We start from the raw sequence: 72,089 nt of genomic DNA on the forward strand, positions 1-72,089 counted from the left end.
GTGTCCTTCTCAGGGGGAGCCAGAAATAACCTGCTTTTGCCCTGTCAAAATGTAAGGCTATTATCAGTTAATCTATAAGCAGCAGCCTGACCCGGAGACCACGCAAGAGCTGACATTCAAGCAAATTTTCTACGTAAGGAATCTCGAGCTTGGACTTCCCCCCAGAGAGATAATAAATATCACTCGCTTCAAGTTTTGAGCCTCAGTTTTTTTAACGAGCCCCGTCCCTCCCCCGTTCGTTCCTCGTCCTCCTCCCCGGTCCCCCGCGCTGGGACGTTTGGACGATCCGTTGGCGGCGCGCGACGGGCTCGGGCCGGGCAGGGGAGGGGAGCGGCGGCTCCGGGGGCGGCCCGTTCTCGTTCCCGCTCCGTGCCCCGAGAGCGGCCGGTGCCGGTGCCGGGTGGGGGAGCGGCGGCGTGCAGGCCCCGCCCCGCGGCAGCGGCAGCGGCGGGGTTGGGCGGCGCCTCGCGCCCTCACGTCGCTTCCCTCCCTCCCTCGCTCGCTTGCTCGCTCCCTCCCTCGCTCGTTCGCTCCCTCCCCGCCCGCCTCTCCGCCTCCCCCCCGTCGGCGCAGCGCCGTGGTGAAGCCGCATTGTTTGTGCCGCGGGGGGAGGGGAGCTGCTCAGCCCCGGGAGCCGAGCGCCGAGCCCGCAGCCGGACGGCGACCCGCGCCGCGCCTCACGAATGCGCCGCGCCCGGCGGCAGCAGCAGCCCCGCACCCAGCGCCGGGTGTCCGCCGCGGGCAGCGCGGCCCTCGCAGCGCCCGCTCGCCCGCCCGCGGCTGCCGGACGCGGGGCCAGGCGGCAGCACCGGCGGGGCCTCCGCCATTAACCCGGCCGAGCGTCGGCCGCAGCGGCGGAGCGGGAGTTCTGTCAGCCGCGCCTCGGCGGCTCCCACAGCGTGAGTGCGGCCGGGCGGGAGGCGCGGGCGGCGGGCGGCGGCTGCGGGGCCGGGACCCAGTGGGTCCCGTCGCGGCGGGACGGGAGAGCGGCGGGGGGGAAAGAGCAGGGCGGACTGGGCAGGGCAGCCTGGGGTGGGGAAGCGGCGGGCGGGGAGGCGAGCGGAGCGCGGCGGGCTGGGGGAGGGAGGAGGGCGCCGCTGGAGCTGTTTTGTCAGCCGCCATATTTGTGGGCCGAGTATTTTCGCGGCGGGGAGGGAGTGACTGTTGGGAAGGGCTGGAGATGATGGGCCCGGGCAGGAACCATCCTGCCGGGGGCCGGGAGGGGGGAGCGCCGCGCCGGGCAGGAACCATCGGCGCGCAGGGGAGGGAGCGCTGGAGGCTCCCTGGGCGTGGGCAGGAAGTGTTGTTGGCGCGGCACCGGCGGGGGCGGGTCGGGGGGCGTGCGGATCCCAGCACGGCTGTGGGATCTGGCGGCGGCGGGCTCCTTCCAGCGGCCCAGAGGCGAGAGGCGCTGGTGGTCCCACGTCTCTCGGCCGACCCCGGGCCGGTTCGCTGGGCTCTGTGAGCCTTTGCTCCGTGCCGTGCCCGGAGGGCTTCGCTCCGGGCTCGCTCCTGCTGCGAGGCTGAAGCCGTGGGTGGTGTCCGCCCCGTATGCGTGTGAGCACGGTCTGCTTACCGTGCCTCATTGTCTGGGATTAAAGAGCATTCCTGTGTCTTTCTCTTTCTAATGATCTGCATGAAAGTGCCCATTGAGAATGGAATTCCCTTTTCCATTGAGCAGGGGATCCAGGGACCAAAAGCAATTTATTTGAAGAGGAGGAAGGTAACTAGGACAGAGATGGGTAATCCAAAAGTATACTTAGCGTGCATTTCATGTTTAGTTATCCTACACCTTGAGAGGTTTGGGGAGGGGGTTTCTGTTTGAATGGGGCTTTTTTTGCCTTATACCACGTATTCCACAGGAAACAGCCGTCTTCATGTACATTTGTTGGTGATGAGTGAAAACGTCTGCTGGTGATTTTCTTCCTAAGAAGCTGATGTAATTTTAAGAGTTGAAAGCGGTGGATAACTTTTCTGATTTGCATCCTGTGGTCTTTGAGTCGTTATAAGAGGCAGAAAAGTGCTTACTGAAGTGCATTGATATATAATTTTGTTTGTGGTTAGTGTGGTATCTGTGTTAATATTGAAAGGAAACTTGTCTTAGTTTGCTCTTTTTCAAACTTAGATCCGTAGTCCTGATTCCGGTCGATCTACAGGATACTGGGAGTGGGAGAGAGGGAGAAAGATACCTGATAATTACCTTAATTAAGAAACAAATCACAAGTGGTCACAGCACCAAGCCTGACAGAGTTCAAAAAACATAGTCCATCTCAAGACGATATTCTCATGCACATGGTGTGACTTCTGGGAATGGCCCTGAGCAGTGCCAGGAGTTGGACTCGATCATCCTTGTGCGTCCCTTCCAACTCAGCATAGTCTGTGATTCTGTGAATGTATTGTGCAGAAATCTGGTCTTCATCGGGACTGTTTATAGACCATTTGCAAAGACAAGGATTTTGGAGAAATAAAATGCTGCTTTGGCTTCCGGGGGACGGGGGGGTTGTTAAGTTATTCACACAAAGTTTGCATGAATTTTGTCCAGAGTACTCCCAGTTCCATTTTTATGTGCATTGCTTTGTGTTTGTAGGGTATCCATTCTGTGTTTAACTGAGGCTTAATTTGTTTCCTAATTTGTCTGTATTTACTGTTGAGTATTGTAGGAAAGATGCTGAGATGTTAGCTCAGTTATCTTTTATCACTCTGGTTCAAACAGTTCATTTGACTTTTGCAACAGCAGTCCTAAATCTTTAAGCAAGAATGCTTGTGCTATTCAGTATCTTCTTCCTGTTCTTAGTGTCTTCTTGGAGCCATGCTTAAGAATCTTGGAAACAGAGGGGGATGGAGAACTTGGAAGCCTAGCATCAATGTGTTTTGCTGTGGTGCCGGGCTAAGATAAATATTGTGGACAAGTTACATATGTTTTTGATTTCTGAAGGACACCTCTTGTCCCTCTTTCAGTATTTCTTTCCAAACAGTCTCTATTCTCAGGAGTCTCTATGAACAGATACACAATCAGCTATAAGATGTAGGCAGGGGCATTGAAAATACCAAAGCAGACTTTTACATCTAGACAGAATTAAAATGCAATTATATGAGATAAACATATAAACTATCTGTTTTCCTTGATTGACAAGTAAATTAAAGACAGACATATAAACCAAAGTCAGATAAAATGAATCCATTCTGATCCGTAGTAAGTTGTTGTACCTTGATACATCAGTATGTTTTAGATGAAGAGTCTGTCATTATTTGCTCACAGTAATAAACAGAAATTAGAGCCCTTGTATTCCCTTTGTGTATATATGTATTACCTCTGAATTATAAAATCTATATTGAAACTGGGTTTCAATTTCCATTAAATTACAAGTATGTTTTTGGTTTTAGTCGTTGGATCTTCTGTGGCACTATTAGTGGTTTAAACTTTTTCTGCAGTTAAGAAATCAGTATGATCAAATCCTATGTTATTTTACAGAATTTAATTATTTAATATTTCCTCCAAACTTGTTTGAAGAGGCAGAACCTTCATCTGTTGTTTATATAGAGCAGATCAGAGGTCTGTCATGATTAAACACTGACTCTTGTCTGGTTTTATGCTATGATTAAAAGTAATGAGAGTTAAGAATTATTTGTGTAGAAGTCATATCTATGAGCAACACCATTCTTGCTGAATAATAACGCCAGATTGGGAAAGCAAGGCCAGTGTGTGAGAGCAGACAGATCAGATCCTCTCAGGAATCAGTCTTAGGGTTAGCTGCTTAATTTATGTAGTCTTCTCGTAAAAGGAGTTCCATCAGTACTTTGGAGGTGAATCTTTAGAGATTGGCATCTACACTAAGCAAAAGACAGATGTCCTGGAGTAGTTCATGTTGTTCTAGTGCTTGCTATTTTATTCCTGGAAATAGATACACTAGTCTTTAACAGTAGCTGTGTTTTGATCTCTGTATTTCTCTGCTATTTTGGCAATACATGCTAACATTAGTTGTGTTATTTTAACTAATACAGGACAGTGACTTTAAGTGCAGAGTTGAAACAGTGATGCCCTATCAATACTTTAAAAGGCAGTGATTAAAGGTTGAGGTTTGTTTCTGCAGTCAAGATTATTGAGAAGGAAGGAGTGATGCAGAATTTAAAACTTGACCTTATTGGTCAGGTTTATAGTATTTTCAACTCTCATTAGAGAAAAAACCCACACATTTTGAAGATGTCGAAAGCTGTAAGTGTGGAAGCTTTTAATTTGTAAATCTGGTGACCAGAATCCATGCTTGTCTGGAAAGATACGTTTTTGTTTGGTATGTGATCTTTTTGCAGTAGGTGTTAAACTTGAAAATTGTGTTAAAGAGCTTGGGACTGGATTTAAAGACAAGGAAACTTTTATCTATTGCGGTTGATCTGAGAACAACTCTTGAAGAATCTGTTGAGGAAGAAGGGGGTGTGTACATGCATACTTAAAAGCAGGGAACATGTTTTGGCTCCAAGTCAAATCTGCTTTACAGGTGGATATATTTCCTAGTTGCAGTCTGTACTACACCATAATGGGCACTGCAAGTTCAATTATGTTATTACCACGTTGTGAAGAAGAATAATAGGCTCACTAAGGATTGAGGGAAGTAAAGTAAAGGGCTGTCAAACTGCATACTTGCCAAATTTGGAAGTATGTTTTTTTTTCTAGCTTTCAGTATAGCTGTAGTAATTGAGTTGATAATGTGATTGTTTCAAATTGCACTGGAAAAAAATTCAGGGAAAACGTGTTTTTCTTTCACAATTGCATTAGTTCTTCTGAAGGGCAGTCTGGAGGAAGTAATCTGTATCTGTTGAAAAAATTTTCAAACTGCAAGCACCATTAAGGTATTAGGAAATACTGCATTACAGGTTTTCTTACAAGGTAACAAATGGAATTTTTATCTGTGGCGTTTCTGAAATGTTTTTGTTCTCATGCAGGGGTCTTGCAGACAGCATTTCTGTAGGATTTTTGCAGCAAGGATTTTGTGTTTACTCAGAGAAACAGCTATTTAGAAGATCAGTTGATTAAATTTGTACAAAACTGTGTGGGCGGTCCTGTTGAGTAAGAGTGACAGGTTTTTGGTTTGGTTTCTTTTTAATTGAGTAGGTACATTGGGGGCTATAGAACTGAAGGGGTTTTTCCTTGCTACAGTAAAACAAATATCTTAATATGATTGTGTGGAGTTCAGAACATTAATTGTTGCTCTAATTTTAGGTAAACATTACCAAATGAGGAGAAAAGGAAGATGCCATCGAGTATCGGCAGCAAGGCATTCTTCTTCCCCATGCAGTATTAAGCACTCCCCCACGCGAGAAACCTTGACATATGCGCAAGCTCAAAGGATGGTGGAAATAGAAATTGAAGGTCGTCTGCACAGGATCAGTATCTTTGATCCTTTAGAGGTTATATTAGAAGATGATCTTACTGCCCAGGAAATGAGTGAATGCAACAGCAATAAAGAAAATAGTGAAAGACCACCAGTTTGTTTGAGAAGCAAGAGGCATAAAAATAACAAAGTGAAAAAGAAAAATGAAGCTCTTCCGAGCTCACATGGTATACCTGCTACAACAGCTCCTCTTCCAGAACCAAAAGTACGTATTGTTGAATACAGTCCTCCTTCGGCTCCTCGGAGACCTCCAGTTTATTACAAATTCATTGAGAAGTCGGCAGAAGAACTTGATAATGAAGTTGAGTATGACATGGATGAAGAAGATTATGCGTGGTTAGAATTGATAAATGATAAGCGGAAAAGTGATGGAGTGTCAGTTGTTTCACAAAATATGTTTGAATTCCTTATGGATAGGTTTGAAAAAGAGTCTTATTTTGAGAACCAAAAACAGGGTGATCATCAGTCTTTAATTGATGAAGATGCAGTGTGTTGTATATGCATGGATGGTGAATGTCAGAACAGCAATGTGATCCTGTTTTGTGATATGTGTAATTTAGCAGTACATCAGGAATGCTATGGGGTGCCATATATACCTGAGGGCCAGTGGCTCTGCAGACACTGTTTGCAGTCCCGCTCTCGGCCTGTAGACTGTGTGCTGTGCCCAAACAAGGGAGGTGCCTTTAAAAAGACTGATGATGATCGTTGGGGACACGTGGTGTGTGCTTTGTGGATTCCAGAAGTTGGATTTGCCAATACAGTTTTTATTGAGCCAATTGATGGTGTCAGGAACATTCCCCCAGCCAGATGGAAGTTAACATGCTACCTCTGTAAACAGAAAGGTGTTGGTGCCTGCATCCAGTGCCACAAAGCAAACTGCTATACTGCATTCCATGTGACATGTGCTCAAAAGGCCGGTCTATATATGAAAATGGAACCTGTGAAAGAGCTAACTGGCAGTGGAACAACATTCTCTGTGAAAAAAACTGCCTATTGCGATGTACATACTCCACCAGGTTGCACACGGAGACCTCTGAATATTTATGGAGAAGCTGAAATCAAAAACGGTGTTTGTAGAAAGGAGGGATCAGTCAGAACTGCTAGGTCTACATCAAAAGTCAGAAAAAAGACAAAAAAAGCCAAGAAAACAGTGGTTGAACCCTGTACAGTTATGCCAACAGTATCTGCTCCTTATATCCCCCCTCAGAGGTAAGGAAATGCAAGAAACCTTTACTTAATTATTTGTTTAATTTTAAAGCAATGCTTTTCAATGCCAACTTGTAGTTTCCATACATTTTTTACATGCTTTCCTTAAAGGCCTTGCTCAGATGATTAGTGTTAATTATGTACGTTGTGCTTTTATGGAGTTGCATTAGAAATGTGGTGACTTCCTCAGTGAAATTAGTAAGTGATCAAGTGGTCTGTCTTGTCCTTAGAAAACCTTTTGTTTTTTCTTTGTCAGACCAAGTCATGTTGTGTGTTCAGTTGTCATTCACTGTACTTTTGAGAATTACCTGCTGAATTCAGAATAGCAGATGTTAAAAGATGTTAAAAAATATTACAAAAACTATTGAAAAGACCAACCAAGCTCAAGGTTAGATTTGGTTGTCATATTGGAATCTGAACTTCTTTTTCTAGTTTAAGAGCCCCAAAATAAAAAATCACATTTATGTCTATACATTTTGAATCCTGCCTGTATCACCTAAATTAAGTGTGAACTTGTACTGTAGGATCTATGTAAGTAGGACAAAAAACCTTTTGAGGAAGTATTTTCCTATGGGGCAGAATAACTTCTCAGGAGTTTCTTGTGAACTTTACGTTTTTCCTTTTGCAAATGCAACAGTGTTTATCAAGACTTGGATGAAATTGGTAACTTGCAGACTTTTTAAAGAAAAATTAGCAAGTAAGTGGTGGTAAGTTAGTTAATTAATATAGTCTTACTCATGGAACCTGAGATGAATGTGCCTTCCTATTCAGTGATGCTTTCTAATATCTGTCATGTAACTTCAGTGAAATGCTTATGTTAGAACAAAAATTAATTAATGAATTTGACAGTTTGAATCTTGTCTTTGCTTACAAAATTATACTTCATAAGAAGTATTAGTGTGTCTTTTGCAGTTGTTCAGAAGCTTTTGTTATCTGAGTGCAAATATCAGCCATGAACACCAGAACTGAAACTGCTTTTTACATTTAACGTGCTGTATTTTTATATTTTAACAGTGGTGATCAGAGGGCTGGCAGATGGCTCTAGATTTGATGTGGTTAGTCATGTGACTCATCAGAAAGCAGGGAGGCTGCAAGTTACGTGTTCATAAGTAAAAGCAGAATTGGAGTAGAAACTAAGTTTTTAATATCTTTATTTCAGGAGTTAAAAAATTCAACATGAACTTCAGTTAGCTGTATCTTAATGTAAAAGAAGAGTAGCATCTCCATCTCTTTTCAGATTTCTTTCAGTTACTTTGAGCTGTGCATTTCAACAGTGGAAATAATTTGCATCTGGATATCGAGCAGTGACAGAAGGCTCTGGTAGAAAGATACAGTTTTGGCTTTTATGAATGTTTGAGACATAATATACTTGGACTGAGAAATGCAAAATTAGACTATTGGGACTTAAACAGTTTGGTTTCGTGGAGTATTTGTTTTTTTCTCTAGGACTTACAACATCAATATATTTGTTTACCCTTTGAATTAAATTCTTACTAACTTGAGAACAGTAGTTTGGAAACTTACTCAAAACAGGCATCACTTCCATCTGCAGGCTCATTGTACTGTGACAGAACTCTCAGTGCACAGACAGAGAGGGCTTTTAAAATAATGCGAGTAAATGATGCCTTTTAAATATTTGATTCCCAAGTCTCAGGCAGTGGACAATTAAAGCTGGTTAAATTAATCTAAATAAATACGAGTTTTGGGACTGCAGTCCTTTCCTTTGACTGACTTAGACAAACAGCTCCTGTATGGTGTTTACAAACCTCAGATTCATTGCACTGCTCTCTTTTATGATTTCCTTGGTAAAATGGTATTTTTGTTTAGTGATGCAATGCAGAAAAGCTTAAAACTAATACTGCTGTTTAAACAGGATCTGTTGTCCCTGGTAGGGGGAGTTGGTGTAAAAGAATTTGGCTTTGTCTTAATTAGTACAATCCCAATTGGTAGTTTAGTGTGAGTTTGTTTTGCCTTTTTTTGACAGTATAAGAAAGAACATGAACCAGGAGTTGAGGATTAGACTGTATGTTCCAGTGGTCCCTCTGGCAGTTCTTTCCATGGCCTTCTAAAAGAGCCAGACTCCAAAAATATTTTATCATCAGTTCGCTTTTATTAATGGTGTTGTTAGATGCCAGGAACAGAAATACAAAGACTTTTTTTCTTTTTGTTTTTTCATTTTAATGACTAAATTTCTTGTCAAGACTGTGGGGAGGTTCAGCTTTCTTCTATTTATGTTTATTTTCATATTTCTCAAAGCAAGTCTAGTTCGTATACTTTATGTCAGATGTGTAAAAATGTGCACAGTTTAAAGCTATTTTAAAGTTGAGGTTTATTATAAATTGCTTGTCTTCAGCTGAGAGAGACCCTTGCTTAAGTACTCTTTGTAATGGGAATGTGCTTGGTCCTAGAAAACTGATACCTGAATTAAAAGCAAACCAGAAATGGGCATACTAAAAGGAAGCATGATTATGCTGCAGAGACAAATCTTAGTTGTCTATTTTGGGTATTCTTACTTATTTTTTTTACCCTTTAGGAAACACTTGTGTTTCTGTAGAAGTTAAATATATAATCATAAACTAATAAAGAATTATGTGGATCAATTCACAGCATGCTTCGTTTAAATCATCCCTGTTTTCTAATCTGTTTTTTAATGCTGAAGCATGATTTGCCTTTTCAAAGATTTTGAGAAGAGCAATTAAGGTCTTTAAATTACCAGAAAAGAAATACATACACTCAGTATTTAAACACTAATGCTTTTTTTTTCCTGAGCAATTTAATATTAGTGTGTTCTCAACATATGTTGAAATTGAGACACATGTGGAGATGTTTGGTTTAGTTTCCTAATCATTAGTAACTTGACTTGTGTCTCCATGGCATATTGCTGGCTCTTCAGAGTTGGTAGTTGGAAAAGTAAACAAATATGAAGGTCATAGTGAGGAGAAAAATGCTTGGTAGATGTAGCCCCTGTGCATGCCTGGTGAAGCTTGAGGAATACGATCTTGCATTTTACATTTAGTTTAAGGTGGAGGGTTTGTAGACTGTTTCCTTTCCTGGATAGTGAGTACATATGAATGAGTTGGCATTTCAATAACACCATTTTTAATAATTCTGTTTTTCAAAACACCTGTCTAATGTTCAGGATATGTTAAAAAGACTGGTGTAGAATAACATATTTCATGATTTCTACACAACTTTTTTAGCTCATGAATTCCTGTATCAGCTTACTGTTAGATCTGGTTTCTGTGCTACTGCCTTGAATGACTTTGATCAGAATTTCTTACACAGATGTCATATTTTAAGGTTTTTGCTGTTGAATTACATAGATAGTGTCATTCTGTAGGTCATTTATTAATGTAATTATATGGCCTTCTAGACTTTTAGCTGTGGACTACTGGTTAAAGAGTGTAGGATCAGAAGTTGCTACCCATTCAAGATAGGAGATGAATGCTTGCTTCTTGTTTTCTTTTTTTTTCCTGAAGTTTATTTATTTTTAATGTTGGGCCTATTCTGTCCTGTTGCCTAGGTATTTTAGAAAGTCTATACCTAAGTATCTACTTCCAAACGTGCAGTGGGTTGTGTTAGAGCCTTAAGGTGGCTTCAGTTTTCAGTGCTGTCAATGCTGACTTGTAACTTGCTTAGCATTTGTAATAATAAATGGGACCACTGAGGAACTCTTATGCATGTAGGATGTACATCAGACCTTCTGATTGCAGAAATGTATTGCGTCTTTACTAGGAAATTTCATTCCATTTTTATTGAAATATAAAAATGTTGAAGGTTGTTGCTTATGTTTTACTGCTTGTACTCATCAGCTTTTTTTTTTTCTTCTGGTTGTTTAAAGGCAGAAATGAGCTTAGATTAAAAGTTGTGTTTCCTACGGGCTGGAGCAACTGTGCTATGTGGGGGTGGAGAGTGTGAAAGGACACTCTCAAACTGTCTCTCTGCATGGGAGGGACAGGCAGTGCCTGCTCCTCTTCACAAGAGGCAGTCAGAAAAGTGGCTTCCCACTAGTTTGAACAAAGTGGCAAATTTGTTCTGGCCGTGTAGTACTCCTACTGGTGATGTGTAATGGTTCAGTTTTGCCTAGTAGATAGATAGATTTCTGTCCCACCCTGTGCCTAAAAAGTGCCAGAAGTATTTTATTTTGATTGCAGGTCCAGAATAACTGTTGCCTTATTCAACAGGCAGGAGGGGTACAAAAAGCAGAAGAGTTACAGGGTTACCTGGGAAAACTGTGTGATGTCTCTTACTTTTGGGTGCTTGATTCTTTAGTACAAATAGCATTGGTTTTTTGTAGTCTCTTGATTTTATGAGTCAAAAGTGACATTTAAAATGTGTTTGCTTGTTTGCAAAGCCAGTGTCAATATCCACGTTCTTTAAAAATGCTGTGAAATTATGTGGCTGTTTACTTGGGGGGAATAGAATGTGATATAAAATATTTACTCTTCTATATTTTCAAAATATACATTGTGATACGTGCAAGTACTACTCTATTAAGTGGAAGCTGATCTTTTCAAGTATATAAATATTTACTTTAATCATTAGTTTCTGTTTCTCCATGGCATATTTGTTATGTCTGAAATTAAGAAAGTATTTGAAATGCAATACTTGTAAGAGAGCATAAAACAAGCAACAAAGCCTCACTTTCATAAGAAGTAGAAACACTGTATGTTTTTGCATCAGATGTGTTGCATCATAATATTAAAAGAGAATTAAAAGGTTGTTATGAAAGTAGGTAAGTAGTAGCAGACAACTGGAGCAAAATTTGCTGAGACTCAACAAAAGTGTTTTCAGCTGTTGTTACAAATCAGCATTTATGTTCTGCATGTGAACGGATTTTTCTGTGTTGACCTTTGCTCATATGAGAAAGCATATTGCTCCTGGTAGTAAAACTGGATTTCTGTTGTTGTGTCTCAAGGCAGAACCAGTATTTTCTTTTGGTTTATAATTATCCATTTGAGCTATCCTTAACTTTCTTACCAAGTAATTCAATTTAATATTGTTACCTCAAGAGAGTCTTGATTGTCTCTAAAATGAAGTATGGACCAGAAAATTAAATTATAAATAAACAGGAAGCGATGAAACACAATGTAAGGGGAAAGGAACTTTTACAGAAGTCTGTGAGATACTGTTGGTCTGCAGTCACAGATGATGCTACATAATCGTATATGTGGCTTGTGGATTTCTTTTGGGGAGTTTTAAAATTATTTTTAGGGTACTGTGGGGTTTTAATACATTCAGAAAGTTTTTAAGTGGGGAAAAAGAGTAAGAAATTCTGCTTAAAATTCAGCATAAAAAAAGACATTTAAAATTACTGCTAGAGCAGGCATTGCAAAGAAATTAGAGGCTGAATAAATCCAGATTAATGTGTGTTAGTTGTTTATCATTAACTATACATGTATGTATACATTCACAAAATCATGGGCAAATACTTATTTTGATTCCAGGGGAGCGTGATATAGGTATACCTTGTGACTGTACCTGATTTTTAGATGATGGAATCACCTTGGTGAGGTGGGAGGGGATGCTGGCAGTCATTGTCCACTGATGTTTCTTGTCAGATTATTTGGTTTTGAAACGTTTCTGTTACCTGGAGAAACTACTGCTGATGTCATCCTGATCTTAGCTTAAATAAAAAAGTAATTTTGCCTTAATCAAGAGAAGAGTTACTCTGGTGTTCAGTACCTTTGCCTCAGTGGTATTTTATTTATTTTGAAGCTAGTTTGTCTTGATTCTGGTTAGATTATTAAATAAAGATTAATTAATATGTTTGAAAAAGTGTGACTTATTTTTGAGTTCTAAAAGTAGATACTGATTTTGAGTAAAAATAATGGTACATATCTGGTACTAGAAGTCATATGTTTGATGGCTGAGGGGTGATTCCTGTCCCCCACCCTGCAGGGAAAAAAAAAGAAATCCAGAAGATGAATGTGCTGTCTCGTATTTAAATATGGCCTTTTGTAAAATGGATATAGAAATATGCTGTACATATAATTATTTTCTTTTGTTTATTTTGGATGTACAGGGCAAAGAAGCTTTAAACAAATCAAAACATTAGTATTCTATGTGTATTCTGGGAGGTTTAGTCCAAAATGATTATATAAATCATAATGTAGTTATGAAGATCAAGATTCATGTGGTTTTATTTTTCATAACTTCTGAGTTTCACCAGTTGTACGAACCTATATATCTTTTTTTTGGTGGCAGTTAGAGGGTACTGTATCTTGTGCTATACAAAAACATAATTTTCAAAATGCATTGTCTGAAGAACTGTCTCCTGGAAGTTTTTTATTCAACAGTCAAGTTACAGTGTGCACAAAACTTAGTAGATATACTGTGATCTATTACAGGTCAGAAAGTGATTTTTAATATATCTGTTGTGAATTTAGCCTTTTGATATTAGATTTCAAAATCATTTGTGGCATGGCTAGGATTACTACAAAAAAAGGTAAAGGAAAATATTCAGTAATTTTAAGGAAAAGTCATTATATATGTAGAGAAAGTGGCAGAAGTAAATCTATGCTTGTGATTTTTCTGAGAAGAGATTTTCCAGTGTGACAGGGTGTGGATTTTTTGTTGTTTGTTTGGGGGTTTGTTATTTTGGGGGTTTTTTGCTTATCCAAAGGTCTGGAAGATCACAAATGTAATTGTTAGAATAGCAATAAGGTACCCTGTTATAACTAGCAGAGAATTGACTGAAATTACACTGTTACTTTCTTACCTCAAGTTCAGTGTTCTACTTTTCCTGTATAAGCAAAATTTTATAAGCTGTTTGCCCTAGAAGAAAAACAGATGTTTCCCTATCACGTGAAGCAAGATGAAATGCTTCCTATATGTTCACTCAAAATCAAATACTATTTCAATACCAGTAAATGTGGAATAAAGAATAGGAACCTATAGAAACTTTCAGGCTTCAGAAGATGCATCAGTAGATAAAATGTTGGACTCTCAACCTAGCACAGAAAGGCAAATTCAGTAGTTAGTTTTAAAACATACTGACAGAAAAGGAATAAAATCTGTGCTTGAGTTACTATAATAATGCTGTCAAAATCACATACCTGCTCAAGGAAATGTTCTCTCTAATTTATATTTCAAAAACTTAAGAATGGAGAGATGTGATAGAAATCTTCATGTATTGTAATACTAAAATAATAGCTGTGGGGTTAAAGAGCATGGATGGTCTCTGGAGCGGTTAGTGATGATTAATAGAAAAGTGTCTGATTATCTTTCATTGACTTTCCTGGGTTAAACTGCCACACTTAGTTACCAAAAATACTGGTTTCACTTTTCCCGGAAACCAGTTACCATGGTTGCCATAGTGACATGTAGCTGAAACTGGGAGAGGAAGGTAGTCATGAGTTGAAGACTCAAGAAGGAAGAAGGAACCTATGAGATTGCACATCTCTTACACTGACAAAAAATATACGTATAGATGAAAGGTGAGGAAACAAGGGCTGAGTAACACACTCAGCTCTCTGAATGCATTAACCCGTGCATTGTGTATCACTTTTTACAGTGTAGCATCAAATGTCTCCAACTGAACACGAGAGTGTAGGTGCTATTTAAATTTAAGGTTCAGTTGAAAAAGGATCTTTCCCTGTTTGAAGACAAGCAGGGAATTGTACAATATCCTCATATCATGTTTGTAGAGCACACCAGTGTTCTACAGTCTGATACAAGTGATGCTGGGAAAGGGAAGTAGTATTGGCTTTCTGTTGTTTGTGGAAAACATATTGACATCTGTATAATTTTGGAATGTAGCTCCAAAAAAAAGGAAAACAAGAGGGAGTGTGACTCTTGCTGCCAAAATATCAAAAGGCTGCAGTGGTCATCAGCTTGAAACCTAATGCTTCTTTTATGAGACCAGTTATATAACAGCAGTTACTGAATTTCATGGGAATGCAGGCACCTTTTTAAGAACTTTAAAATTCCTCTATCAATGTATTTTATTTTAAATAACTGGTAAGTTGAGGGAAAATTATGGGGGTTTTCTCCCATATCTTGGTATGCTTGACTTGCCATTAGAAAATCAAACAATACAGAAAGCTGTACTTTTCTGATGTGCTTATACTGGGAAAAAGTTCAAGGGTGGATGGATACCTTAGGAAAAAAAATGCCTTTCCTGAAGTGTTTTATGTGGTTCTGGGAGTGGCCTTAAGTTCTGTAAGCCTTGCCTCTGCGTGAGGAATTTGTCAGTGCAGTGCAGCAATTAATCCTGTCTTGTGCAAGTCAAATCCTGGATTGCAAAATTACAAAGTCTTCAAAAAGCTCTCCCTTACCTGCCTCAAATACATACTTTTTTTTTCTCCCTTGCTCTTCAATAATGTTTTTCAATTACATCTCTCTGTTGGGGGGAAAAAAAAGGAAGTGAAATGTACAGGAAACTCTTTTAAGGGTGGGAGCTTCAAAGTCAATGTCCAAGCTGTGCTAATTCTAGGGCTCTACAGTGGCAGTGTTTTATTTCCCCTAAATGGTTGTATTGCATGTCAAAATTTAAAGCCTCTGTGACAGTAAAAATCTATGTGGAAGTATCAGACTAAACAAAAATATGACTGAAGAACTCTGATATAGTTAGTGCATTGTTAGGGTCTTAACAGGAGATGAAACTTCCTCATTACATAAAGTTCATAGTGTAGAGGCTTTGTAGATACCTGCCATGTGAAGTGTCTCAGACCTTTTTATTTTGAGACGTGTATTGCCACTAGCCATGTGTGGTGTGTGCATGAAATAAGAACAGCCAGTCTTTGGTTTTATTTGGAGGGAATGCAAAGAGAAGTAGTTTCCCACCCCTTGTTAAGTAGTTTTTGCACTCCGAATTACTTTATTTGTATTTTTCAAGTTGGAGAGTATGTGCTGTGAACATCTTTCTTAAGCTTATTTTAGCACTTTACTAATATAATTATATATGAATAGATCAGTTCATTACGTGAATGGGCAAATGCACTTAAAGCTGTAGTTAAAGATGTTTGCTTAGTCTTACCACATCTGATGGGCATGAAGCCAAGGTACCTTTCTTCATGTTACGATTCTCTGATCACTCCAAATAGCTTTGTATTTGGCTGTGCTTTTTTCAACTTGGTTTGGTAGGTTTTACTGTTTTCAAGAGATGGGAAATTAATTTCTTGATTTTGATTACATTCTATAATTAATTGTAATTATGTCATTTTGCATTGAGTAAATCTTTTTGCAGCCTGCATCTCCCCTCCAGTGAAAGACTTACAAGACAGTCTGAAGTGCATCTCCAGGCTTTCTAAGCTTTAAATTAAGCTAAAATTTTTCAAGAATGCCTAACTGGTTTAATTATTAATTGAAAAAACAATGCCACTGAGGAAACAAAAGACACATTGTCATTGTATTTTGAAGAAAACTTGTATTTGCTCTGCCTTTATCCAGTGATGACTGAAAGCTCTGTAGATAGTTAGTGTAGCACTGAGTAGACATTGCACCTTGTCTTCTACACAGCCCAGGACAACCAGCTAGTAGGGATAGATGACTTTTGGTGAACTGAGGGTAGACTCACTTGTATGTTTGTCTGAAAAATATATAGGTTTCCCAGATATTCTTAAAAATCATTTAACCCAAGATTTACTTATAACTTTACATTTTTAGTTATTTGGCTCTGTACTTTTATCCTTATCTGCGAAACTGCTTTGTTCCTTAATATTAAAAAGGAAAAAGCAGCAAAATACCAGTATGTGTATATATTCATGTTTTCTTACTTAAATGTTTCATGTTACTGCTCTACAAATCAGACACATTTTGAATTAATATTTGCCCACTTAATTATTAAATTTTATTGGAGAATATCTGATAAACTATCATTGTTTGTAGAGTTTTGCTATGGGTAGTAAGAGACTGAGTGAAGAATTAACAGATTTTATTGTTATTTTCTTTTCTGAAGCTGTTTTACATCCAGCTCTCTCTCCAACCCACCCCTGCCCCCAGACAAACTAGCAATCTGACTATAAAGTTGGTTGGTCCCTTGGGGCATCTTATGTTAATTTTGCGAGGGCTGCCACCAGTAACAAATACTTGCATTATCATATGTAACCATTAACTTTTTATAACTTTTTTTGTCATGATTCCAGGGTACTGTAGGCACAGAGAGCTGAAGATCTGTTTCAGATTAACTTTTTTTTTTAATGTAACTTTTGAGAAGCAAGTGTTGTGTGTGAGACTTGGACATTCTAAAATGTCATTATTTGAAAAATAAGAGTCAATATTGTTGTGTGTGATGTTCATATAGCACTTTCCTAGAGTATTTGTAAATGAGTAAATGCAAACAGCATTTGCATTTGTTAAAAAGCAACTTTGGAGAAAATAGTGATTGATCTTGATTGAGATAGTTTGCTTTAATTATCCTCACCTGTGTCTTTTCTGTGTGGCTGTTTTCATCATATGTGTGGGGTAAAATAGTAAATGTTTTGTGTTTTACATTTTCTGTTTGGCTACTTTGTCAAAAAAATATTAATAGAGGAATAATACAAGCTTTTTGTTGCATGTTTTTATGCAAAAAGTTGGAAGACATATTGTCTTTAAAGTAAACTATTAATTCTTTGTAGAGGTGGTAACAAAGTAACTTTCATACTGATTTATATCTTTATTTCTTATTTTCAATAGGAAAATTATTCTGAAATATGTAAAGCTTTTTTCTCAGCCCTAATCGGGGATTGCTCTTCAAATAATGATCATGAAAAAATTGATGGCCTTTAGCTTTACAAAGTACCCTAAGGTATTTGGTAGAAACTACAATGTCAAGCAGATATATTTGATTTTATTTTTCTGCTCAGAAATAATTTTACTGGAAGGGATGTTACTGAAATAAATTAGTAACATTGGTGATTACTTCTGTTTTTACAGTTCATATATATCTGATGTTTAATTTCCATAGACAAATATGTTTTATGCTTTGCTGTGAAAAATACAATATCAGTTTTTCCATGTTTTAGATTAAATAAGATTATGAATCAGGTGGCCATTCAGCGAAAGAAGCATTTTGTTGAACGAGTGCACAGTTACTGGTTGCTTAAAAGGCTGTCTAGGAATGGTGTTCCACTGTTGAGAAGGCTCCAGTCCAGTTTACAGTCACAGAGAAACACGCAACAGGTATGTGACATACTTTTTACTTATAAGAAGAAATCAGAGTTTTTGTATTTTATTGAGTAAAAAATTAACTAGGAAGCCTAGCATAACAAAAACTTTCTCTTACTCAGGACTGAATAAATTTTTTACCTCATTCTGAAGTTACATTACCTGTATTGGCAATAATCTAACACTTTAATTTGTGATATAAAAACCCAAAACCAAACAAACAAAAAAACCCCAACCCAGATTTGTGTGGGTTTTTCTTTTGTTTTGCTTAAATGTTTCACAAAAATACTGTCACCAAAACTATCATAATACCATTATTCTTTGACTGGTATTATGGTTTTCTGGAACTCATTACTTTAAGGTGCTATGCATTAGATAAAAAATAAAAGTTACTTTACATTCATCAAAAGATGCAAAACATATGTTATATTTGACACTTGAAAAAAATGTGGATTTTAACAGGTTAAAGGGTCAGACAGCTAGTTTAGAGTTTTCAAATTCAGATCCTTATTGCCCACCTTATTCGGTAAAAACAGAATAAAAGACAAGTTGTTGAAGAAGTTCAAAGACCTGTTTCAACTTCTTTTGACACAATTAAGTGGGATTGTGGTCAAGCATTAAGTTTATGCTGATACATTATTCCAATAAGACTCATCCTAGCTACACTATGTCTAGGTGGGTTATAAAGTTATACACACTTAACCAGTCAAGCACTGAAAAACATCAAAACAGTGCCTCCAGATGCTCAGTTACTTTGGTTTCAAGTCACTGAGTAGCTTAATAATAATTAAAACTTCTGAATTGTGTATGTGGATCCATGTGTGTAGACCTTGAAGTGCTGTGAAGCATCATGATTTGGAGCATCCCAATTACCTTTTTTAATTGAATGGAATATGTAGTTAGCTGTGTTCTTTCCATTCTCCAGGTGTTTGACTTCCAGTGGAATTGTTCTTGTAAAATAGCCTCTAAAACTCAGGAATTAATTTTATATTAATTTTGTTGCATTAAACTGAGATTTCCCTCCCCTTTAAAGCTGAACTATTATTCTTATTAGGAGTATATTTCTGTTTGTTGATTAAGTCATTGTTGATGTAGTCATAAAAATAGCATAATCAACACTGCTTCCTAATTATTTGATCTGTCATGTTTGTGTGTTAACTTTTTTAGCTTTTCATGTAAAAAACTGATAGTTCTCAGAATAGCCGAGGTTGAAAGAGACCTCTAGATGTCATATGGTACAACCCCACTGCTCAAGCAGGGCCACTTAGAGTAGATTGCCCAGTACCATGTGCTACTGGCTTTTGAATATCTCCAAGGGTGGAAACTCCACAACCTCCCTGGACAACCTGTGCCAGTTCAAAAAAATAAAAGTAATAGTGTTTTCTGATGTCCATTCTCACTTTGTGCCCATTGCCTCTTGCACTGTCATTGGGTACCACTGAAAGGAGCCTGGCTCTGTGTTCTTTGCATCTTTCCCTGCTGGTATTTATGTGCATTGATGAAATTTCTGCCCCCTGAGCTTTTTCTCCTCCAGGCTAAACAGTCTTAGCTCTCTCAGCCTTTCCTCATAGATGAGATTCTCAAATTCCATTTAAGTGGATTCTTTTTAGGTGGAATTAACTTTGAATATAAACTGACCACTAGTTTATCTTTTTTTCACTGCTTCTATATTGCTCCATTTTGATACTAGTTTTTGAGTTTCTCTGAAATATTTTATATTCTACTTTTAATCTTTGATTAATCTTTTACTTACACATTAGAAATTTCTATTCTGAAGAGTGGTGTCTGGCAGTTACCTAGTAATACTTGAAATTCATTTATTCACATAAAACTTCTTTTAATTGACCTGGAGTGCTTAAAAAATGCTGAAGTCAAGCACAGAAAGTCAAGCTATTGTGACAGTATAGAACTAGTCCATTGTTAGTGTCTGAAAAAATTATACATGCTTGTTGATCTTTGGAAAGTACATCTTCTACTGAGATGGCATGCAACAGGCTGCAACATTTCTAATATTTAAATAGTAACTACCACCATGAAGCCATTATTGTAATTGTTGTTTGATTAAAATAAAATAGGCCTTAGATAGGACCTATTTAAAATTCCATTGCCTGTTTACACTTTGATACAAACACTATTTCTTTATGTTTGGGTTTTTTTTTTAATTTTAGAATGATTCTTAAGTAAGGAAGTAATGAAACTATTTTCTAAATAAATTAGAAGCTATTATATTGGTCTGATACAAATTGGAGAACTTTATTATTTTGAAAAGAAAAAGCAAGTTTCAAGCCAGGCTGAATGTTAAATTGTTCTGCTAACAAAAAATGTGTAGGTGGTGCTTTTCAGTGTGTACCAAGTGTCCTGTCTATGACATTGTGCCTTCACCATAGCACTTGCAATATGTAGTCCTAACTGCAAAGCACTGAATGCAGACCTTAATAAACAGCTGTGGCATAGCTGTGGTGAGAATACCTCAGAATTCTTGAGATAGAGATTATTATTTTGTTTGTTTCAGTCCAGATGGGAAAATCCTTTTTATTTTATGTGAGAGGTCTGAATATCAAGAAACCTAGATAGGTTTTCAGTCAACAAAGAAACATAAAGACTGATGTAATACAGATTCAGAGATTTTTTATGGTTATTTAAATTGAAAAGAAGTGTTATAATGAGGAACCAAAACTCTGAAAATGGTTTCAAGATGCTTGGTGGAAGGTGGGTTTGATCTCTCGATCTAGAACAAATTTGACAAAGGGAGAGGCTTTCATGATTTAGATTTACTTCCAAATAAATGTGTTCCAGAGCTCAGTTATGATATGCTTTTGAAGGTAATGTTTATATCAACTAAGAGTTCTAAACCAGGAGAGAAGGTCTTGGCTGATATACACTACCTCACCATGTGCAGGAACAAGGAACCCTCTGAGAGAATGGTTTATATTGTCACTTCTCTCTCCACCTAGAAATTCAGGAAAGGTATTGGAATACTCTTAATATTTACATCTCTACTGTTTTATCTTTTTTTCTGTACTTAAAAGATGCTTGAATAAAAATAACACATGAAATTTAAGTATAGAAGCTTGTTGCTGCTGTAGTGAGGTTTGTTGAAAGCCGCTGTTAGGAGAAATAAAGTAGAAGGTGCTGGTCAATTAAGGTCATGCCTTCACTGAAGATTTCAGTAAGGACACAGATTGAAATGGTTTTGACTGATAGGGATACAAGCCCCAGCAGAGGATCTTAATACAACTAGTTGTATTGCTCAAGATCCAGTTTCATCAACTGTAATTCTATTTTTGTTTGGTTCATATTAAGTTACAGTCTCCGTAAGGAGTGAGGCTGTTCTCATGTATTCACATCCAGCATAAGGAGGGATCTGTTACTACAGAGTCCTGCTAGTACGCACAGACTGGTAGCATAGTCCTGCTGAGACCAGTTCTCAGCTGATCCATGTTATATATGTAGGCTTAGAAGTGTTTCCCTTTTCCCTCAGTATTAATAAATATGTAAGTTTTAGCTTTTCTAGAGAATACTATATTTAACAAGAACTAAGTCCATAGGAAAATCATAGAATCAAAGAATTGTTTGGGTTGGAAGGGACCTTAAAGATCATCTACTTCCAACCCTCCTACGGTGGGCAGGAATACCTTCACTAGACCAGGTTGCTCAATGCCCCATCCAGCCTGGCCTTGAACACTGCCAGGGGTGGGGTATCCAGAGCTTCTCTGGGCTTCCTATTCCAGTGCCTCACTGCCCTCACAGTAAAGAATTTCTTCCTAATATCTAACCTCAATTTACTCTTAGTTTGAACTCATTACTTCTTGTCCTGTCAGTACAGTTTATGTTGAAGAGTCCCTCTCTGAACAAGATTTTCTGTATAAATGTTTCTGGTGTCATCAGCCAGATGAAACTTGCTGGCTTTCAGGGCAGTTATGGAAAGAAAGACTTGGAAAAAGATAGTCTTCACCAGAAAGTTATTAGAAACTTTCTGTGTCAGAAAGCTGAAAATTTTGGAAGGAACTCTTCCTATATTAAATGTTTACTGGTTGGATGTTGGAAACCAGTCCATCATGCTCTTTTCAGCTTGCCTCTATCTTAATTTGATTAAGGTATATGTTGTATGTTAGCTGGTAAATAGGTTAGGGCAAAGTAGGGTTATCTTAGCTATTATAAACAGTCTGCCAACATTACTTTGCACAGAAGTGTCAAAAATTGGAGACTTTGCTATTAATCCCCAAGCCAGAGTGATAATTAGGAGAGGAGGGAATGTGTGCACAAAAAAAAAGGGAAACAAGTTGCTCGTGATACTTTGAGTCAGATCTGCAGATTTACATGTATGTGCTATTTTATGGAATGAAATTGGTCAAGCAACTGATGAAAGTAAAAGATTTTTTTTAATGCAACTGAACCTTGAGGTTTAGCCAAATACTTAGTGTCTAATGAACTACCCTGAGACCTGCTGTAACATTTTTTCTTGCTGTATTTAAGTTTCCTCACCCACCCTAAAACTAGTACAGCTTTGTTGACTTAGCTTTTGGCAGGCTCAGTTCCCCAATGTCATAAATTGTACAGGTATGTGGGGCAAAAGAACGACTGAATGTTTGCAAGCAAAGGGAGGAGGACAAGGCTTCCACTTGTGGCAATCACCACAACTTACTTTTGGTCCTGAAAAACAGCAGAACTGAAAAAATAGTACAGCCATGTCAGTTAAAGTTAGGTTGCTTTTCCACATGTGGTATCTGTATTCAGAGATGAAGGGGTCTAGAAGAACAGCAATTAGTGGCAGCGTGTTTCCTTTTTCAGTGAGTCTCTAAGGAATTGAAAATGTGCATATTAATTTTTTTTTCTGTTTACTTTTAGCTATGATGACCCCAAACAGTTAAATTATTATATATCTATGTCAAGATATAACTCCTTAAAGAAATGGTAACTTTCAGTTGTAATAGTCATTAGGAAAGGGAGTTAGAAGTTTCTAGCTCCAGTTTTTAGCTTGGAGGCGGATTTGTGTGTGTAGGTTTTTTGTTGTTTTTTGGGTTTAGAGGTTTTTTTCTTACTGAAAAGAGGAAACTTGTTTTCAGATTGCTGTATTCTAGTACAGATGATTGATAATTAAGGATTTTCAACTTCAGTGAAGTCAGAGGTTTGAATAAAACTAATTTCGTAGCTCTCATGGGTACTTGCCTTTGCTTTTGCAAAGTGTATAAAGCAATAAAATATGATGCAGATGATAAAATCATAGCACTCGCAAATCTGTTAGATAATGTTTTTAAACTGCCATTTTTTGCAGTTAAATTTGTAGAGCCTTCTGTCTGAAAAATTGTGCAAGACCTGTGGTACATCTGAATTGTCCTTCTCTTGAGGACATTCATTATTGCTTTCAGTGTAATAATGTGTACTGTTGTTCATTGTTCATCTGTTGAGCCACTTTTCTTTATTCCTCTACCTTCTATTTTTTTATAACTTATGAAATTTATTGTTTTCATTTTAGCCTTTAAATCCTTCCACAAAGATTACTTATTAAGTGTATGTTGCATTATGTGAGTTACTGACAAGCACACAAAGTTTGGTTGTCTTTCAGAGACTCTTATGAAATACTCATTTTTTTGTAATAATTTTCCAAAGCACATGTTTCTTTTGTCTACTTAGTCCTAATATCAGGACTTCTATTTCTTTATGCCCTCATATCTGGTGACTTACAAATACTATATAAATCCTGTATGTAGCTTTCCAATATCATCCCTTTTCCTTATGAAAAATAGTAAAGGCATACAAGAAATGCTCCATATTTTGTATGTACAAATTAAACTAAATACTGCAAATGTTTAAACATTACTTATTATTAAAAATGTGTAAATTAAATTCTTTCATCCACTCTCTGAGAGGTTGTATTACTACATTATTTACCTGCAGTACCAGTTGAAGTTATTGTATTATTTAATAAACAGCTTTTCAATCCTCTCTACAGAAGCCATACTGATTTTGTTCTGTTACAAGTGTGTTCTAATTCTCCTGGGTGTGGAGGAGGTGGACTGTATTAACCACAAGAATAATTTGGTTCTCACCTGGTTTGAATTTTGATGTGAAAATGTTGTATTTTATTTTGCAGCTTGTTGTATTTCTAGGTTGCTGTTTACTATATTGCTTCTTCTTACATGAATAGCTTTCACCATAGGAATGATTTCTAGTTTATTGATTTTGTTTTCAGTTAGACCCTTGAGAAACTCTAGAAGATACCCTGGCCAGAGGTTTTCTTTTCTTGCAGTATGAAGCTTAGGACCAAGAGCTGTAGCTATAAGACAGTAGTTTCTCCTTTCATGTACATACATCCTGTAATTGCATAAAACTGTCTTATAAAAAGAGGTATGCATTTTTCACTTCATGAAAACCTTTTTTATTCTCTTCTTAGAGAGAAGATGATGAAGAAATGCAAGCCTTAAAAGAAAAATTGAAGTACTGGCAAAGGCTGCGCCATGATCTCGAAAGAGCACGTTTGTTGATAGAGCTTATACGTAAGCGTGAAAAATTGAAAAGAGAACAGGTAAATGAAGCACCTTTTAATTTGATGAGGCTTTTCTGAAGGAAGACAATTTAAATATTCTCACACAGTTTTTCAGTGAAAGGACTGCTGTCTTTTAATCCTCATGTAGGGGCAAGTAACATATGTGCTTGTGTGTGCTCAAACGGTGTAAAATACATTTTCAAAGAGTCATAGAACGGCTTGGGTTGGAAGGGGCCTCAGGATCATCTAGTCGAACCCCTCTTCAGTGAACAGAGACATCTTCAACTATATCAGGTTGCTCAAAGCCCCATCCAGCCTACCCTTTAATTTTTCCAGGGCTAAGGCATCTACCACCTTTCTGGCCCACCTGTTCCATGCTTCACCCTCATTGTAAAAAAAAAAAATTCTTTATATGTAGTCTGGATCTACCCTCTTCTAGTTTAAAACTGTTACCTGTTGTCACTACAGGCCCTGCTAATCAGTTTGTTCCCATCTTCCTGTTAAACCCCCTTGAAGTACTGAGAAGTTTCAATGAGGTCTCCCTAGAGCCTTCACTTTTCCAGGCTGAACAATTCCAGTTCTCTCAGCCTTTTTTCAGAGGTCATATCTGTGGCCCTCCTCTGGGCTCAGTGCAACAGGTTTATTTATGCCCTTCTTCTGCTGAGGGCCCCAGAGCTCGATGCAGTACTCCAGGTGGGGTCTCAGGAGAGCAGAGTAGAGGGGGCAAATCATCTCCCTCAGCCTGCTGGCCACTCTTCTGTTTCAGCCCAGGATACAGTTGGCTTTATGTACTGTAACTGCACATTGCCAGCTCACGTTGAAGTTTTCATCCACCAGTACCCTCAAGTCCTTCTCAGCAGGGCTGCACTCATTCTGTTGATCTCCCAGCCTGTATTGATACCTGGGATTGCCTGGGTGCAGGAGGACCTCAAATTTGACTTTGTTGAACCCTGTAAGGCTCCCATGAGCCCACCTCTCAAGCTTGTCCAGGTTCCTCTGGATGGCATCCCATCCTTCAGATGTGTCAACTGCACTGCTCAGTTTGGTGTCATCTGCAAATTTGCTGAGAGTGCCCTCAATCCTGTGGTCTTACCTTATTGGTGAAGATATTAAAGAGTACTGATTCTGATACAGACCCTTGAGGGACACCACTTGCTACTGATCTCCATCCAGAATCTGAGCCATTGATCACTGCTCTCTGGACACACCCATCCAGCCAATTCCTTATCTGTGGAACAGTCCACCCATAGAATCCATCTCTCTTCAGTTTAGAGAGAAGGATGTTGTAGGGGACTGGGTTAAAAATATTGTCAAAAATAGTGAAAGTTCTGAAGGTTGTTCAAATATTTGAAGATGTTGATTTTGTTTGTTGGAAGTTATTTTCCTGGAATTTACATAGAATATTGTCCTTCCAATTACTCTTTGTTTTGCTCTTAGGTAGTTGTAAATGTTTATCATATTCTTTATTTAAACTTTGAACATGGCAGTACAATTAAAATTTAATTTTAAACATGCTGTCTTTGAATTCTTACTATTCATATTGTTGCTGAACTGTGAAACTGTTCTTATGTAACATCTTTTCAAGAAAAAGAAATACATTTAAAAGTGAAACAAAATTCTGATATATAACACAAATTTGAGTTCTGAGAAGCTGGAGTTGAAGAAATGAGAATGTTTTTGGTTTTTGTTTTTTTTAATAAAATCATCATGAAAAACTATGTCAGACAAATGCCCAACTGATAATATTGAAAGTAATATTGAACTCATTTACTTAAATGTATTTGTGTGCTAATTAATATCTAAAGTACTATGCTGTTACTGCAAAACTAATACAGTATGTTACTGAAAAATGCTCAGTTGGATAATTATTGCTTCTTTAGGTCAAGATTGAGCAGGTTGCTATGGAACTTCAGCTTACTCCATTCACTGTACTTCTGCGATCAGTACTGGATCAGCTTCAGGAAAAGGATTCTGCTCGTATATTTGCTCAGCCAGTGAACCTTAAAGAGGTATGTTTGCAGCTGTGTTTCCTGATGTTTACATAGGAGTTGGTGGCACTTAAATGCAAGAAACTAGTCATTGCATGCAGAGTTGGAAACAGTATTCCCTTTTAATCTTTATTTTGATACTTTAGTATGAGTTATGGTTTACTGCTATGAAAACCTTTTAATGTTTATATACCAAAATAATTTCTGGGACTGGAATAATGAATACATGTTGATATTTTGCAATAAGATGATTTTGATAAAGCAAACTCAAAGGGTATGAAAATTTCAAATGTAGGTACTATGTTCTTATTTGCAGGTGAAACTAGACAGACTTAGAGTATATGTGTATGTGTGTGTGCATATATACACACAGGCATGTGTGCAAAAAACATGTAGACATGTCTATATAAATTATATGGGGGTGTGTGCAGATACTGCATACACATCTGTTTATTATACATAGAATCACAGAATCATTAAGGTTGGAAAAGACCTCCAAGATCATCAAGTTCAATCTTTGAGTGTCACATCCGCTTGTTTTGAATACTTGGAGGGACAGTGACTCCACCACTGCTTTGGGGAACCTGTTCTAACGCTTAACCAGCTTTTCAGTGAAGAAATTTTTCCTCATATTCAACTTGAGCTGCCCCTGGCACAACTTGAGGCCATTTCCCCTTGTTCTGTCACTAGTTGCTGGGAAGAGAGGTACCTAAACCCACAGAATTCTAAAAACATACAGTTTCAGCATCTCTTAGTAAAGTTCAAACTTTTTACCCAAGGTGCAGAATCTTCCAATATGTAAACCGCTGTTGGCATGCAAATGTTTGCAATATCACAATGTGCAATTCTAAGATACATTTTGAATTTCTTATATTGAAGTGTTACAAAATATGTTTAAAATGTGTGATTAGTTAATAACTAAAGTTACTTTGGCTGTAATAAAACCATTTTACCCATTCATGTTTTAAATATTTGTTCAAAGGTTCCAGACTATTTGGATCATATTAAACACCCTATGGATTTCTCTACCATGCGAAAGCGGTTAGATGCTCAAGGCTATAAAAACCTCAGTGAGTTTGAAGAAGACTTCAATCTTATCATAGATAACTGTATGAAGTACAATGCAAAAGATACCATATTTTATAGAGCTGCAGTGCGGTTAAGAGATCAAGGAGGTGTAGTTCTCAGGCAAGCTAGGCGAGACGCTGAAGGAATTGGTTACAATAATGAGACTGGAATGCACTTACCTGAACGGCCCAAACTTGAGTCACCTCAACCTTTCTCTTGGGAAGATGGTAAGATGTTTTTTGATTATTTTTAACAATTGCATTTTTCATTACACACAGTGTGTACAATCCATACAAATGTTTAGGATTGTTGCTGTTTGCTGACTAGATTCCCCACACCCGCCCCATTCTGTTCTACTAGCTCTGTCATTAGAAATCAGTGTTACCCAGATCCTGATTTTGGCAGTGTCAGAGTCTAATTTAATAACTTATGTGGAAAAGGTTTTTAAGCTAAGTATTTTCTTTCACATGATTGTATAGTCTTGTAAGCCATAGGAAGTACTCATAAACTTCAGAACATTCTTAAATAACCCACTCGAATGAAAAACAAAACGTGTTTGTAATACCAGGATTTAAAATTTATGCTTTTGACAAATACATCAGTTTTCTGAGGTTTGGAAGTGAAGAAGAGTAATTAACACATTTTTTTATAACCATAACTTTGTTCTTCTCTTTGACCAGAAGGAACTCGTTCATTAGGGTAGGAAGGATTAACTATACCTTCCTTCTGACCTTTAATTCTCTGCTCTACTACTTAGTTTTTTTGAGCAAAATGCCAATTAAGAAGAATAGTAAATATATAGTAGGAATTAATATCAGCTTTTATAACTGTAATCTAAGTAACTTTTTGACAATATATTTTTGTTTTGGCATGTGAATTTTACTTTTTTTCCCTCCTATTGCTATTTTTATTATGGGAAATATTCTGGGAAATGCTAACACATTTGCAATTGTACGTATTTTGACTTCAGTGGATAGGTTACTGAATCCTGCAAACAGAGCGCACATGTCCTTGGAAGAACAGCTGAGAGAGCTGCTAGAAAAACTCGATCTGACCTGTGCAATGAAATCCAGTGGGTCAAGGAGCAAAAGAGCAAAGCTGTTAAAGAAAGAAATCAGCGTTATTCGCAACAAACTAAGTCAGCAACACAATCAAGCTCCTCAAATAGAATCAGGTATTGGAAGTTTTGAAGAAGAGAGTGCAGCATTAGAACAAGACGGAGAAGAAGAAGGTAAGATTGTAAACCACGTTTAAATGAGTACTGTTCTGAGCCTATTCACTCAGGGTCTTTAATAATGTGAATTAAAGAGTTTATTAAATGAATATTAAGTTTAAATTTAAAATACTTATTTTAAATTAAAAAATTTGCATTTTAAATGTGCAAATGCTTAATCACAACAAATAGTTTAAGAATAGAATGATCTTTTTTAAAAAACTTCCCTCCATTATTTTTCACAATAGCAAGGTTTTAAAAAAATTCAGGTGTTAAGAAATGAAAGTGCAAACAATCTTGTATGAAAAGCAGTCAGAAATGCCTGAATGGAAAATATCTTTGTACTTTTGGAAATGCACTTAGATGTCGAAATACATGCTGGGAATCATGTGAGCCTAGGTCAATGGTAATGAAAACTCTGACTGTTGTACTGTCTTTTGTAGCCTTTTTTATTGTCTAGTCCAGACTCTGTGGAGGAGGGTGGGTAGGTTTGGGTTTTATTGTTTTATTTATTTATGCTAAATATTGGTAGGACTTAATAAACTTCATGTTGTAGAATCAAATCAGTTGTATCTACCCTGCTCTTCCCCTTTTGCTTCTCTTCCTCCTCAAAACAATTACCTCAGACCTGTAACTACTCTTGGCTACTTGATTTTGATTTCAGTGAGAGCAATGTGATATTTCAATTGAATTCTCATAATTTGCATTTTTGGCTTTTAAATGATTTTCTGAGGTCTTCATTGCTTCTTTTTAAATAATGCAAAGAAAAGCTTGTCTCTAAAAAAAAAAGTTCTTTTGAGTTTGTTCCATGGTCAGCTCTAAAAAATTAAACTTTTTCTTTAGGACAGTGAGACGTGTTTAATTTTGAACCAATGCATTGAATAGGAGGAGGAAAGAGCTCAAGGGAAAGTGGAAGCATGGTAATAAATAGTCTCTATCTGTTGCACCTTAATGCTATCAAAATTTTTGAAAGGTGAAGTCAATAAAATGACTGTCCTTAACTGCCATTCAAACAGCAATGTAGTGTTTAATTCTTAGTGTAGCTAGGAAAGCACTTCCCAGGCATAGAACTTGTTTGATATTTGAGCAGTGATAGAAAAAGCGTACATGGATCAGCATATTGTCTTGTTCTGAGACTTTTAAGTATTCTCAGAATGTTTAATTACCTTTTTTTTGTAAGTTTGGGTGGCGTTTTTTTAATCAAGTGATGGTGGTAGGAATGTAGTTTTGGCAGCTAATGAATACACTAACTTTTTTTACTTGTAGCTTAACATTTTTATGTCACAGCCTTTTACTTCAGTGGTTTAGCAAAAAACAGCAGTAGCAGTTTTCTTATATTTACAGTATGCTTTTTAAATAAAACATAATGAAAAGCATAATCCAGGGTTGATTGGCATTGTTATGGTTCTGATCTAGGAAAGAATAATAGTAATTAGATCAGATTTCAGATCTCAAATGGAAGGTACTTAGAGGAGTAAAAAAAACAAATTGGCAAAAATAGATGAGGAGCATAGAAGACTCCTGTGCCAAGGATTTGTGCAGGAACTGACTTTGGAAGTGCTGTGAATTACCCCCTTGGAATTCTGTTTTCAGTCTCTGATCATGTGAAAAATATGGTACCAGAATAACACCATGAAATTCAGGTTTTATTGTCTCAAGAATTCTCAGGTGGTTTTATGTTCTTAAATGGTTTTGTGAATATTTTCTAATCAAAGAAAATCAGAATTTCTTCTCATAGAACAGTCACCTTGGACCTTCTAGACTGCAGGCTTTTTTAATTGGTGGTACTTCAAACGTGCTTATCTGACTGGACATTTCATTCTACTGTCTTCCTGAAAAATTAGTTACCAATTCTAATACCTGTGTGCTGTCAAATGACATGAACATAGTCATGCCACATTTTAAAAATACATATTTCTAGTATGAGCAATGCTGTTGTTTGATTAAACCTTAAACAACAGGATTGAGATTTTTCTGCTCTTAGAATTTATTCATTTCCAAGTAAACATTGCTGGGCCAAAACCAAAGCAATATAGACATATCCACTGCAAATAGAGGACTTAAATGCTTGGGCATTTTATACCTTTTTTCAGGTAGCATAGAAAAATTAACTAAATTTAAATATTTTATGTGATAGCATAAATAGTACATCAGTCTCATACAGTTACTCTAGAATAATAAGTATTCCCTTTCTTACATTTTGAAAGATTCTTTTGCAAGCTAGAAAGGTTTAAACATTTTTCTGAGTTAATAATTATGGGCTAGGACATCCTTCTATTTTTATTTAGGCATGTTGTGATAGTAGAATGTTTATTTTCTTTCCCATTACTTGGGATGAAAAACTGAAACTACTTTTATTCACTCAGTTACATCTCCCTTGTCTTTTATCAACATGGATTTAGTGGAATTGACTGGTAAATGTTAAAATAAAAGATGTCGGGGTGGGTGCTGGAGAAAAAATGGTAGAGGGTGGTTTTTCTGATTTCTCCTATCCAGTCTGTGTTGCCAAGCATGTATTTGTTAACTAGTGGCTAATCAAGCTGCAAGATTTTGGGGGTCTTTTTTTTTCTCCCTCCTCCATTTTTTATTTCTTTCTTGGTAGGTAAAACTTACAGGCACACCTGTAAAAACAGCTTTACTAGTCTTGCCTTTCAGTAGGTGTTATAATACATTTTAGCTTGTTCTAGTACATCAGATTGCAAATACTTTTTTTTTTCACTGCTTAGCTGATAAAATATTTCTTAGGCAGGTAAGGTGAATATTGATAAGGTGAAATAGATAAAATTATCAAAAATTTTACTTGAATGGCAGTATAATTGCATTTAACAGATAATCATCCACCACTCCAACTTTCTAATAAAAAAATAAGTTCTGTAGTTTTTAGTTGATGAAACTAACACAACTGCATGAGAAGTAAAAAGTATTTATCCAGGTATAAATTGTTAATACCAACCATAAACACCTACTTTTCTACCCCTGTTACGTTCCCAGTATAAAAGTAGGAACTACTAACTAGGACAGATTGTTGCTAGACAAGTTTTGTTTTTAAAATGTTATGCTTTGTTTCCAGACAACAATTTATTTGGTGGGCTGCACATTTATAGTGAGTTTTATAATAGACTTTATAACGACAAGTTTTCAAAAATCACACTCTATTTATAATTTTTTCAGGAGATAAATCTCCCCCTAAACTTGAACCATCAGATGCATTACCTCTTCCTTCAAACTTGGAGACTAATTCAGAACCACCAACCCTCAAACCAGTAGAACTCAATCCAGAGCAGAGTAAGCTTTACAAAAGAGTAAAATTTGATAATGAATTATATAGCACTTCCATTCAGAAAGAAATAAATGGACACACTCCAGAACACTTACTTGACAGTAATCTCAATGAGTCGACTGTTTCTGCTGTAGCTGAGTCATCAACTGATGTAAACAGACGTACATCCATTCTCTTCTGCAAATCGAAAAGTATAAGCCCCCAAAAGTCTGCAAAGAACACTGAAACCCAGCCAACTTCTCCACAGCTAGGGACCAAAACCTTTTTGTCTGTAGTCCTTCCAAGGTTGGAGACACTTCTGCACCCAAGGAAAAGATCAAGGAGTGCATGTGGAGATTCTGAGGTTGATGATGAGTCCCCTGTAAAGCGCTTGGATACAGGTAAATGTTTACAAAACTTACTTGAATGGATGCGTCTGGAAAGTTAAAATACCTGTTATTTTTTTTACATATATGCAATTTGTTACTCTTCATATTTCAGCACTTAGAACAGGTTTTCCTCATAGCTGAGTAGTTACAGTTCAGAAAATTACAGATTCATTTTTGTATTTGCCCTATAGAATTAGACTTTACTGAACCAAATTTTGGTTCTTTGGTTTCAAGATTACACATATGAGTAGGTGAATTTTCTTTTAATTTCCTTTTGTTTAAATCAGTAGGAAAATTAAATCAGCTCATTTTCTGCAAATTCTCTGTTAAAATTACATGGAAACTTCACACATGGTGCCAAAACTAGAACTCTTGTAAGCAGTAGCATGAAAAATACATATTCTATGTATGACTTCATTTTGCCGCATTGTTACTCCAGACGTATTTTCACGTTACGAAACTGATGACTCTGTATGAAGTGCTTTATATATCTGTGTACTTTATGGAAGTGTTAAAATCCCAAGGTATAATGACACTTCTCGTGGTTTTTGTGTTTAGTCTGTCCACTTTCAATGAAGTTAAAGAATCTAAGTGTAAGGTTATGCACTTAATGAGGCTTCTCTAAAAAACATTTTAAAGAAAACATTATCCTGATATATTAGGGCAGAACAGCTCAAGATATTACTTACACCTTTTCTTAGCAAACTATAGTTATTTGAGAAGTTTGTATAAGAGCTTTGAGGAAGAAAACCAGCATAAGGAAATTACTGAAGTATATTTCCATAATGTCATCTGTGGCCATTGCTATGACTTTTGTATTACTTTGAAATAAATACTCTGTTTCATTGTCATGTGGGTAACCCCTATGTAGGACAAAACATTGTCTTTCACAGAAAGAGATAGGAACTTAAATTTAATATTCACTGTGAAGATGTGCTCCAAAAGCTAGGGGAGCAGTTCTTGGTTTTTACGTTGCTTTTTTTCTTTCCTTTTCTCTTTTCAAGTTTTTGTTTTGTTTTGATGGTTTCTGTTGTTGCTTGTTTATTTTCACTGTGGAATTTTTTGGGGTGTAGGGTGGTGCTTGTTGGTCACTTTGGGGGTTTTTTTTTGAAAATGATCAAGTGAGCGTGAGAAAATGTTAAGTAAGAATTGTTGAGAGGAAGTGTCTTTCATTTATATTTTTGGGGTTTTGTTTGGTTTGCTTCTTTGGAAAGCCCCAGCTTCCATAATAGCTTGGAAAGAGCGTGCAGATTTGATCCGGTACTTTAGTTCTGAAGCAAGAATGAAGTGAAGGTAGTGTGGTGATAGAAATGAGTTAATCTTTATTAATAATTTTAAAAGGTTTGGTTTCCAAATATTCTAATTTGGCAGGCTGTAATTTAGATAATTTCATTATGTGCCTGTATGCAGATTGCATTTATCACACACACAGTAAATCATTTGTACTAATCCCATGACTGATTTTTAAGTTAAACATTGTGAATTGTTTCTTTGGGGCAAAAAATGTTTTAAATAAAAAATTTACTTAATTCTTAAAAAAAAACCCAAAAAGCACCCATAAGACCAAAACCCAACAGATTTCTGAATACATTTAAAGTCAGCCATTTTTGTTCATTTTATCACTGTGAAGTTAGGTGTGGGGGGGGTAAACAACCAAGTTACAGGAATAAAATCCAAGGGTTAAAAGTTGTTTATTATTATTATTATTATTATTATTATTATTATTATTATTATTATTACTATTATTATTGTTAAAGAAAAGTACACAGTCTCTTCCTGAAGCTAGTAAATATGTATACAGGATTAAATTTATGTAGAAATAATACTCGGGACATTCATAGCTAAAATTTGTACTTGTTCAATAAGCGACTGTATGTCAGTTGAAACTTTTAGCCAATTCATGAAAATGTTCTAGTTATTCTAGAATAGTATCTTGGAATTTAGACGTATATGGCTGATACAGATGTGTCAGCTTATCAGATCTTATTCCTGTGATACATTTTCCTGTTTGCAGCCAAACATTTTGCTTTTACATTGGAAATTTTATTCCTAATGTTATTTCCAAGTTTGTGTCTCTACACTTATTTAAGCAATTGCAGTTGGCAGCTATTTTGAGTTACAATTCAGCAGGAAACCAGCACAAACCTCATATGCTTTCCAAGATTTAAAATCAGTTCAGTTGTTTTGTGTATGCAAACAGTGTTGATTCATTCAGGAAAATATGTTATGATAAAAATATTAGATTAGAAGATGTATACATGTAATATATTTTTTCTATTTTGGTGTGGGTGTTTTTTTTTACAAAATTTAGTGTCGTGCTGCAGGTAAAAATGTTTTTATTCAGTAAAACCCAGTAGACATAATCCTTTCCCTCCAATGCCATCCAATCATAGAAAAAGGCATGATTCTGCTTTTTTGAGTGCATTCTTTTGAGTAAGTAACTTCATGAGCAATCCCTGTAGCTGAAAATGAATTAGTATTGCAGTTTGACTGGTATGAGTGTTAAATATCCTCAATTCTACTGGATATTTTAAAAGTTATTAAAAAGACTTTGTTTAATATGCAAAGCATTGAAATTTTTAAGTAGTTCAGAGCTGCGATGTCACATTTTTTTTTTTCCTTCTTACATGTTCATAACCCATGGAAGTTTTTGATATTACTTAAGAATGCCTTGTTTCTGTCCCTCACCATACTCGGTCTCCTCAGTGTTTCCCCCTTTTATGTCACTACTGTATTCTTAGATGAAGTAGTCCAAAGGAAGACTCCAAAGCTTATTTAGTTAAGTAAAACCACACCTACTTTGTTGTTTCATTATTCTCATAGACTGCTTTTATTTTGTTGTCTTGAATTACATTTGGAGTTGGTGTGTTTGCCATTTAGTTTCAAGAAAGACACATACAGGATCCACTGACACTATGGTGTCCTGTAGGTCATTGATTTTCATACGCAAAATAATGATTGAAATGATAGCTTTTTCCAGAAATAGGGGAGTCTTGAACAACATGACATAACCTTCAAAGAGGAAGCAGTTCGCTTTAATACTCTGACCTCTTCTACCTGAGTTTTTAAAGTATATGAAGCAATATTGTATTGAAATCTTAAATTTAAATATCCTGTTGCTCTAGTAGGCCATTATCGCAGATAGAACACATCTGTCTTCATAGGTAGCATGTGGAAACTGACAGCTACATAGTGGTAAGATGTGCTTAAAAGTTTCCCATGCATATTTTATGCATCTTGGGTTTGCTTTATATGGTATCCAGCAATTTCAAAAAGAAGATAGATTATTTTTACTTAGGAAGTTTTGGTCACATTACAGATTGATATATGATTCTTGAAGGTTGGGCAAATCTTAACTGTGACAAGTTCAGTGACCTTTTCAAAATATCAATTGTATACTTACCTTGCCCTTTTGTTACAATGATGAATCCTTTTTGTCAGAAAATAGCTGGTGCAGTTATTACATCTGAGACAGAATGACACTGATGAATGGATAGAAGGTAGATTTTATTAACCAGTAAAAATGTGCCTCTATCAGCTGTGTATAGATAAGATAGCAAATAGAACACATGACTGTTCTAAGAAACCTTTTAAGCATTGTAAAATGTTAGATTAAGTTCACGTGAAATTGTCAAGTATTCTTGGTGTTATCAGTCACCTTTAAGCTTTCATATTCTTGACCAAATATCAGTAATAGAAAATTTCAGGAAAACATATAATTTACTTAGTATTCTTGCTTCCAGCTACACAGGTTTTCTTTACAGAGAGTAATCAGGCATTGGAATGGGCTGCCCAGAGAGGTAGTGGATTCACCATCCCTAGAGATTTTTAAACACAGATTGGACGTGGCGCTGAGTGCCATGATCTAGTAAATGGACTAGAGTTGGACCAAGGGTTGGACTCGATGATCTCGGAGGTCTTTTCCAACCCATCGATTCTATAATTCTGGGATTCTATGATTTTATGGTATTCTAGTATTTCATTATTTTGGGGAATATTTATCTCATTTCTTGGCCCAGGTTTGACTTTCTAAAAAATTTAATGTCATAGTCCCCTATGTGCTTCATCTGTGACATTTAAGACTGTTTTTTCTGTGTGGTGCAGATGGTAAATAGGGAACTGTGACATTTATTGAAGGTATAAAAAAAATCAGTGAATTTTGAGGTCCACCCTATGCTTTTTATAAGTGTATTCTTAATTTATTTAAGAAGACATTTGCTATGGTATTGAGGCTGAGTGTAGATGACCTACCTTCAAATTCACAGGGTTAGTTGTCATGAAGTCCCCTGTTTCAGGCACATAAGGTACCAGAGTTGATCAAATCAACTCACCTGTTTGGAATATCATAGAGGAGGTTGAGTTGGAAGGGGCTTTTAAAGTTTGTCTAGCCCAACCCCTGCATACTCACCTACAGGTCTGACTTTTAATCCAGTGACTCCAACAACTTAAGGTTCTGAATCGGGTAGTCAAAAGTATCAATCACTTAAAGCCCATTCTGCTGTGAGTGGAGAGAGTGGAACAATTCCACAATATGATTATCTGGAAATTAATGTCTCTCAGAGTCAGTTTGTGCATGGGTTTGTGGTTTGTGGGGTTTTTTTTTTTACTTTCCCTCTTTTTCCACTCACTTAGAATAGATTATGTAGTTGCATGCACAGAGAAATGCCTTCCATAAAGAATAATTATGGTAGGATGTACCGTTTCACTGTGTCGTACATGGAGGCCAATATTTTGGGACTTTTTTAATTTGTAGCTCTCTTTGTGCTTCCCAGTGTAGAACCCAGACTTAGTTTCTTTGCTGTGCATAGGGGAAGTGTACACATTAAGATATCCCATACAAAGAAACATGTATTATGCAAGAACGGGTAAAATACTTGATACAAAGTTGGTTTTATTTTATTGCTACCAAAACAGTGTTCATTGGCAATGCCATCACTTTGACAGGTCATGCTATCCTAACATGATAATGCTCCCCTACTTTCATTTATCTTTTTCTTCTCCTCCCTTTTTTCCTGTTTTCTCAACCCAAAACACGTTCCTTCTGAAGCTGTAATAATAGTGTTGTCACTCAAAAATTACTTTCCAACAGCACGTCATTGAAAAAGAATGGAAACCAAAGCAGATGCTGAGAACTAACATTCAGATGATAAGCATGGCTAAATAACCAGAGTTCTATAAAAAAATTCTGTGTTGAAGATGAAAGTGTTTTAAGTCTGAGGGAAAAAACAACTATAGATTTATCTGATTAGAAACAAAGATATGAACATGCAGGTTCAGCCTTATTTTAACTCTTTTGTTCAGTGTTGCCTAAAAATAGCAACGCTGGGCTGGTATTTAATATCTCTTTATTATCTTCACTTAATGATGCATCAACCATTGTCGGGTTGACTTCATGAGCAGTCAAACATCTCATTTGGTCTTTGCAGCTCGTTTTTTATTGAAGCCAGGAAGACCATATTAGGATTGTAAGCACTGTTAGTTTTTGCTAGGGTGGAATAATTGTTTAGTATGATGTTGTGGTCTAAAAAGTTTCAGATCGTGCACTTCCTCAAGTACACTGCAAGCTGTCGTGGAAGGAGACTGTAAGCACTGGGTCTTACATACTGAATCACGTAAAGTTTTAATCTCCCTTTGTGAAATATCTCTCAAGGTAGAAAAGGCCTAGAAAACTAGGACCAGGAATGCAGCTATGTAACTTACTAGAGTAATTCCAAGACTTGCAGTTTATTGTGGTGTCCTGTATGTCATCTCAGGAGCAGCAAATCTCTGATAAACATCTCTGCCTTGACCTTTCTTTGTGGTAGCAACTTCAGTTTCATTTTCTGTTCCTTGTCCTAGAATAAGGTACAAATTGAGAACTAGATTTTCTAAATAGCTGTAAACAACAAATAAATGGTAAATTATTTGTTTTATTTTTAAGAGTAGGATGGCGGGACCTGCTTACATGTGAGAACTCAGAAGTTCTCTGTCTGTTTTCTTTTCTTTGGATACCATACCCAAAACTTGTATTCTCACAATTACCTGTAAACCCTTACTTTCAAAGACTAAAAAAATTGTATTGGGATAAAGGTCTGTGTAAAGTCCTGTAGATTTACAAAAGTTAGTTCCATTTTACAAAATGGAACGGCCTCCCTTTGTTGTAGGTCCTGCTGGGCTGCTCTGAAAGACTGTTGGCACTAGGTTTTTCATGCAATATGTAGATAAATAATTATCATGCTTTTTCATTCTGTAAGTTGATAATTAAAATAATCTTTATTGATTTAAATCTTTCAGAAATCTCCTAAGTTTTTTTCATTTATGTCAGAATTGTTTAGGTGAGAAAGTAGTAATCTTCAAATGAAAAATGTGTAAGAAAGTTTGAGTTTTTTCTAAAGAATCTTTGCTGTTCATGTTTATGTTAATTCAGTAAAAATGTTTGAAAAAAATATCCTGATCTTAAAAGCGCTTAAGTAGATTTTGGTCCTGAATATTACTGACTTTCTGTAGTAATTTCTTGGATCCTGAATGGCATTCCATTGATGTAGGTGTGATTCAGGCACTTTAAAGCTTGTATTTTTACAAACACAAAACACACACAGATGAATCATGAATTATATAAACCAAAGTTGAGTTAAGAACTCAGTTTGTAAAGTTTGTTTTAAATTCTTCAGGTTTTGTGTGTGCAGTTTTTAATGGTATTTTCTACTATACACTGCTGTCTTTACCACTGGAACAGCTGATACTGACTTAGAAGAATTTGTAAAAATTTTTTAAGAAATATTTCTGCTTGTATGCTCTATTTTCCTTTCAGAGTTTTCTGGAATATTTTCTTAGTCCTCCATCAGTGTTGCCTCCCACTTGCATATTTTAAAATATCTTGAACAATCATCCTACAGTACAGTGATCCTATTGTAGTGCAGAGTAACATACAATCCTTATGGAGGCAGTAGCTGTGAAATGTTGATTAGTTTTCTGTTGTGCAAATCAGATTCTGCTGTTGTAGCAGAGTCTCATCTGATTAGCCAGAGACACTTCTTATTTCCAGATTTGAAGAAAATTAGTAATTACAGGGTGAATTCTTAAGCATTCTTTTGGAACCCATCAAACCCGTTCATGGAGCCACTGAACTGTTCTCATTGTGTTACTTAAACCTTCAAAGGTGAAAATTTTCTGGTTAGGATCTTGAAAGCTGCTGCTCTTTAGTGTGTATGTGCCACATCATGGGCTCAGATTGAGCTGTCTTTGCTGTCCTTAGCCATGACCAAGTTTTAGCAAGTTCGTAAAGCTTTATTTTCAAGGGGACCCTTCACACCAGATTTCATAGTCTTTCATAGTCTTTTCATAGCTGGCTCCTATTTTGTGTGCATACTGAAGACTGTTTTAAGCACTGTAAACTTTTATATGCTTAGACATTCACCTGTGTATTCTGAAAAGAAGATTTGTGTCTAATATTCTTATAACACTCCACAATTTACTGTTCAAAGTAGACATTTATAGGATTACTCTAAGGTTCATTAAAAACTTTGTGGATGCCTTCCTGTTGCTGCATTATGCCCATTTGCAAGGTTTGCATTTTTAAGAATACAGTAGCTTCTGATTATTTATTACCTTAAAGTTTTCCTTTATACTCTCTATGCATACCTATACATATAAATCCCTTCAAGGCAGTGACATCCCATTTCTTCTGGATGTATTTTTAGATACATTTCTAAACCATATTCTTGATGCATATCTTGCATGTGGAGGTTGTGTTCTGTGCTTTCTATGACTTTCAGTATTTTCTTTTTCAAGAAAGAGGCCTGAATCAAAGTGAAACTTTTTATTTAGATTGTCCCTTTTGAAACTTTAGCTGAATATTAGTGTTAGAATACATGGAACTCTTGCGTCATTCTCACTGTCTCTGGACAGTGCTGTAAGGATGGCTTATTTATTTGAAAGCTCTGTTTCCTTTCAGAGAGACTTAATGGCTTTTTCACTGTCTTCCAGGTTCTCATATTAACTAATATCATGCTGGGTATTAATCTCTTTGGATCCTAATTATTTTCTATTGTCCTCAACATGGAATGGAATTCAATTAAATGATCCTTTTGGAACGCAGAAAGACAATTACATTTGAAGTAATTATTTTGGATCATATTGGAGACATCAGCCATCCTTAAAACAAAAAACAAATAGAAATGAACACTCTTGGAGGAAGTCTTTGACATATATGAAACTATGCTCTTCATTCAATATATTGCCCCATTTCCGTAAGTTACAAAGTTGTACGTGTTGTAGTATATGTGACACAGATTGGTCGCAGATTTGTACCAGTCACAGCCTTCTTATTCCCCAGAATATGTTCAGTGAGAATAGATTAGTTAAGAATGCTACATATCCATCCTCTTCCCTTCCCCCAAAAAACAGTGTCATCTTCCTTGGAGAAGTGAAATACACAAAAAAAAAGTTTATTTTAATAAAATACACATTTTCCTTTAATAGATATATATATTTTAATAAAGACTAATGCCACTGGTTCTGGGTAAGTGCACAAGTCAGGACTTGAGTAGTCCTTACTCGATAAGATGAACCTAAGTAGTGTTATGTAAATGCTGGTGCCTTGTGTGCAGTCGTTTTTTGAATGCTCACAATTATTTTAGTGGTTGCATTTTAGCCATCCAGTTCTAGTTTTAGTGTATTACTTCTTACATTTGGATATCTTTGGTTTTGCATTAAGCATAATAAAGTTTTAATTGCTTTAGAATAATTTTTTACAGATTTGGCTTCTTATTTTTGCTTCAGCAGAACTGTAAGATGTGATTACAGTCTGAAAAGCACAATTCTGTATTCTCTGGCAGCGTTTTGTAAATTCATGGAGCTTGTTTTGCTGCTCGTTGGTCTACCCTGAGTCTTGTTCTTCCATCTTTTTTTCCAAACTTCTTCTGTGTTTTGGGAATTACACTGTTCTGCTTCCATTAATTTGGTATGGGCAACAAGATTTTAACTTGCTTGATGTAGGAAGTCGGTGAAAGTTTTAACTGCAGTTTAAGAATAACCTGCTACTGTTGAGGAAAAGTTAAAACTTTTCCTGATAAAGTTTTCAGCAGAGACCTGTGGAGAAGTATGAAGCTGATCATCTTTGCCTTACTTTTTCTTTTGTCAGCATTTCTTTATTTTTAAAATGGTTGTGTTATGTGCAGTGATTGACAAGGCAGTAAATTTTCCATGTAAATTGAAGTTCAGCTGAAGATTACAAATGGCAGTAACTCTACATTTAAGATTGATAGAGGACTTTTTTATTTGTGAATTCCTCCTTTTTTAATTGAAAAAAGTTGAGCTTCGCCTCTGAGAGTGGACTGATTTTTTGAAGAAACGTAGGAACAGAGGGGAAAAGGAAAAGTAATTATCCTCTAATGAAAGGTTTTTAGTTTGATCTTTAGGACTTTTTATGGGAGGGAGTCAGTCAGTGGTGTTGGTGAGGAAGTATGAAGTTCAGTACCTGACATAAAGTTTCTCTCTGACTATAGAGAAGACTCATGTGGTCAAACAGATTCATGATCTTTTAGAAAGTTGCAAGCAGGATGAGTTACTTCTCACAGGGATTTTCTTTGTTTGACCTTCTTAGCAATATCTACTGATTCAATAAAATGCAAATTCTTTAAAGCAAATGGAGATCTTCTCTAATCTCACTTATTCTAGCAGCTGCAGGACATGGAAAGTTTCATGATTCATGGGAGAAAAGAGTTTTGTAGTGATCTAAAAGAAGCTGAATTCCAAGCTGTGGCATATAAATGTAGTAGATCTGATTATTTTTGCACATCCGTGCAACTACCATAAAGCATTTAGATTTTATTGCCTGGTCTACAAGGTCACTTGAGAACTGCTGCATCTGTGACTAGATATGAGTGTGTTTTGTTTTAACTAAGCACTGAGATCTTCCTTTCTTAAAATAATGCCTGTTCCGTACAATTTCTGAAACGTGAACTGGATAAACTTGAGTCTCATTAATTGTGTAAGCTCCTGTCATTTGGGCTTGATACTCAGGAAAATTACTCTTGCTGATGACCTTACATGTTCTTTGTTTTTCACACTTCCATCAGCAAGAGAGAAATATGGCTGAGAGGCTCCAAATTCTTTTGCACTTTAATATTCCTTATTTGTCAGAAATTTTGGAGGTCTTTTTCCCTGCTCATCATAGTATACCCCTAGCTGGCAACCAACTACCACCCAGGCACTCATTTCCCCACTTCTCCCTCCCCCAGTGGGGTGGGGAAGAGAATCAGAAACAGATAGAACCCAATGATTGAAATAAGAGTAATTTAATAATTGAAACACAGTTAAGTATAATAGTAATAATAGTAGGAAAAAGAGGAATAAAACCGAAGAGAGAAAAGTAATGCACAGTACAGTTGCTCACCATCCACTGATCTATGTTTAAACTAGAATAAGACTGGACAGCCACTGTAGAGAACTGTCTTCACAGTTGCACATTTCTGTTGCATCTCTTGTTTCTCAATATCAGCAATCAGGCGATCACATGCTTGCTTTGTCTAGTGCATTGCTGAAAACTAGTTCATTACCATGACCACATATTTTTCGGGACTGACATGGTGACAATGAGAAGACACCATTGCAAGGGACTGAGAGCAGTAAGATGTCCATTCTGGTGACAACACAGTCCTAAACTGATTGAAGTAATAAAAAATATGAAACCTTTTTGCTCTAGGTGTACATGTACATACAGAGCTAGTATATGTAGAGATAAGTACCTAAGTCTTACTTAGCTTATAAATGGTTAAACATGCTCTTACAAGCATAAACCAGGTATTTCCTTCCATTTTCACAATTCATTGGGAACCTGAACTGTGCTCTCGTTCTCGCAACATTAATGATCTGTCTTTAAGTTTAAAATTCAGTCTGTGATTTGATTTGTTTCTGCTTATGGCTGATTCACATTAGCTAGATGGCTGAATGATAACTTGAGTAATGTGTCTTCAGCTTGTGGCAGGATTACAACAAAACAGTTCATACCCCTTACTTGAAAAATAAATCTGACAGGATATTGAAGAATAAAAAATAGTTATTTGCAGAGACCTAAGAGATTTCCTTCACAGAATGTTTTTTTCAGCTTTTCATTTCACATGCTATGTAAAGTGTACTGTCATAGTGTATAGGGGAATTTAAGCTTTCTCATAAAGTATGTTCTTTTGGCAAGTCTCCATATAGTCTAGGACTGAACTCCTTAATCTCCAGCTATTTTTACTGAATTTCTGATAGTGAAAACAAGGTTAATGAAAAGCATGTAGCTTGGTGCTTGACACTCAGGACAATACTACCTTTATAATTTTTCTTCTGTAAGAAATCAAAGGCAAATACAGGAGTTTCAAACCAGACTCCTAAATTAATGTTTTCATTGCCAATTAAGGGACAATGAAAGAGAATGCTTATCTTTAAATCTTTCAGAACATTGAGTAAATTCTCCTTTTTCTCTTATAAAATCTAAAATTGTGTTTATAATCCAAATGGAAGGTCTCCTGGGGTGGAGGGCAAAATCCCTTAAGTTGCTGGATTGCACAAAGTATCTTGCTACACTCAAGATTCTTAGTTGTCAGCCTTCTTTCTGGAGATCTTTGTAACAAACAGACTGGAAGGATTAAACTTAATAAAGGAAATTCTGCCATAATTGTTTTATCCTGCAATGCTCTGTGGAGGGGCACCTGAAGTTACATAACCTTATGTGCCTGTGTCTGAATGTACAAAGATCATAAGGACCTTCAAGATTTTGGTAATAGGATGGCTGGGATGGGTGGCTCACTCTTGCATTGTGGGAGGCATGCTCAGAATTGAATTTGTGTTAAAGTTTTGTTCTCTTTGTAGCCTACAATTTGCAGTAGCTGACTGCAGGCTGGTACCATTGCCTTTAGCCAGTGCATTTCTGATGATTAAATCTAGAGTCTCTGTTGGATTCTTCACTTTTTAGTTCTAGTGTCCGCACCCATACACACCCCCACGCACATTCTGGAAAGTCTTCAGACTGCTATCTTAAGTTTCTTTTTGTTTCTTTAATCTAGTACAAAAATGGCTTAGTAAGAACTATACTGTTTGTGAATTAGCAAACCCAGGGCAGGATTGTTTGACAGCATCCCATCAAATCAGTAGCTTTCATAACAATTATGGAATTAAAATGTAATATCCTTGGATGTATATAAACTTGTTCCAGGGAAAGGCTAGTCAAAAACAGCAACATGGATATTATTGATTGTTGGTCACAGAAAACAGAAATGATCATGTCAGTCTGAATTCATTAAAATGGAAAGACTTCCAGGAAGAACTGGACAGCATTGTGAGGAAATCCATACCAGTCTTTACTTCCACTGTTTGAAATGTATTTTCAATATTTCTTGGCTTAATGACTATATTGTTTTATTCAAATGGGTCTTGTCTTACCCTGGTAATTCTGCCTGGTTTATAACATTTTATTTTCTTGAGGTTTTTTTCTACTCAGCTTCTGCAGCCTGACTGTCTTAATAGTTGAAAACATTACATACAAAGACTGATTTGATACTCTTATTTGTCATTTCCCATATTATAATCTTTACTCTGTTGTTTTTTGACGTTTTTTTACATTAGCTAAATGTTCCTTCTGCCTTTAAAATCTGGACAAGAGGAACCTTCTATTTATAATACTGTGTTTTGAAATCAAGTACTTTGTTAATATTCATGTTCTTTTTCGTTACACCAAAATAGTTGAAGTACAGAACAATAATGATACATTGTGTGAATACAAAAAATTATGAATGAAAGTGGTACAGTTTCCAGTTTGATGCAGGGATTTTTTTTATGTTATGCTGTAGGTCTGTCAAATGGATTTGGAGATGAAAGTAAAGAGAGAGCATTAGATGATACTCCAGGAAGAAAAGTTGAACCTCGTCGCCGCTGTGCATCAGAATCTAGTATTTCATCTAGTAACAGTCTGTTGTGTAACTCAAGGTAAAACTGAAAATATGAAATATAAATTTGAGACTGAAAATATCAGTTTTATATATTGCTTGTGACCCACATTGGAGTGCATGGAATACATTGCATAAAATTTGGAATAATGTACATTTCAGTTTTCTCAGTTGTGTGTTGTATCTGAGACATCTTAAAGCATTGCTGATATTCTTTTGTTGAATTCAGGTTATTGCATATGCAGGCAGTTCAACTTTATAACTGACTATGCTTCTCTTTCTCAGTATAGATACATACACATTTTGTGCATATAGTATCTTGCTTTAATTATCTTCCTCATCCTGAACACTAAAAATAGGCATGTTTATTTTGGTGAGGGGACCAGAAAAGCAACTTAGGATGCAGAGTCTAACTTTGGAACTGTAGGTCGTCAGTCTGTGGTTTACTTGCTCATTACTGGCTAGTTACTGCAGTGATGATGGCACCTGCATGCCAACTACTGACTTTCTCTCTCTGAAGTCTGTTATTAAAAGACAGGACTCTGAGTGGCCAGGTCTACCACCATTGATAAATATATCTCCATCACCAATAGTGTATGTTCCAAAGGAACAGTAATCTCTGGGTAAAAAGTAGCTGTCTCCAGTCCTGGACTATGAGGATGGGTCATACAGAAGAGGATAGGATGCATCTGTTAAGAGAAAAAAAGAAGGCTTTAATCATTTGTTCCAGTTAAAGGAATAGTATTAATGCAGTCGTGTCAAACAGGCTTTCAGAAGAGGGACAAAGACAATTTAACGTTGCATCTCTTTTAAATGTGATATTCTAGATCAAATTACCAGTATAACTGCTGTTCAAATTCTGTTATTTCTTAAAGGAAATTCAAGTATTCAGAGGAGAAATTTTACCGTTTTGTATATAGACATTTTACAATTCAAAAGACTTGAATTTGTAGTGAAAAATTAAAGAGACAATAGTTGTGTTTCCTATGTAGTAGAACTGTTGGAGCAGAGGGGACATGTTTCCATTTACCCAGTATACACTGTAACACTGGAGGATAGAGCAGCTTCTGTCATGTGCACATCTCTCAACCTGTACAGCAGTTGAGGTGCAGTTGCATACCATTTATCTTTTGCTGATAACCAGGCAATTCTGTGCATGAAAAATAATCCGGGGGTTGGCTTTTACATTGTTGTTTATATTTGTTACATAACATTTTTTTAGGACTTTCTGCTCTGATTTCACTCTGTCCTGATGAAATTTAAATTCTTTTTCAAAGTTTTGATTTATAATGAACAATGTTAATTATCAAGTAATGGTTTTAATATTCATACTTTTGTAGTTTCAGCCTGCCAAAGTGTGGTAAAGGTAAACCTGCCCTGATACGGAGACACACACTGGAAGACCGAAGTGAATTAATATCATGTATTGAAAATGGAAACTATGCCAAAGCAGCAAGAATTGCAGCTGGTAACTATAAATACTTGTATTCTTAATAGTACTGAATAACTATAATTTTGTCCATTTATTTGACAGATTCTAGCATTCTTATTTTCACTGCTTAAATACATGAGGCATTCTGAAATATTGTTGATACTGTTGATTGTTTAAAGACACTTAGAAGAATAATACCTGATTCTGATTTTGATAAATTGTCTCTCAGAGCTTGAGGAATTTTAAAAGAGGGTTTGAAAGAAAAAGAAAAGATGAGGTTTCTTTTAGTGATGTTGTAAAAGAAAACTAGTAATCATGTGCACGAGAGTACTAACCTGCTATTACCACATGGAATAAATTCTGACTGGGAAAAATTCTGAGATTCTTACTGTACACACCTGAGAACTCTCTCAGTCTGGCTGTATGCATCCTGTCAGATTGTGTATGACCTCCTACTCAGCATTAAAATACCATTTTATTTGCAATTGAAAATAGCGTAGTTTTTTCTTGTTAGCTGTCCTGAAGAAGAGGATTTTGTACTGTTTTTATGTACCATACAGTTCTACATCCGTATTTTTCAAAATAGTCTCTGAGTGAAGGATGCATTGATCTAAACAGTCATGGCTTTTTCTAACTGGCATGTGAATACTTTATAAACTGTTACTAATAGAGCAGAGAAACAGCTACTTGTGGAGAAGATTGAACCAGTTCTTTTTTAAGTCATCACTTTAAACACTTGTTCTTATAAAGTATTTTTGTAATGCTGAGGTAGAACATGCATCTGCATGCCACCTTTCATTATAAATAAGCAATGCCCATTTTAAATGGGAGTGGATTGAGAAGAATTGAGGAATAAATTATATTTTGACAAGTAAAGAGCTACTTCTATCAAGCATTGCCTTACTGCTAAGAGAAAAAGCAACTGCAACCACTGAACTTTATTTTGGTACCACATTTCCCTGTACAGGAAGTTCCCCCTCATCTTTACAGCATGTCATCTTTGATAACCTTCTCCCCTTTGATAACCACACTCAGTTCCATCTTGAGGGTATAACTCACTGTCTTCTGCCCAGCCTCTTGACTGTATCCCTCTGTGTCTAGGGAGCCACTTGTGGTTTTGGTCAGCTGAAAGGCTTAAACCTGTCTCAGGCTTCAATCCTGTGGTGAGCAACAGAGAAGAAAATGAAGCATTCTGGTATAAGTGTGCAGTAACATAAACTCAGTTGTCTGTTATGCTGTTTCATGACAAGAAATAAAACACTAGGAGCAGCTGCTTCCTGGAACCCTCTTAATCTTTTTGAACTTTGCTGCAGGAAAGGGCAGGGCAGAGAGACCAAAAGGGCCTGTTAAAAGTAAATAGAAATTAAAATGCAGGTTAGAACTTAGGCATAAGAACAGACAGGTGTACCAGACAAGCATTTTTAAGTTATCAAGTGCTTATCTCCCTATGGATATCCAGTACTTTGGAAACATACTATGCAACTTGCATCTTCAAAATCATCACCTCTTTGACAGGATCATAGTTTTAAAAGAAACTGGTTATATGGAGTATTGTAATTTTACATTTTCTTTTGATCTTTATCAAAGGGAAAAGATTATTAGAATTTGGCAAATGCTTCCTAAGAACTAAGATGTTTTAAGATATGCTGTTTCTAGAAGTGTCTAAACCCTTGTTCCTTATCTATAGGCTTAGATTAAAGTACTAGTATCATGTAAAAAGCTGTTATGACTACTGTCTGCTTTTTATTGGTATGTGTGTGAAAGGTGGTTTTGGTATTTGGATTCTAATGATCATGAGCTGTTTGAAGAAACCAAGAACTGCAGAAGATTTGTCTGAAGTTTTGTTCTGGAACATTTTAATTTTATATTCATTTGTTTTTAGAAGTTGGGCACAGCAGTATGTGGATTTCAACTGATGCTGCAACATCTGTTCTTGAGCCTCTAAAAGTAGTATGGGCCAAATGCAGTGGATATCCCTCTTACCCAGCTCTGGTAAGTACACAGCTTCTCATGAGTACACTAGTAAGGATACTGTTTCTGGTCTGAAAACACAATACATGAACTTAATTGACCATGACTTATTTGACCATTTCCATTTAGATTGAATAAAGGTGGCTTATTCTGCCTGCTTTACTGTGCATTGTGAAAGAGTGAAAGTGAGAAAGTTCATGGGTTGAGATAAAGATAGTTTAATAGGTAAAGCAAAAACCAAACAAGCAAAGCAAAACAAGGTATTCACTAATTCCCATGGGCAGACAGGTGTTCAGTCATCCCTAGGAAAGCAGGGCTCCATCACATATAAGGATTACTTAGGAAGACAAACATCATTGCTCTGAATGTCCCCATCTTTCTCCTTCTTCTCCCATCTTTATATACTGAGCATGATATGCCATATGGTATGGAATATCCTTAAGGCCAGTTGGTCTCCGCTGTCCTGGCTGTGTCCCTTCTCAACTACTTGTGCACCCCCAACCTCCTCACAGGTGCAGTAGTGTGAGAAGCAGAAAAAGCCTTGGCTCTGTGTAAGCGCTGCTCAGTAATAACAAAAAGATCTCTGTTTTATCAACCTTGTATTCAGCACAAATCCAAAAGATAGCCTCATGCTACCTACTGTGAAGAAAATTACCTGTATCCCAGCTTAAACCAGCACACTCATCCCAGTCATCTTTGTTTCTGCATTATGTATTATTTAAAGGATCAATTGAACAAGTATTTGATAGACATTTTGTTAGTGCTGGAATTATATTTCTGCTGCAAAATGAATATAGAAATACTCTTAATTCTGTAGTTCAGTAAATAAACAAAACACTCATAGAGTTGGAATAAACTGACTGAAGCCAGCTGTGAATGATGTACTGGAAACTAAAGCTGTTGTGCTCAAGTTATTACAGGAGAAAGATACATAGTTCTACTTACATCAGAGCTTGCAGAGAAAATTTTGTTTCAGTGTTTGGCTTCAGGCATTTGGGGTTTATAGCAACCATACACTTTGACTTGGTTTATATAGTCAACTGGACAATCATGACTGTTCTAATGTATGTGGGCTGAGGACATCAGGAAATGTAGTCATACACTCAGGTTAAAACCTCTGGAGGTGACATTCAGAGCACTTGAGTTGAAGTGCCCTCAGTGAATGACTCAAACACCCCTCAGTCAGATGCTGAAAATTTGATTATTTGATTGTCTCCTGAATGGTGTTGCCACTAAATTTAAGCGATCAAGACCAAAGGGCTCCTTTTCTGCCCTTTCCTTTATGTCAGCACTGGTGTTTCCGAGAGTGGAATGAGTTCATTGAGGAATTAAACCTCAGTCAAGAGAAGAAAGTTCTTCTGATTTCTACAAGCTCCCCACAGTGATATCTTTCTGTTCATTTAGTTCCTATAATCAGTTTACTGTGGATTATGGTTGAAGCCAATGTGGATGCTAAAAATCCAACAGGAGGTTGTAGAGTAGGAGACGGGTAGAGCAGGCATGGAGTAACATAACCCTTCTTTGGTGGAAGCTGAGCATTTAATAATGCTGTGATCAGCTTACAAAGTTTTTCCATCAACATGATTACTTTAATGTTAGCACCATATTCCCTCCTTCCTAAACTTACGTTGAGGAAGAATTTGTGACTGTAACTGCATGTTTTGCTGAAGACCGAGTCATTAAATTGGATATGCAATGTGATGCAATCTTTTTGTTTGTTGTTTTTTGGTGGCTTTTTTTTTTAATTTTTTGCTCCAGATTTGGACATGGAGCTTGTATTTTGCAGAAATACTTACAACTTAACATATGTTGTTTCCTTAAGATATATGAAATTCAGACCCCAAATTTGAGATCAGTTATGGCTTTTAGAAATCCTGGTTCTCATTCTGAAACCTGCTTGTTAGTCTCAAAGTTGTACTAAGTGGAATTCAGATGGGACTTTAAGAAGAACTGATATGGGTAAAAACCACTTTTTTCAGTGTTTTCAGTTAAATTTGCCACTATGCCTCCACCATGCCTATTCAGCTTGTGTCAAAAAGTTGTGTGTAACACAAAGTCAGTTTATATGCAGTGGCTGTTTAATTTATGATTCTTTCTCCTTAACTTTATTTGTAATACCTTGTTAGAATAGATTATGTAGTTTTAAATATTATGAACTGTCCTTTCTTCTGTCTTATAGATTATTGACCCTAAGATGCCTCGTGTTGCTGGCCATCACAACGGTGTTACTATACCAGTGCCACCTTTGGATGTACTGAAAATCGGAGAACAAATGCAGACCAAATCAGATGAGAAACTATTCCTAGTACTATTTTTTGACAATAAAAGAAGTTGGTATGTTATTGAAATGTATTGTTTGATGCAGTGATTTAAAATTTTAAGAATCTGAACCTTTACTCTAGAAGAAAATTGAAACATTATCTTTGCATGGAAATAATTCTTGTGGAACTATAAACTAATGTTAAAATTTCATATTTGAGTCTATTTTTGGACCAAGGCATATCATGACTGAAAGATATCATTTTATAGTCAGTTTGGAAGAAAATAATGTAAGTCATTAAATAGTTTTTTGATTTTGAGTACAAGCTGATTTCATTTATTGACCTGATAAAATTGCTTCTTTGGCTAAACAGATTTTTTAAAGTTAATATTCTAACATTTATCTATATGTTCCTTCATTATTACTTTATGAATAACAATACTTTCCCCCCTAGTCTGCTCAAGTATGTTTTCTTTGAATTTGTAACCTCAGTTTAGTTAATTTTATTAATATTTTTATAATTCTTCATTAATAGTTTCATTTGAAGTTCTTAACCCTTTCTAAATTTTTTCAGGAAACCTTCCATTTTTTCATTTATTTCAGTATCAGCAGTATGCTATGTGGAGCCTGAAGGGGGATAATTCATGCAATAAAATATTCTCTTTCCCTCCCCCATGGTCTTTTGTTTTGGTGGGTTGGTTTTTTGGAGGTGGAGGCTGGGAAAGCAGCTAGGGGTTTTTGGTGTATTTTTCTTAGGGTTGTTTTAGGGTTTTTTTTTGCTAGACATGAAAGCTTCTCATCTGGCTTTCATCAAACTGTGTATTTCTTTTCTGTGTTCTTCATAATCCCTTTTCTCTCTGGATTACCATACATGTCAGGCTAGCTGTAAATACTTTCATGTCTTAGTTTTTCTCTTGATTTTGCTTACTTTCAGGTATCAGTTTCCCCTTTAGCGATTATATGTGATGTCTAGTGATGCTGCCATTCTCCTGACTCACTCTATGCTACTGCACTATCACCTAAACAAATTCCTAACTAAAATTTGTAGCTGATGTTTGTTCCTCTGTCCTCTTAGATCCTTTGGCATAATCTCTCTGTTCTTCAGTTATTTTCTTAACTAATTGGTACTTCTTCATGATCATTATTGTTCAGTTGCAGAGGATTCCCTGAGATCCTGCATTCTTCTGCCTTTGTTTATAGAGAATATCTGCATTTAAATATGCTCATCATTCTGCTTCTCTTCTTGGTATCACAAGTGTAATGCTTGTTCTTCCTTGCCACTTTCTTAATAATTGCTGTGATTGTTTCTTGATCTGGGGAGTCCTCTCAAGCTTAAACCTTTCTGATTCATCACCATATATGCATATATGCAGGTGGTCCTAAACTGTGCAGATATTGTGCAAAGTTGTCTCTAATGGATACTCTGCACAGGTGGCAAGAAAAAGCTCAATACTTTTTCCAGCCCCTTTCCTCTCATCCCTTCCACCATCACTCCACTAACATTTTTGGTAATGGTTCTTTTAGACTGAGTTTTTTTGCACTCTTAACTCTTCCTCTGTTGTGTCTCTTATAGTCCTGAACCCCTCTCTGTGATGTTCATTTATTTATAGGTTGTATGTCACCTTCAGTCTGTGATAGCAGTGTCTATAACCTATGGATTTTCAAATAGTTGTATTTGTTCTTCTTCACTGCTTGCATCTGGAGGACTTGGCAAGCTTTCTGTTAAAAATACCTTATTAAAACTGATAATGGTTAGACTGCTGTTTTTCGTGCTGTTATCATACTGTTCTGTGTCCTTGTACTGACTCTCCACATTTTGTTTCAGTATCTGTGCTCAGTACAATGAGGCTGTAGTTTAGAGTGCTTTAAGTAAAAAGTATTTCTATAGCCAATTTTACTCATTTAAAAAAATACTCAAATAAAATGTTTGATGTCAGACTTTACTGATTGCCAGTTGGTTCAGCTGCAAATGGTCTCTCAAACTGGCATTTTTAAACAGAAGGAGGGCTTCTGCCATTTGTAGGTTTGGGATTGCAGACTACAGTAACATACAGTAAACAGATATTCAGTAATTTACCTAATTTTTGTTTTCCTTGATGTCTGTAATTTAAGAAGACAGGATTACAATAAACATCTATGAAAATGAAGTAAATTTAATTTATTCTTTCAAAGTAAATATTTAGAATGCTTTTTCCTTAAGTAGAAGAGCTTTTTCCCTTATCACTCCTTTATGCCAAGAATTTCAAGATATTTATGGAGCTTAGAACAGAAAAGTACCCTGAATATGGAGTTAGTGGGATTTCATACTGTGGGGTAAAAGCATGCTAAGCAGAAACTCCTTGCCAGTTTAGCTTTTCCCATAAAGACCAAATCGAGATGTCTTAATTATAAGGCAAAAATTGATCATCTGAAAATTCCTTGTAATAATGGAAATGAAAGAATGAGGAGAAACAATACTCTGTCAGGTGAATCTTAAGCTATGTCCGTTGTTAGCTGCTGCTGCCTGTTCTTAAACTGCAACAATATTTTAGGCTAATTTTCTCAGTTGATGCTTAATCATTAAATACATATCATTGAATTGGAATGTATTCTATGTTTTGTGGAAGAGACTTTCTTAATATTTCATGTTCTCTAAATATTTAAGGCAAGTAAGTACTGTCTTAAAAGGTATTGTATCATTTTGTTTAAGACTACAAAGCTGATCTGCTGTATGAGCAACACAGAACAGTAGCCCTGACATTTCTGGACAAATGTCTTCATTTTATTCTGTATTTAACAGATTTCTTTTACCATTTTTTACAGGCAGTGGCTTCCCAAATCCAAAATGGTTCCCCTTGGGATAGATGAGACCATAGACAAGTTAAAAATGATGGAAGGACGTAACTCAAGCATACGAAAAGCAGTGAGAATTGCTTTTGATCGAGCTATGAATCACCTGAGCAGAGTCCATGGAGAACCAGTCAGTGACTTCAGTGATATTGACTAACAGAGATTCTAGTAAAGCATGAAAAATACCACACAGACTTGAACTCTACTAATGAACCTCTTTGTCTAAAAGAATGTATTGAAGATACAACCCCTTAATTGTTTATTCAGTGGCTGAGTTCTGCAAACTTGAAATAGTTGAGCAATTCTTCTAAATCACCATTGCCATATTGATTAATTATTTTATTGTGTTGTAGATTGGAGGATTTTCCACTAAACCTGTTAAAATGTCTTGTTCATAGTGTTCATAATTGTACATAAATGTATATTCAACACTTAACTTATTCTGATTTTAGAACTAGCTCTTTAATTCCTTTTATAATTTTGCTGGGGAGGGAGTTGGTTTTTGTTTCCCTGCTTTTTACCTTTTTTTTTTCTTTCTGAGGTTAAGCTACCTAAGCACCATCTTCCAGCTTAAGGTGTTTAGTGGATCTTAAAGCCTAATATCAAAATGGCATCAAATATATGTTTGCCTAAGTCATATACAGTATGGTGCTGCTTGTATCATTTCTTCCTTGGTCTGTAGCTTCTGAAAAAGACTTCTGAATGTTTGTGTAAATTGTTGCTCTTTGCACAAAGTACCACATATTTAAGATTGATGTAAATTTACAATTACAAATATGTATTTTAAGAAAGGAAGTTGCATTATTTTGGAGGGTACTTTGTGAGAAAGACATCAATAAAAATTATACTATGTACATCACTTGCAAATCACCAAAAACACTCCATTGTTGCCCAAAATAACTTGATTGTTTTTGTTTTAAACAAACACGGCTTAAAGCCTGCAAGCACATTATTTCTTTCAAAACCATATCCCATTTATCTCCCATTGATTTAATTTTGTTGATATGTGTGCCTCCCTGTGTTTATTTATTGTAGAAAATGTATTAATTTGCTTTATAATGAAAAATAAAATTGACAAATATATTGATATGCATTTTTATACAGGCACATGAGAAGACAACTTGCTTTGGGAGAAAAATGTATTGGAAATTGTATAAAATAACTTGATGGTTTGTGTGTAATTTGGTTTTTTGGTAACTTGTAATCTTTGGTTTCCAATGAGGGGATTTATGTAACTTTTAATTTAGAACACTTTGGTAGCAATAGAAACTTTGGATACATTTTTGTATGGTACATGTGATGTATATAGAATTAGTACTTTATTTTTATTTTTAAGAAGTAAAGCATTATGTTTGGGCAGGGGGAAGAAGGAGGGTGGGTTTCCAGAACTGCATTTTTATATTAAAAAGAAAAAAAATAAAGTCAAGATATTGATTGTTGTAGCTACTTTATTCCTACCTTCACTGAGATATTGAATTTGTAACAATGAAAATGGCAAGGTATGTTTGCAATGTGATTTATAATGGCTCCATTATTTATAAATGCACTGTGTTTGAACTCTTTTGCAGTGATATCGTAAATACTGTACCGAGTTATATAATATGAAACACCAAATAATGCATATGAATGCACGAAGTATTTATGCCCAGCTTTTTTATAAAGGATTAGCAAATACAGCAAAACCAATACTTTTTAAATCTTTTTTTTAAAACTTCATTGAATAGCATTCTTCATTGTTAAACCTGCTTGAATCTTTATTTTAAAGGGACAATTACTTTTTAAATAGTTTTTAATGTTTTTATTCTCTATTGTTTGTAATACCCCCGTAGAAGCTTGAAATAAAATTTCTTTCTCAACTGTAAATTTTGTCCTGAATTTAGCCCCTGAGATTTTGCTGTAGTGCCCATTTGCTTACTCATGACTGAGCTGTTGCGGAGGCACTAGGTCAAGAAGCTGATTCTTCTCTTGTGGCAGTATCATCATTTACTGAGCCTTTTGATGGTAGGTATTCTGGTTAGTGGGACCAGTTGCCTTGGTAGACTCTGGTAATTAAAGTTGAGTTGGATAAATTTCATACATGATTGAGCAATTAGTCTTCTCAGTCTTGACAGTACATGCAGCTTTAGGGTGAACAGTGATGGCAGGTATTGTGGAAGGACCATCATTGAGCTGCACCGCTCTTGTGGCTGTAACAGCCACATCAGGTAGAAAAATAAAGTGAAAAGTTGGTTGTTAGCCTTAAATGGAACTTTTGTGTAATGACTCCAAGGATCTGCCATGCTCTTCTTTAAAGGGAATGGAGCTCAATTTGGGCAATATTGAGACAGTAGAATCATTTGTTATCTGTTAGGACTGCCTGATAAGGGTCTTCAGACCAAAATGCCCTGCTTCAGGTTTTATTTCAGGCTGGTTTCGCAAAATATACTCAAATTTAGCATGTGTGTAAAACTGGGTAGTGATTTACAGCCTCATTTTGGCACACAGAGAAATGCCTGTTTTTTTCTGTCTTAGAGCTTGGAAAGCTGAAAATGTGTTACAACATAAGTTGAAAGATGATAATTTTATATTTGTATGATAAAAATATTGATATCTAAAATATGAAGTGCCAGTACAGAAGAAGTATGCATACAATTATAAAATGATTCATTTGAAGGCTTCCTGCATTCCCAATTGCTTCTGATACTAGCAACATTGGAGGGGGAGGGGGAAGCTCTTCTTTTGTAAACTAAAGAGATCATTAACTTTATTACTTTGAAACTTCTTTTTTTTAATATCTTCAATGAAAGCTTTAGTTTGAATTTTGCCTGGATTTTCAAGTTTCATTTTATGTCTCTTCTCTGCAGAGACAGTTCTCCAAGAAGGAAAAAATGTGCTGCCTTCATCCTACATGTGTCTGTATGCACTTAAGAGAATTTTCACCTGGAAAATTTTACTGATTAATAGAAGCCTGTTAAGCATCCTAACAAACCACACTGCATCTTCTTTTGATTAAACTGGCATTAAAGGCTGGTTTTTTTACTTTTTGTGTATGTGATGGGAACTGTTCAGGAATTCTTTCCAGATACTGTCTGAGAGGAGATTGCAGCAGTGGTTGTTGCTATTCCAGTACTCCCTTGTGATGCCAAATATCATCCAGTGCCTCCTGAGATTGGGTTAAAACAATCTGAAATAGTCTAATTTAATTTCCCAACTTTGTCTGTCTTCAGTGTGACTTGTTTGCTTTTAAGGGATTTCATACCTACTTAGGAAAGGAAGTCTGAGCTCTGGAGCTGCTTTATTTCCAAATTCTAGGGCCTAATCAGATATAGTATGAGCATATCAGAATGTGCTTCACTGCATTTTAGACCAGGTTCTTCTATGATGTGATTAATAACTGTAACATAGAGTGGAAATCAATATTCTAATGGGGAGAAAAAAACACATTTTGTTTTACCAGTTTCTTGGGGAACATTACAGGAGTAAACACAGGGTGTAAGTTTGCACATTCACTGTTCTGGTATGTAATTTCCTGTTAATGGAACTGTGAGCATCAGCATCAGCAGTTGTAAATGTCTTTTCTGTTATCAAACTATGAGAAATTCTGTTATAAATATTTGGGGGGAAATGTGGATAGAGAATAATGTGTTTTTTAAAAAGTTTGTTACCAAGCTCAGTGATTTTTTGGTAATTTTTGTTGTGATTTTTTAGCTTTTACACTAGAGGGAGCAATGCACACAGACTGTCAACACTCAGAATAATTACTCAGTTTTTCCTTTTCAGAATGCTGCTATTAAAACCTACTGCTTGTAATCAATCTTTTTTGCTTGTAGTATTTGTAGTCCATTAAAAGTAGCTTTCTTGGTTCTTGCTGCAAGTGGGCTGGTTTGGGAATGCAGAGCAAGTACAAAGGGTAGCTCTGGATTTTCTGTCTCTCATTGTGTGTAATTGCAAGTGACAGATGAGTAACTTTTTACACTTTTATTTGTTGGGGTTTTTTTTCACAAGTGCACTGCTATGGGTAAGTTCTGTGGTGTTAGAAAATGACTTGGAGCTGCTCGCTGCTGGTAACACAGTGCAAGTCAAACAGCAATTAACAAAAAAACCCTCAAGTTGGGAGGTGAAGGTTCAAGATGAGAATTGCTCAGTAGCCTGAGCAAAGAAAGGTTGTCTTGAGGATGTGTACAAGGGAATTAAATAAGTTAATCTCAGACTAGAGATCATGTGTGTAAAGGTGGTTTTCTGTGTAAGAAAAGCACTTTCTCGCCTCTACATATCTGTAACACAAACACAGAAGTGAATTGTAAATGAAGGAAGCATTTACTGTCCACATCCTGCTTACCACCTTTTCATTAGCTTGTTTACATTTTTGTATAATTCAGTTGTTATAACTTACCTATTTTATCAGTTCTTCCTTGAAAAATTTATTTCCTTTAAAAATTTCTAAGGCAGAAAAAGTGTAAAATCAAGCGAATGAAAGTTTTAAAAATACTATTTTTGAATAGCATGTAATTGGTAAGCTCTTTTTAAACTTTTGAGAGTTGGTATTTGATGGGAAGAGGCTATAAATTTACCTTCCTGTTTATTCAGCTTTCTTTCCCTGTCTGCACAGAAACTGCTATGAAATCTTTCCCAGTCAGAAAGGAAAATACAAGACTTCAGCAGCTGTACTTAAGGTTATTGAGAATCATTTTCAATTGTTCCAATGGCGTTAAAAAACTAACTCTGCAGTGATTGCAGTTGTCCCATTGTATTTTCTGCTTAGACTACATGGAGAGAGGAGATAGAATAAGGATTGGTTTTTTTGAAAATAATTTCAAATATCCTATAAGTGTTTAAATGAATCCCAGTGATATCAAGTATCCTATTGTCACACTGCTGCTCTGCTGCCTCTGTTGGTCTTCACATTTCCTCCAAGTTCAGCTTATTTTTTGATCATCTGTTTTGAGGTCTTCACTGCAACTCAACTGCTATCAGCAGACGGGAGGTCTCAGCTTACTGGGCTAATGTCTGGGTGTACAGAGAGGTCTGCGGTAATGTGAATAGTTTCTATGTCCAGTCTTTGCTCCTCTTTATATAGTGCTTTAAATATTGATAACTACTTTTTTCATCTCCCCTATCAAGCTGAATGTTAGCACATTTTTTGTCTTGCCTAAGCTGTCTGGAGCCATTCTGCGCTGTGAAGGGCCTCACTTTGTGAATCCTGGCAGATCTAACTGTATTCTGTGTTCAACTTCCCTGGCAACAGTCCGAAGTAATAGATTTGTTTTGGCCTAAGAAGATGGGTTAGGAGAGCTCACACATCTTCCTCATCTATGGTCAGTTACAGTGTCCTTCACTCCTCCATACTTGGCTTTATGAGGATGGGAATTTCCATGTACTTACAAAGAAAAAAACCCAAACAGAGAAAACTTGTCCAAATATATGGAAAGTATGAGGAGGACAAAGGAGAATCTGTACCCCTTGTTTTATTGGGAAAACAAAGTTGCTAATTAACGATGCAAAGAGGGTGAAGGATTGGAGTTGTTTTGTTTGATTTTTTTGGCTTCATTTGTCACAGAGTGGTTTTGAGATTGTCACAGCTCATTTTTTCAGACTACTTGATAAAAATATCTTGCTTTACAATTCTGCTTTACGGCCATAGGAGCCTGATGCTCATGCTCAAGTAGATGGAGAACTACAGAGACATTAGTTATTTTTGCCAGTGATCAATACAGAACTATAGGAAAGACATAAGCAATTTTTACTATGAACTCATGAAGGACTTTGGGGTTTTCTCAAGACCTATAGTTGTGCTAAAAGAGTGTTGTCATTTAAAAGGGTATTTAGAGAATTGTCCACCAGTCTTGCTAAAGATGAAGCCAGTGTAAGGGTATGGTGAGAGAAGCAATAGTGGCAGGATTTTAGGTGGAAATGTAATAGCTCAGAGATGGGCACAGTAAAGTTCTGTATTAAAAGTGTCTTTTTTTTTTCCTTTCAGTGGGAAGAGTTGCCTGTAAAAAAGAAAAATTACAAGATAGAAAGAAAGTAAAACTTGCAGCTAAGTTGTACATGAATATAACTAGCAATCTAAATTTTATGCCTTTTCTATAACATCCATGTTCATGATGGGTACACAGTAGTCCTTAATTTATGTATTTTAGAGGGAAATTTAAGTTACTTCTCTGCACTTCTGCCAGATGGTGATTATGGGGAGAATGTACAAAAGATGCTGGTAAGATACTGATGAAGCAGGAAGGTCAATTTTTCAATGCGGTTTCATCAAATATTTTGAACCAAGCTAATCTCATTTGCTGCATAATTGTTTGTTTCCTCAAAGGAGAGTTGCTCCAGTCCCTTAATCTTTGTTATGACTCTTTGTTGGACTCTCTCCAGTATGTCCACGTCATTGTAGCCTTAAGGAGCCCAGCACTGGACACAGCACTCCAGGTGTGGCTTTTTACCAGTGCTGAGTTAAGGAGCAGGATTCCCTACCTCGAACTTCTGGCAATATCTTGGATACTGCTAGCCATTTTTCTGAAGGTCGTCTGATTTTTCAGTATGCAGAATTCACAAAGGTATTGTAGCAGTGTAAATTAGTTTAAATTTTATTGTGAGAAAAGCAGTCATGTCTTCTTTTCTTAGGACTCATTTTAAAAAAATAATTAAATATTAAAATGGTGTTCCTAAAGTACTGTTGCTTAAGGTTTTCTGTTTAGCACTTTTATATATACTATTTTATAAGGAAAATTATATATTAAATGATATTATATATTAAATTATATATTAATTTAAAATAATAAACCAAATAATATTTAATGATAATTACAATAATGAAAATATTTTATTACATTTAAGTTAATAATTACTATGTCATAGAAGAAAAAAGGGTCATCTTTATTTACTAGAAGTTTTTCTTTTATAATAATTCTGATTTTTAATGCTACTGTAAAACTCTATTCTTCCTTAGCTGTTCCTCTTTCACTGAAAATTACTCTTAGAGCAGCAAACCAACACTTGTTAGTAAGCACAAAACCAGAAAATATAACAAGACGATACACAGATGAGAGCAGATGTCCTGAGAGGTTTGGTCAATCCCTATCCAGGTTCTCAGTGCATCAGTGTTTTCCCTCCATGATTCACGCAGTGTATGAATACATGGGCAAAGCAAGCAAGCAAAGCTTCCTGCAATGGATTTGACATATGACCATTGAAGCAGTAGGGTAAAGATAATGGCATTAAAACCAAAATAAAACAGTTTAATAATTTTGTGACAGGAGCTATGCAATAACAGGTCATTGCCCTTGATGACCCAGAAGGTCTCTTCTATGTTCTGTTGTCACTTCTTCTGACTTTTTAGCTAATTTTCCTAAGTCTAATTCTATGAATTATTTTCCTTCCTTTTCCGCCAATTCAAACATGAGAATAACGCCAGAATAAGTCATCAGGATTAATGGTTCCCAGGATGAGAAAAGCAAAAATGCTGTGGGTTTTTGCTCTCTTTTTTTGTTTACTTATTCTCACATTCTGTTTATTATTTACTTTATAGTATTTTACATTTTTGTGGTGGTGTTTATACAAGCCATCACTAAGAAGCTAGTTTATTAAAGATGGTGATATTTTAGGTAAATGTATAGTCCAATTTGTAGGTTTTTTTCTGATTTTCAGAACACCTTCTGAAATGGAGTGAAAAACACTCATCAAAAGTAAGAACTGTTAGCACTTAAGAGTTGTTACTGAATGTTATCAGTGACTATGTCTGTCAACCAAAAAATATAAGAAAAAGGCAAAGAGAACTGAATTTGACACCAGTAAAATAGTAGTTATTTTAAAAGTCCTAATTTCTAGGCAAGGAAAAGCAGGCTGCATAGAAAATGAGAGCAGAAATCTCAGTTTAGAGTGATAATAAAAAAAAATAAGGTCAAAGACAATAGCAACAGCGAATAGTCACATGGCACCTCCTCCAGAGCCTTGTATGCCAGAGACCCTGCTCATGCTGCTGACTTATTACTGCAATTGCTCAAAGTGTCTATCAAATCTTCTATGCTTCATATAAGCTACTTGCATAAAAATAAACCATTAGCATTTTAACACCTCAGCAATAATATGTTTTGGCTTTGAAAACTCTGGTCTTATTTTATATTTTAGCATTCAGTATTTTCATTAATCTTAGTTATTGTGACACTGTCTTCTGTGTCCAAGGGTACTAGAGTTGACAGTGATACATTCAGTGAGGTTAGGTGTAGCTAATGAACTACTCAAGTCTGGTTTATTATCTGTCTTTCTAAAAGAGTAGGTCTTCAGATGGGGGACAGTCTGAAGTTCATATTAGCTTATATTGAATGTCTCTTTAATGTCAGTTATTTGTGTACAATTGCCAGCTAAAGAACAAACAGTCTTGAAAGAGAAAAAACAGTTTCAAAGCTGAAGCTGAGCCTCCTTAGCTGTCAAGTATGCAGCAAGAGAACATGGGAACCCTTTGAAGTAGATGTTAGTCCACTGAAGCACACATAATCAAATTACCATTATCTTTTCTGATCTTCATGGGATCAGCTATAAATTAAAGCCACAGGCTGTATGACTGTAAGTTAAGATAACTTCTTACTGATTAATTTGAATGCAAACAAGAGAGAAACCAGTTCTAGAGCAAGACAAAAGCAATACATGGCTTAGTGCTGCTGCTTCTGCCAATAAGGTAGTTTGGTAAAACCAGAAAACTCCCATTGGTGGAAATTCAATGACATGTCCAAGGATGTCAGAAAGTCAGTGACTTGTTCAGGGCCAAGAATAAACCTGGGACAGAGCTAGGAATTGAACTGAACCCATTTGTGCCTTAGTGACAAAATTATGTCTTCTTTTTTAATCACCTGATAGATTTGGAACTTATGCACTAGCTCAGCTTCTCAGTGAATTTTGTTAGAAAAAGTGTGTTGACCTCAGCCAGCAGTAAAGCATCTGCACAGCTGCTCAGTCACTCCCTGTAGGATTCAGGGGGTCAGAGGAAGAGTGAAAGTGAGAAAACTTGTGGGCCAAGATAATAACAAGTGAATATAGAATATGCCTTTGGGCAGTTCAGGTTGACAGTAATGGCTGTGTTCCCTTCCAGTCTCCTGCCCAAACCCCGCCTACTCACTTGAAGAGATGGAGTGAAGACCAGGAGGACTTGGTGCTATGCAAGCACTGCTCATCAGTAGCCAAAAAACTGAGGCATGATCACTACTGTTTTACTCACAAATCCAGAAAACAGCACACACAATAGGAGCTGCTGTGAAGAGAGTTGAGTCCATTCCAGTCAGACGCAGTACAAAAATTTGCTCTCATTTTGCGTCACCATCACTGGTCTTGTTATGATAAATTTTTAATTTTTAAGTTCTCTAACCACTTGTAAGAATAGTCAATAGTGCTGTAGGCAGAGCAGTTCCATGGAATATGGAAGACTCACATTTAAGGCCCCAACTCCTGACCTAGCACAGGTACTTGTGAATCCTGTGTCCTGTTTCATTCTGTGGACATTGAACTCGGTTTCCTGTTACCCCAACCAGTCATCCATTCTGTAAATAGGAATCCTTCCAAAAATAGCCCTCTTGAAAGGAATATGCTTCAATGAAAATTAAATTTATTACCAAACCCAGCTTCATAGTTATGTCAAAAATTTCACATCGATATAATGATTAGTCAGAGAGTCAGACAATTATCTTAGTCTTTTGGCTATGCATAAACCTTGACTATACCTAATCTTTAGTCCTGTACTGCAGATGTGAGTCACAAGATAAAACTTTTTTTATAAAACAGATACTAATTGATACTGACCTATTTACTGCTACATTGACAGCTGGTACTAGCTGTTGCCAGTATCTGATCTATATGGCTTTGCTCTGACAGGATTGAAATATTCTACTGGACATCCTGGGAATGCATTTATGAACTACCAAGATAAATATTTAGTGTGTGTAGTTGAAGAGTTTAAATTTCATCTGTACCCTGTTTAATATTACAGGGTTTTACCAGCCTATACTTCTTCATTTTGAAACTCTATTTTAATTTCTTCATGTGCAGATAGAAATATGAAGGTTGTAATATTCTGTGTAAGTTAATTTATACTGTGAGGTCTCTGGGGAAAAAAGGTGACAAGTTGTTAAGTATTATTCCCAAAATATACGTTGTAGTAGTAAAAAGAGAGGAAAAAATTCTTATTTTGGAAAAGTAGAGACACTCAGTTTTAATCAAATGGTAGCACAGAATTAACACAATGGTCCTTAAGGGATCTGAGTACTTAATTCTGATGGACGAGCTGTTCATTTAGTGCAAATATACTACAAAGACGGGAAAACTATGTTAGGCATAGTTTTTCTAGTGGAAATTTTTTCTCATTAAGACCAGCTGATTGTGAAAACGCATTAAAATTGTAAACTGCTTATATAGCTTTCACAAACATAACTAATTTTTACTAAATGGGTACCACCTTAGTTAAATAGTTTTCCCTCAGAGGTAAGATACAGATACCTTAATGGGCTGAATTTTGCCCAAACTTAAGGCTTGGCCTAAAATTCATATATCATTACTGAAAAATTACAGCCATGGACCAAAAATTTTGGACAACAGGAAACTAAACCTGCCTCTCTTACTCTGTTAAGGTTGTTTGCTTTCTTGCTTACTTTGTATTTTGTTGCTCCCCCTCCATCTGCTCCTTCCTTCTAATTTCTGATAATCTTTCTCAAAAGTAGAACTGTAAAAAGAACTGTCTGGAGACAAAGACGAGGTCTTCGCCCTGCCTTCTTTTTTCTTTCTTCCTTCATCTTTCAGATTTCTTAGTGGCCTCTTTTTAAGAGCTGTGTTTAGGTTTCCCTTTAGCTGATTTTCTTTCCCTCTCTCCACTGTGAGAGAGGAAGTGAAACTGTTGCTTCTGAATGAAGTGAACAAAATGAGCACATCTTCAGCATGGGACTTTTACCATTGCACAATGTGAGATTAAGAAAGTGCACAAGAACAAGTTTAGCTGGATCTTGCTCTGTGCACCCCAACAGGCCTACTGAAGTAAGCAGTCTTAATTTTTAATGACTAGTACTAAGGCATTTACAACTACATGACAATATGTGTCCAATACAAAATTTTAAAGTATTTCTTTAGTTGGATATCTTGTACTAGCTTTTTTAAAACAATACATATTACAGACAAATATAAGTCTGAAAAGATGCTGATTTCCAGAAAACAAAACAGAACAAATACACACAAATAATGTAAAGGTAATTAAACCAATTTATTATTCAGTAAATATGGTGTAATGGTGAGCACTCCGGACTCTGGATCACAAGGTTGTGAGTTTGAGTCTCAGGGGAGACCGTACCGGGCAGTTAAATGCCTCCCTGCCATCCGATCCCGTCAGATCTCAGATGTTCAGCAGGGTCAGCCCCGGTTAGTACTCGGTGCTGTAGACAGTCCTGCGGACTTCACTGTCACTGTCTGAGCTCGCTTGGACGTGACAGATGGACCTTAGGACTTAACACGGTGGGGCCAGTTCTGCACACACTGTACCTTACCTAAAAAATTCACTGCGCAGGCTCGAAGGGCACACCCACGTGGGGAAAGCCCTTCCCAAATCCTCGTTCATGAAGTTTGGCCATACATACAAATATGCTTGTATTTGCAGAGCAGAACTGGTTTTTGTTCAATTTGTTTTGGTAAATTAATGCTTTTTAAACAAACACCTCTTTTTGTGTTATGGAACACTTGTATAAAAATAAGTAATACATAAAATAAGTAATTTTACTCAGCTTATTACTTTTGCCATGGTTTCACTCATGCAGTCCACAAATGAGAGGCAGTTTGCTGTGCCCTTCGACTGTAACTGAAATCACAGAGCGGACTTACTGCTAGTGATGTCTAAGGATCATGTAGACAATAGAAATGTCAATAGGCCTTTGGCAGAGAAAGATTATGATGTTCTAAGACTAAATTATGAAATTTAACTATATAGAAGATCATGGGAATCCCTAGGGTGGGACATAATTAAATCCTGACTTGTGCACCAAGGAAGATTTGCTGGCAAAGGGTAAATCTAGGGGATTAAGGATTGAATAACTTTTTCCATTTTAGAAAGTTTGTTTTATCAAAAAAGGTCACTTGCTGAACTTCAACCTTGCATGAAATACAGAATTTTTGACACTGGTTTTGTAAATGAATGTTCTGGGGCTTAAGATCAAGCTTTTACTTAAGCCACTGCATTGGTTTTGAGTGGAAAGGTTTTGGTAATAAAGCAGCTACAGAGGTGGCTTCTGTGAGAAGATTCCAGAAGCTTTCCCCATGTCTAGTGAAGCCAATGCCAGCCTGCTCCAAGACAGACCCAGTGCTGGACAAGGCTGAGCCTATCAGTGATGGTGGTAGAGTCTTTGGGATTTAAGAAGGGGTAAAATTGCTGCACAACAGCAGCTGGAAAGAGAAGTGAGAATATGTGACAGAAACAGCCCTGCATACACTAAGGCCAGTGAAGAATGAGAGGCAAAAGGTGCTCCAGGCACCAGAGCTGAGATTCCCCTGCAGCTCATGGTGAAGAACACGGTGAGGGCAGGTTGTGCCACTGCTATGGAGGATCATGCTAGAGCAGATCACAGAATCATAGAATCGACTGGGTTGGAAAAGACCTCTGAGATCATCAAGTCCAACCCTTGGTCCAACTCCAGTCCATTTACTAGATCGTGGCACTCAGCGCCACCTCCAATCTCAGTTTAAAAGCCTCCAGGGATGGTGAATCTACCACCTCTCTGGGCAGGCCATTCCACCAATGCATGATTACTCTCTGTAAAGAATTTTTTTCTGATATCCAACCTAAATTTCCCCTGGCAGAGCTTGAGCCCATGCCCCCTTATCCTGTTGCTGAGTGCCTGGGAGAAGAGACAAACCCCCACCTGGCTATAGCTTCCCTTCAGGTAGTTATAGACAGTGATGAGGTCACCTCTAAGCCTCCTCTTCTCCAGACTAAACAACCCCAGCTCCCTCAGCCTCTTCCTGGGGATTGATTTAGACTGCAATGAGATTCTTGGGAATTATCACCATTTCCTCCACTCCCAGCTTTCTTCCTTCTTCGTTTGGGACAAAGGACAAAGAGAGAGAGAGAGTTCATGTGCCTTGTCTCTGCCTCGTTGGGAAAAAAGACTGAGAATTCATCTTGCAGCCAGCTGAGGTGGGACACTGACATTGTCCATAAATATAACTGCTCCAGGAGGCATCTACCATTTTGGGGGTTGTTCTCTCTTTTTTTTTTTTTTTTACCTTTGGTGCTGGGGCAATGGTTTGCTCTAGTCTGTTTACAGTTATGTCTCTATCTACATATATATGTATATATATATATATATAATAGTTAAGAACAGTTATCTTTCTTATATCCATTTTCTAATTAAAGTTCCTTTCTTAAATTTAATAAAGAGTGACGTGATTATTGTGGAGGAATCCTCTCCTCTGCTTTTTGGTACGCATTTTGGTTTTTCCCTCAAACTAAGACAATTAAAAAAAGCAAAGATCAAAGCTAAATTACTCAATTGAAACTGCACTTATTTATGTGCAAGGCATTTCATGTGATCTATTAAACACAAATGTTTTAATCTGAACAGTATTTACAGGTTCCTGATGCTATCCATATTTATAATATTGTTATAAATATTTATAGTGAATCTCATCACATTTCTTAGTATTTTAATTGTGAAATAATGGTACTGGCATTTAAAATAACACTATCAGCATTAGAGTTAATACTGAAATTAATAAAGTAGTTTAAACTTTAAAAACATCTTTATGCTACAATGACATTGTGTAGCACACTTTACTGTAATTTTAATAGGAAATTATTTCATTATTATGGGTTTGCTATTAGCAGAGCTCTCATAAAAGTGCTCTGAACAGGAAGGCTGTGCGTAGTTGAAGTGTAAATCGTTTTATTCTATCTTGACATTGTAATTCTTATTATCAGTCTGATAAAACTGTGCCTGGAAACATTTTGGAGGCTTAAAGAAAGGAGAGCAAAAGTGTCCTACAAATCTAGTTTAGATGTCACCAAAACCTTATCAAACTTCTTTCTTCACAGGAAGTTTCTTACATCTTAACATTCACATCTTAAAACCAGGAGGCTCCTGTTTTCTACCAGAAATGAGCAGAATATTATAATTTGTGGTTTCTTCCTATGTCAGTCTTGATTTAACTTCACACCCAAATCCCATTTCAAACCTTCTAATGAACATGCCCTTTATAACTGCACCCAACTTTTACCCAGGGAAAATTCCAGCTATGATTTGAATAAAAACTCAAGAATATTGACAACTTGGAAAAGAATTGTGTGTTTTCCCCCATGAAGGCCTGCTCTTTGTGCTGTGTATATTCTGTTTGATGGGTGATGCCACAGGGACAGTTTTGTTTTAACATAACATATTGCCTGTTAAAATAAATCTAAATGAACACAGAGGTCACACTGAGCTGGTCCCAAATGTCCCTATAGACATATGTACAGACAGGTGGTTAACACAGCATCCTGTCCAAAACAAGATCTGGAGGGATTTCTCCTTATTCCTGACAGATGGTCAGCTCTTCTCAGAGATCCTGAATATGTTCATTTAAAGTATTTATGTGATTCTAAGATGGAACTACGGGGGTTTTGGGTGCAAAACCACTCTCCACCTTGCAAAGATGGTTTGCTTGGGACTTTGAAATTAATTTTCTTTCTATGGAAAAACAAATGCAAAAGTGCTGAGGGCAGAGCTTGGGTTATTTAGGATGAAAGTGGCAGAGTTTAATTATTTAATTATATTGCATTACCCTGTGTTTCCTTTTTTATTTGCTTTTTAGACATCTAGGGCACTGCTGTTCCTCCAAAGTCACTGCTGTTCATCCAAAGTCGCTGTTGCTTGAGAACAGTGTACAATAGGGGTATCTATCCTTCCTGACCAGAATGCAGAGGACACTTCTCTTCTGCAGCAGCACTGAGCCATGGACAGTGAATCCCTCTGTCTCAGCTGTGTTTCTCTGGCACTAGCACACATGCCTTGCTGTAAACACACAGCGCTGTGTTATGCAGTCTTTTGTGGTCACTGTAGCTGTGTCTGATCCTTCACCTGCTCCCTTCATCAGGAACAGGGTTTGTGGGAGCAGACCAAGGCTGCCTGTGGTGATTAGTTCTGGGAGTGCTGATAGCATTGCTGACAAAAATCACAGGGCTCTGGTCAGCTTGATCATATTATTGGCCAGAAAAGGATCATGGAAAATAATAGCTTTAACTTTTTTTCTCCATGAAGTGACTAGCAATTGAGAGAAATCCAGAATCTTGTTCTGCCAGAAAAGTCCAGCAAATGAATCATAAAAATGTCTAGCAACAAAGTGCAAAGATTATATAGAGTCATGCAGAATTAATATCTTTTCATCTTTGGGTCACAGACAATTCCCATAATGTGATAGACCTGTGAGTAACAATGGCAAGGCTCATACTGTGTCATTGCTTAAAAGCATCAGTGTATTTCCACCAAGATTATCTACTTGCATAGGCAGAGAGTGCAGGTACAAAAATGTCTAGGCTTAATATTCAGAGAGATTAAAAATGCATTCCTTCATAGTCAAGAGTAGATCCATCTGAGCCTTTAGGTTTTTAAGTTATGTATTCTGGTATAGAAATAACTTTTCAAGCCTATTCTGAAATTGCTGAAACCTAAAGCTGGTTTGCAAAGAAATTTTGCTCCATCAGCTTCTGCACACTGATGGTTCAGTGGCCTTGTAAATACAGATGCTCTGTTAAACTAAGTGAATCAGATTGTCACTCCAGAAAAACAGATTTCTGAGAAACAGCTGTTAATTTTTTTAATCAATGGAAATTTTAAAGTGAATTTCAGCATGTATCTACAGCAAACATGTCAACCAGAATATGATTAATATGTGCACAGAGAAATTCCCAAGAAATCTCTATTGTTTTGATAGTTGAAAATGGCTCCCATTGAGTACCAGGCTCTATTCTGTGCTAAAATAATTTAAAAAAATACTTTGCATAAATAAAGTGTGTTAGCCCTAAGAAGCTGTACCTGTTCATGTACACAGTTCTAGCATTAACCGTATTGATTTCAGTGTGTAGAAGTGTAGCCCTTGCTTGAAAGGTGAAATAGCACAGGTATATGCTGTTGGTGACCAAGACACACATCTAAACCATTTCTACTGATGTTTGATATCTTTCCAAAGGAGTAAACCCCACCTGAGCTGTTTCCTTGTAATAGTTTAAACTTTTGACATTTGCAGAGTATTATCCATGTGTGCAAACAGTAACTCCGCCCTCATTTTCCTACTTATTTCATTGAGGAATTATTATGTGTGGTCCACAGCAGGATTCCTTACATAATTCTCTTTGCAACATCAGGCAGGAGTGGAATTTTCTGTGTCTCTGTGGGTAGTAACAAAAAGTACAAGCTACAAGTGGGAGCTCATTGGTTTTATTCCTGTATGCTCTTTCTAGTGAAAAGAACACACAACATGTTGGCACAACATCTGCTTCTACTCATATGCCTTTGTATGAGAAATTTGATAATAGCAAAACATTGCAAAATTTGAAGAAAAGATAAAGCAATAATACTGACAAAGCTTACTGCAACAGCAAACACCAAGAAGAGATGGATCTTTTCTTTAATCTTATCCCTGCTTACGGCATAGTTCTTCTATGTTTGTAACCTTGAAAATGGCTGAGTGGTAGTCTGTGATTATTATTCTTCTGGGGTGTGAATATGTTAGCATGGGAGTACCTTTTTTTAGCCAAATCCACGCCTTTCTGCCTGGTGGAAGGAAGCCAGCCAGCCCATTTCTTTGCCTTCCTTGTTATAAAGGACTATGTTCCTTGCTCTAGAGAGTGCCATGTCTGTTGTATTATAGACCCAAGCTTTGCAGATGTGTGCTGATGTTCATTGAGGCATTATGTTGTACATATTCAAATACAACGATCTTTCACACATGGCCCATTCAAGATACTCATGATTCTTTTTTCAAAAGCTTCTGAAAATCAGGTATAACTTTGACTTGGAAAGTCAAAATGAATGTTCACTGTTAAAATTTATCTGATTATCAACACAAATGGTTGAATACATTTGGATTTTTTCAACTTCTGCAACAGAAGTTGTGTTTGTTAACTTAGAATCTCCTCTGTGTATTACTACACCAAATAAATGGCGGTGTAAATACAGCAGAGACAAAGTTAACTGAGAATGAGTGATCATTATATAAAATATTATGGAAAATTGCATGAGAACTTTCTTCTAGTTAGCTAGCTGATATTATATATTTAATGCACAGTTTAAAAATGACTGCAATACAGTATAAAATATTAAAAGAAAGCTTCCATTTAAGAAAATGAACCTGTAAATGAAACGTGAACCAGATTGATAGTAATTGATTTTTACTGGATTGCTTCTATTTGATTAGATTTCAAACTTGTTATTGTTTCTCATTTATATCTCTGAAATAAAATGCAGAATGTTAAAAGTAGTATGTCTTCAATAATTTTCCAGTTTGATACCCTCTATATCATGTATTCTCAATATATTGTTATTATTGATCAAGGAGGCATTTCAACACAGGCTTATTGGGTTCTCAAATGAATTTGGCATTTTGAGTCCAAAGAAGGAGCTGCACATACTGCAGGGTCTTGGAAAACATAAAACAATGCTCTTCACTTTTATCATTGGATGAAATAGTCTCTGATAAGAGATGACAGAGCAGGGAGCATGGCTCAGTGTTCCCCATAATGAACCTGCATTCTGCAGATGTGCCCTGCTGTAGGGATCATCGGACTGCCTGTGATTTCCAAGCCCAGCAGAGTCCAGGAGGGCAGTCTGCTTATAAAGCAGGTAATTTCAAAAGTATAGGAATGGTAAAACTAGAAAATCATACACACAATGCTGCATCTTATATGTATATTGGATATGTGCTGTCTGATCCAGATAGTTGTCCTTAAAATATTTCCTTATTACATACATCTTTCCTTGAGCAAAAACTGTTTGGTTTTGTGTTTTGATTTTTTAATCAACATTCTAAAATATGTTTAAGTAGGATGCAGGTATATTCAAATATTTCAGATCAAAATATTGAGTAAGTACAATACCCACTACCCACTAACCTCCTTAAAGAAATCAGTTACCTGTGTAACTTCATAGGTGAGCAGTTTTCCTGTATTAAAGTTGCTTTGCTAGCTAAAGTCTTTAATAAGAAGAAAGATTTAATTAAATCTTTATGTCCGAATTTATAAACCATTAATCATAAAATCTTAGAATAGAATTATAGAATACTTTGTGTTGGAAGGGACCTAGTCCAACTCCTCTGCAATGACCAGGGACAACTTCAACTAGATCAGTTTGCTCAAAGCTCCATCCAACCCGATCTTGAATGTTTCCAGAACAGAGCATCTATCATCCCCCTGGGCAACCTGTTCCAGAGTTTCTTCATCCACATTGAAAAAAGAAATGTTCCCTATAGCTCATCTAAATATACCCTCTTTTAGTTTAAAACATTACCCTTTGTCCTATCACAACAGGCCCTTCTCAAAAGTTTATTCCCATCTTCCTCATAAGCTCCCTTTAGGTACTGAAAGGCTGATAGAAGTTCTCTACAGAACCTTTTCTTCTCCAGGCTGAACTACCCC

The 72,089-nt window shown here is 36.5% G+C and overlaps 1 protein-coding gene across 4 annotated transcripts; it reads left to right on the forward strand.

Moving 5' to 3' along the window:
• The first annotated feature begins 507 nt into the window (after positions 1 to 507).
• BRD1 (bromodomain containing 1) lies at positions 508 to 55,414 on the forward strand. 4 transcript variants are annotated; one of them, XM_071552569.1, is made up of 13 exons: positions 508 to 899; positions 5,216 to 6,596; positions 17,543 to 17,699; positions 24,079 to 24,210; positions 26,052 to 26,180; positions 27,142 to 27,454; positions 28,198 to 28,458; positions 31,612 to 32,100; positions 44,901 to 45,036; positions 46,337 to 46,464; positions 48,311 to 48,420; positions 50,579 to 50,733; positions 53,462 to 55,413. In XM_071552569.1, the coding sequence occupies exons 2-13, from the start codon at positions 5,230 to 5,232 to the stop codon at positions 53,643 to 53,645; spliced, it is 3,561 nt and encodes a 1,186-aa protein (XP_071408670.1). In that variant the 5' UTR covers positions 508 to 899; positions 5,216 to 5,229; the 3' UTR covers positions 53,646 to 55,413. The 4 variants fall into 4 exon arrangements, with proteins under 4 accessions (XP_071408670.1, XP_071408669.1, XP_071408671.1 ...); XM_071552568.1 differs by having other exon boundaries at positions 817 to 899; positions 48,314 to 48,420; positions 53,462 to 55,414; XM_071552570.1 differs by having other exon boundaries at positions 817 to 899; positions 31,996 to 32,100.
• Positions 55,415 to 72,089: the final 16,675 nt, after the last annotated feature.

The sequence above is a fragment of the Pithys albifrons genome, chromosome 3 (assembly GCF_047495875.1).
Source record: "Pithys albifrons albifrons isolate INPA30051 chromosome 3, PitAlb_v1, whole genome shotgun sequence".
Classification (NCBI taxonomy): domain Eukaryota; kingdom Metazoa; phylum Chordata; class Aves; order Passeriformes; family Thamnophilidae; genus Pithys; species Pithys albifrons.

Bases quoted from the DNA above. Each gene is read 5' to 3' on its own strand.
- BRD1 (XM_071552569.1), top strand. From the start codon at position 5,230: ATGAGGAGAAAAGGAAGATGCCATCGAGTATCGGCAGCAAGGCATTCT. The intron at 26,181-27,141 runs GTATGTTTGCAG...ATTTGTTCAAAG, and splicing joins AGCCAGTGAACCTTAAAGAG to GTTCCAGACTATTTGGATCA. The intron at 45,037-46,336 runs GTAAAACTGAAA...ATACTTTTGTAG, and splicing joins AGTCTGTTGTGTAACTCAAG to TTTCAGCCTGCCAAAGTGTG.